Below are 71520 nucleotides of genomic sequence, written 5' to 3' on the forward strand. Positions count from 1 at the left end.
TACAAAGGATTTTGTATCACCTTGATGGATCTCATGAAATTGCTTGGTCGCCACTGATACATTAGTGTATGTTTAGGAATACTTTGGAAAACAAACAGACTATACACTCACCGGCCACTTTATTAGGTACACCATGCTAGTAACGGGTTGGACCCCCTTTTGTCTTCTGAACTGCCTCAATTCTTCATGGCATAGATTCAACAAGGTGCTGGAAGCATTCCTCAGAGATTTTGGTCCATATTGACATGATGGCATCACACAGTTTCCGCAGATTTGTCGGCTGCACATCCATGATGCGAATCTCCCGTTCCACCACATCCCAAAGATGCTCTATTGGATTGAGATCTGGTGACTGTGGAGGCCATTTGAGTACAGTGACCTCATTGTCATGTTCAAGAAACCAGTCTGAGATGATTCCAGCTTTATGACATGGCGCATTATCCTGCTGAAAGTAGCCATCAGATGTTACAGGGTACATTGTGGTCATAAAGGGATGGACATGGTCAGCAACAATACTCAGGTAGTAACTGGTAGCAAGAAATAGTACTCGGCACAATCCAACTTCAATGGTCACAGTTCAACCAATAGCAGGGCGATGTTAATCACCGTAACAGACTCCGACAGTGCAATCCTTTAATTATAACACAGATGGTGGTGCTCTGCTAGTGCAATATATAGTCCATTCAATATCCAGATAGGAAGGAAAAAGAAGAGGCACTCACCATTTACTGTGTAGTATCTTTATTTCAGGTGCATAGTACAGGGAGGAGCGGGACCTGGCGACGAGCCGTTTCGCGCCTACTGGCACATCATCAAGCCATTGGCATCAGTGTTCATGATTGCATGCACAAGCTGTCACAAGCAATAGTGGGCTGCACAATTAATTCCTTAAAGAGACATATTCGAAAACATCTATCAGATGTGAAGAATACTAGTTTGACTAATGTATCAGCAGCGACCAAGCATTTTCGTTAGATCCGTCAGAGAGATACAAAAACTTTTGTATAACAAGGAATTGAAAAAGTCTAAAAAGCATTAAGGGGAGGAAGAAAAATTATTGGATAGAGAAACATATTGGATTTCCGTTCTTAAAACTAGACAACCATATGGTTTCAACTTAAGACAGGATCTGATACTGTGCTAATATACTGTGGCACCCTGTTTTCACCAGAGCCAAAGCGGGTTGGACTAGCAACGGTCTCTCCACAGGTAAAACTTTGTCCCAGGATAAGACTCGGGGACGTTGCAGGAGGTCAAGGCAGGCGGCAAAGAATCGGAAGTCAGGAACAGGAATCTAGGTCACAATGGGAAATCACAATAATCTGAGGGTCTACAAAAGATAAGCTTACTCCAAGGCACGAGGCACAAAGATGCAGCGGACATAGGAAGGGCTGGGAATTTATCAGGGCAGGCCTGCATGTGCCCATCTCCAAGGGCCAGCGCACAAGGACCGCGGTGACCGCCGCTGGAGCCATGGAAGCTGCAGGCTGTCTCCGGAGGCATGGGGAGGCACACAGGTGCGCCTGGGACCCGGGATATCGGTTGCAGGAGCACCCGTGACAGTGCCCCTCCTCCCAAGATCTCCCCTCCAGCCGAACCCCTTCCAGGCGGTGTGAAAGTACCGCCTCCCTCTAACCGATTTCATGTTCAGGACCTCTTTGACTTCATAGACATTGTTGGAATTAGCCACAGGAGCAGGGGGAGTTATTTGCCGGCAGAAACGATTCAAGATGACGGAGGGAGACATGAAAAGAGTTTGGGATGCGCATGGTGGGAGGAAGACGAAGTTTGTATGCCATGGGATTCATGCTCCTTATTATCTCAAATGGGCCCAGAAAACAAGGATCGAGTTTGTAGCTGGGGATTTTCAGCCGTACATATCTGGAGGACAGCCAGACTGTATCTCCAGAGAGAAGATTGGAGGAGGCCTACTTTTCCTGTCGGCCTGCGTTATGGTCCAACATAGTAAATGAGACACAATGAGGCTCATTTACTAAAGTTCCGAAGGCCGCATTTTTGTTGGGATTCCCAAATTTTTCCGTTTTGCGCTGATTTGCCCCAGGATTTTGGCACACGCGATCGGATTGTGGCGCATCGGCGCTGGCTTTCATGCGGAAAAACTGCAGAATTTAAAAAACGTTTTGTGTCGCAAGATCAAGCACTTACTTGCACCAGGAAGAAGCAGGTGAACTCCAGCAGACCTCGGCGCAGCAGCGACACCTGCTGGATATCAGGCGCATGACCTTAGTAAATCCCGGCAGACCCGAATCCACATCAGACAATGCGCCACGGGACCGGATTGGACCGGGTAAGTAAATGAGCCCCAATGTGTAGAGGCAGTCAATGTAGCCAGAACATATAGAGAAAGAACAGGTTGGCAAGACGATGATGATGGCAGACCTACCAGAGGAACAAAATGGAACAACCAGATGAGGGTGTTACTAGAAGAAGACAACAGATTCGTAATAAAGTCCATGGCCGCGTGAGTCCATGGGCACCTGGGTATCAGTAAATGCAGGAGAAGACCAGCAGGCTTGAGATGTGATGACTTGTTACGGCCACAGGAAGCGCAGGAACTCACAAAATTTTGTAAATCCCTAACCAGATCTGGCCACCAGTAGAAATGAGGTATGAGAGGGTCAGACCTCTGCACCCCAGGGTACCCAGACACACGAGAGAAATGTCTCCAAGTTAGTATCCTCTTCCGAAGAGCATGTTGAACAAAAATCTTGCCAGAAGGAAGCTGCCGTAGGTCCACAGGAGCGGCAACAGCCAGTCGTTCAGGTGGAACAGTATGACCAGGAGACGGTTTTTCCCCAATCACATCAGAGGCACGAGAGAGAGCATCAGTCTTAACATTCTTCAAAGCTGGACGGAAAGGTATCATGAAATTGAAGCGGGAGGAGAGGGACCAATGAGCCTGTCGAGGGTTGAGACATTGGGCGGTCTGGAGGTATAGGAGATTCTTGTGACCCGTGTAGATACAGACTGGATGACGAGCTCTTCCAGCAGATAACGCCACTCTTCCAAGGCCAGTTTTATGGCCAGAAGCTCCCGATTGTTTCGGTCACACAGATAACTGAAGGTACTTGGGAGTACCAGGGAGGAAAGTCTCTATGGGAAGAGTCCAGGGGGGAAAGTCTGTGGACCAGTGGACCCTCTGGGCCACCATGGGAGTTGATGCTAGCCAAAACCTGGGACCGGAGTCTAAGTGGCACCTGGTCTTCGTCAGAGCAACCGCAAAGCAGGATGGATTTGCTACAGCAGGGTGCCATCAGGTCGTTCCACAGGTGCGACTAGCCCCTCAGTGGCAGTCAAGGTGGTATGCAGGAAACACGGAGACGTCTGGAAAGGCTAGAAGACAGGACACACCAGTAGAGTATGGCAACGCTGGAGACAGGAGACACGGAGGCGTCTGGAAACGCTAGAAGACAGGACACACCAGGAGCATATGGGAACGCTGGAGACAGGAGACACAGAGGCGTCTGGAAACGTTGGAGGACAGGAGCATCTTGAAACGCTGATGGGCAATCACTTCAACAGGAACCGCTGTGGGAAGATCCAGCGGGAAGTGAAGGGAGGTGCCTGATTATAAGGGCGAGGTCAGATTAGTGAACTCCAATCAGGAGGACACTGGCTTTTTAAGTCCTGAGAATTCGGCATGCGCGCCCTAGCAGCAGGAGCCTGCTACCTGGAGGGAAGGAGGCGTGCGGCATACACGCCAGAACCCGAGCACAACTAGGAGCCTGGAGAGGCAACTAGGGGCCGGGGGACACCGTGCCACGTAGGAGGGCATGGGTGTACCTGCAATCCGTACCAAGGATTGCAGGTACGGCTGTGACACTGATCAACTATGGATTAGTTTCTCTCTGCAGCAGAAAAAGTCTTTGCGAAGAAACAACAGGTGAGCTTTTGGCCATTGGGACCCTTTCTGGGTGAGGATGGCTCCAGCTCCTACAGAGGAAGCGTCAACCTCAAGCTGGAATGGTTTCTCCGTATCAGGCCGCATGAGAACAGGAGCAGAGCAAAAGGCAGACTTCAACTTAGAAAATGCTTCTTCAGCCACCGGAGGCCAAAGTTTAGGATTAGAATTTTACTATGTTAACGCCACAATAAGGGACACGAGGGAACGCTGTGCAGGGCCGGCAAGGAGAAATATAGTATGAACTGCAGGTAGTAGTTATCAAAGCCCAGGGATCTCTGTATAGCTCGAAGTCCTACTGGGTAAAGCCTGTGGAGAACCGCAGACAGCTTAGTGGGATCCATTTGCACACCCTTGTCATAAATTATATACCCAAGGAACTAAAGACTCTTCTGGTGGAACTGGCAGTTCTCGAGTTTGCCATTAGACCTTAGACGCCTGAGAACTTGTCGTAGTGGACCTGATGGGATTCCAGGTCAGTAGAGAACACCCGAATATTGTCCAAGTAGACCACAACACAGGTATATAATAAGTCTCTGAAAATGTCATTGAAATATTCTTAAAACACAGCAGGCGCATTGAAGAGTTCTGAGGGCATGACCAGAATATTGAAGTGCCCATCTCGAGTGTTGAAGGCAGTCTTCTTTCACGGAAGCGGATGAGGTTATATGCCCCCCTAAGGCCCAACTTAGTGAAGACCTGAGCTCCATGCAGGTGGTTAAAGAGTTCCGTGATCAAGGGTAGTGAGTAAAGGTTGTACACGCTAACTTTATTAAGCCCACAATAGTCTATACAGGGGCTGAGAGAACCATCTTTCTTGGCCACAAAAAAGAATCCAGCAACGGCAACAGATGAAGACTTGCGGATGAATCCTTTCTACTGATTCTCCTAGATATAGGCTGACATAGCCATGGTTTCAGGAATAGAAAATGGGTAAACCCAATGTCAGGAACCCCACTCACCGGAGTTCACACACGGGGATACCTACTCTATGTTGTCCTAGGATTTAGCCCTTAAGCACCACCCACTTCTACAAAATTGAGTCCTAATGCCAAATTTACTCCACGCAAATTCGGCTGCCAGTCAATCCACTGCCACCACCTACGACTTACTTATGCAAAGAAGGCCGTAGGTACCTCAACCACACAGACAACGCACGCTGATGATTTACACAGCACATGCACTCAGTGCTTATACTATATTAAAATGATTAATTCACACACAACATACAATCGCTTACTACATAGACTATGTTAAAATGACCTCTGGTAAAGTGATTCCCTTCGGAGACTCAGATTCTTTAAGGCTACAAGCAGAGACTTATTAAAAGAACAATTTAATATATGTACAAAAAAATACAGTACACTTAAAGAATAAAATTGTCAGATAAAATGAAAAAGTTAAAAAACGATATGCATACGATACTTAAAAACAGTTAGGAGAAAAACAAAAAACTCTTGCTATTGAAATAGGAAGAAATTCTTTGGCCCAAGGACTGGGCATAGACAGCGATCCAGTCTTCTAGTGTGATAGAATCCTCAGTACTGAACCAAAGCCATGTGGCTGCTCTACCAATTTAAACCCAGGGGAATTTTGACCCCCACCCCAGGCTGCGATGTCATTGTGAGGGGGAGTTTTTCTATCCTCCTCCCATCAGAGAGGTACTTTCTGGGCCTGGGGTTTTATTTAAACCCCATAACTTTTGATTGGAAGATGGCACAACTGTGACATTGCTTCCAATCAACCGGGTACCTAATTCCCATTAACCCCATACCAAACTTGGGTGTCTTAGCCTTATATCAGGGGTGTTCTGCTATTAGCTGACTTCGCCTGGCGCTAAACCGATTCTTGCTCCAGGAGCATATCTAGACCCTATAACTGTCTTGTGTAACTGGGGACGCATACTTATGAATTATACCTCAGTTATGGACAGCTATGATATTTCCCATTGTCTAAGTTTTGGTGGGAAAAGACCACATAGCCTGTTGGTTCTTTCATCCCCCTTCCTGAACCACACATTGGCCTAGGGTGTCAATTCCACCACTTAGGAAGAGCAAGTTTCTCTGATCAAACAGAGACTCCCTGGGGTGCGGAGACACAATGCCCAGTGCCTCTTCCTGGCTGGTTGTAAAGCAATGTTCCTTTCAGCCCTTTGCTCTGGCCAAATGAAGCCTAATGACTCCTAGCAAAACACAGAAGAAAAATAAAAAACAAACAAACTCTAGAGTGGTAATATTATCATACCCAAGCTCATGGTGGGGACGTGCCCAGCAGCAGCTCTAAGGAATAGTTGTAGGGATGGTGTGGTGGCAGAGTCTCCGTTTTCTTCTCCGAGAAGATGTTGGCAAAGACTGTATAAGCAGTGGGAAGACCCACTAGAGGCTTGGAGGATCCCAAAGCAGGCAAGGTGGACACCGAGAATCTCCCCAGTCTGCCAGTCGAGCCTAAAACCGAGTACCTGACCTGGAGCTGATTAGAAGAGGCAAGTTCAGTTGTGGAGAAGCTTTGTTCTCACCTAGGGATGCTCCTCCCAAGAACCCTAAGTGAGTGTGTTTTCCGCACATTGATAATGGACTGGTCAAGACTCAAGAAAGTGTTCCGGGCTGGCAAAGGTTCTCCTGTCTTCATCAGGAGCACTCTTGAGGTGTCAGATGAGCTTTATCCACCTGCATGGGTTCCTCAGCAACAGACAAGGTGGGCAGAAAAGGTGGTCTTTGGAAGACTGGAGCAAAGTGGGGTAGACGTCGGGTGCTGGCTTGCGCTTGTTCTAAACATTGCTTCTCCAGGCACTCAGAGAAGCGGATGTCGGTCTTAGTAGCCAGGGAGATCAGACCTCTCAGGGTCCCGTGCAGACAGAGCGTCTTTGATTTGGCCAGACAGTCCTTCTTTAAACGTGGCGACCAAAGCCACTTCATTTTACGAGAGCTTGGATGCTGAAGTGAGAAATTGAACTGCATAGTCACCAACAGATAAGTCCCCCCTGGCGCAGATTCAGCAGGGCGGTTTCTGTAGATGACACCGCAGCTGGTTACTGAAGAACGGACTGGAATTCTGCGAGGAATATGGAGATATTAGCCGTGACCGGGTCGTTCCTGTCCCAGAGGGGTATGGCCCATGCCAGAGCACTGTGTGATGAACCCTCTGCACATCTTGGGGTCTCTGTCATATTTGGAGGGCATGGATAGTCGCAGTCTGGGCTCTGCAAAGATGGTGAAGCTGCTGTAGTGGGAGGCACCGCAGGATCCAGTCACTACTTCTGCTGGGTGGCCAACAATTGCTGTAAGACGGAGGTCAGTTGATCAATTTGCCTCCCCTGTACGGCTGCTGGGATTGCTGGCCACAATGGTGGAGAGATCAGCGACTTTAGGTAGCGGAACCTTGGCGGAATCCATGGCCGGATCTTATTGTCACGGGTCAGGGGTAGTGGACTCACTGAACCATCACGCAGGATGACGTAAGCCGTCACCTGGTAGTGGAGTCTAAGTGGCACCCGGTTTTCACCAGAGCCTGCCACAACACAGAAGACAAGCTTTCTCCAAGGCTTGATGCACAAAGATCTGGCGGCGGATACTGGAAGGACCAGGGATTTTATCAGGGCAGGCGGCCGATCAGCCCCAATTATTGGCGCACTGGCACTTTAAATCTTGATGAGCCAGCGCGCCCTAGGGGACGGGGGTGCGCGCCCCGGAGGGAAGGTGAGTAGGACTGCAGGCTGGCTCTGTGGGCATGGGGAGGAACACGGGTGCGCCTGCAACACGGCATATGGGTGGCAGGAGCATCTGTGACATTTGGGACTATTGAACTAATGTATGAATATATAATTACAAGGTAGTCATGTTTATGATGCACAGCTAAATAAGCTTAGCTATATATTAATTTCTATTGAAGTAATATGTCTAAGTGTATTGTTTAACCCCATAGCACAAAAAGATGTATATGTACGTCTTGTCACGGGCTGAGCCCTGTTCATACTCACCGGGTGTTTGATTCACAATGAAGCAAAACCCGTCGCTAATACCTACGATCGGTGCTAGCACCGATCGTGGGTATTAACCCTTTGATCGCTGCCAGCAAAGCTGCCGGTGGCATCTTGGCTCCGATCGTCGCTCCCCGTGACATCAGCGGGGAACGGCGTTCCATTGCTATGACAGCCTCGGGTCGCACAAAGATCCGAGGCTATCATGTTTTAGGCTATTACAATGTGCGATTTGCACATTGTAATAGATGATGTGCAAAATCCCTATATACTGGCATACTGCAGTATGGATCAATCAGACAACCTAGGGTTAAAGAACCCTAGGGGGTCTGAAAAATAGTACAAAGAAAAAAAAATTATATATATATAAAAAAAAAAAATTCAATTCACCCCCCTTTCCCCGTATAAATATAAATAATCAGTAAAAATCATAAACACATTGGGGCAGATTTACTTACCCGGTCCATTCGCGATCCAGCGGCGCGTTCTCTTCGCTGGATTCTGGTCCGGCCAGGATTTATTAAGGCAGTTCCTCCGACGTTCCCTGGAACGCACTGGAATACACAGAGCCAGGCTGAGTGAAGGTAAGTGCAATTTTCGCGAAACTTTTTTTTAAAAAATGCAGCGGTTTTTCTGAATCCGTCAGGTTTTCATTCGGCTAAGCCCCACGATTTCCGTCGCGTGCATGCCAGCGCCGATGCGCTACAATCCGATCGCGTGCACCAAAATCCCGGGGCAATTCAGGGGAAATTGCTGCAAATCGGAAATATTTGGAAAAACACGTCGGGAAAACGCAAATCGGGCCCTTAGTAAATGACCCCCATTAGATATTGGGAATGCCCCATCTATTCAATAATAAGTGATCAAAAAGTCTCACAGTCCTAAAAATAGAAGCATTGAAAACTACATCAAAAGCCGCAAAAAATTACACCACCCACAGCTCCATACACCAAAGTATGAAAAAGTTATTAGCACCAGAAGACGGCAAAGTAAAGAATTTTTTTTGTATAAGTTTTAATTTTTGTGCATGTATGAAAACATTATAAATCCTTTACGCGTAGGTCTATTCGCCTGGGTACCTTTTGCTACAATTCAGGCACTGCTGATAATCACGTTTTAAAAAAATAAAGGATTGGAACAACATCCCCTAAGAGTGATGGACATCCTTTGTTATACAGGCTTCTTAACTTCCTATGGAGAGGAAACTGTGTGTGGCCCTTTGGTACACAAGGTGTACATAGTGCCTTATTGTGAGTGAAAAATAGTATTATCGAGACACAGATCCATTTAATTACAATGCAATATCTTGAATTATCATATGGCTTCTCCCAGTTACTTGTTCACTTCTTGTTATTATGAAACAACATGGAAGCTGGAGAGAGCTGAAGCTCTGACATCACAATGCAGGACCTGATGAGATCACAATGGAGAAGCCAGGGGGAGGAGCTGTGACATCACAATGGCGGAACCTGATGACATCACAATGGAGAAGCCAGGGTGAGGAGCTGTGACATCACAATGGCGGAACCTGATGACATCACAATGCCCGGAGGGTATAAATACAGGTGCGCGGCTCAGGGTCTCAACACTCACATTCAGGAGGTGAGAGGAGACACATGTGAGAGCGCATCATGCCGAAAGCAAAGAAGAAGACAAAGCACTTGGAGGGAAAAGGAGGAGAGGAGAAAGTCATACACATTGAAGAACCACAGGAGAAGGCGGGAAAACCTAAGAAAACCCAAACACAACGATTCTTAGCGAGCCTTCAGAAAGCCTGGGAAAGACTGATCTTATGTGGGGGAAGGAGAAAGAAATCCAAAAAGAAGGAGACTCCTTCCAGTGATGCCACAGGATCCGGCAGCATCTTTCTGGAGGACCAGAAAGGTAGGATATTATACTCCATTATTTATCCACAGAGGGCTGGCGCCAGCACTGGGCGTACCTGGCCAAGTGCCAGGGCCCAGAGCTGCTGGGGGAAAGGGGGGCCCACATTAGGCTGTACATAAGGAATTCTTGGGGTAAGGGGGGCTGTATCTAATAAATACACAAAGGGTGTGAGGGGGGCTCATATAAAATAACCATGAGGGGTCTGTTTGGTATCATAAACTAGGGAACAGTAGACTGAATTTTTAGTGCCGCCAAGTGAGTTCACTGCCAAGAGGCCCATTGAAGCTCTGTCACCCAGGGGCCTACTGGAACCTGGAGCCAGCCATGTATTCACAGAACCACCTAAATATCCAAAATATTTTCTCATTCCCCATTTCTTGAAAATCTACACTTGTTGCCTATGGCACACATAGGAAAGACTCCATTAAAGAGGTCTCCCCCCATTTATGTCACATCCATAGCAGATGTAAGGACACAACCCATGGAGAAATCTTTATTACTTTGTCATTTTAAAATGAACGTCCCTAGGAATGTGTAACATTATGTCATGTTGTATGTATCATGTACAGCTAGTAGATGGAGATTCCATATCCAAAAACATGGCCTTGTTACCAGCCATACCCGGGCTTAGATTCCACAGCTGTTGCTATGTGTAACAATGCTGGAGTAACATCTAACAGAATTGATGCATGAGTTAGGTTTAGGGGGATGTGTATAGCATCTCATAAAGTCCCATGATCAGGTTCCTAATCATATTACAGGAATTGTATATGACAGATATTGGGGGGAATAAGATTTACTAAATATTATTAAAAAGAAAGTAAGAAATCACTTAATAATCAATGGTAATAAACAACACTTTTATTTTTTCTTTATAGTTCATGTGACTTCTGACCAGAAGAAGAAACTTGAAGCTGGAGAAGATCAGAGCCTGAAGACCACTGGCCAGGAGATGGACAAGCCGACCCCCAGCATGGATGTGGTCCAGCACATTGTCCAACCCTACCAGGAGATCCAGGCCCAAGTCCACAGCCAGGAAGATGTGTATGCCCTGTACTATAGGAAGCAGGAGGTGGAGGAACTTCCTAGTGATGTCCCTGGTCCCAGTAGCATCAACTTGGAGGATGACAAAGGTAGGAAATGATGGGGACAGGTACCGTATATACTCGTGTATAAGCCGAGTTTTTCAGCACAAAAAATATGCTGAAAATCCTCAAATCGGCTTGTATACGAGTCAACACACAAGCCCAGTCCAAAAAAAAAAACTTATATACTCACCCTCCGGTGGCCCCAATGTGCAGAGCTGCTCCCCCGATGTCAGTGCGTCTCCTCTTCTGTGTTTGGCGTGTTTCTTCTCGGCCGGTGGATAGTATGACGTCAGCAGAGACCACGTCATAGTATGCGCCTGCCGCCAGGGAGGATACATGGCTGCGCCCTGCAGCCTTATACAGAAGAAAGAAGACAGGCGCAGAAGACAGAAGAGGAGCCTCGAGGACTTCGGGAGAGCAGCAATACGCATCGGGGCCACCGGAGGGTGAGTATATAAGTTTTTGTTTTTTTTTAGTGCTGGGCTGGCTGTATACTACTGGGGGGCGTGCTGGGGTGGATGTATGCTACTGTGGGCAGGCTGTGCTGGCTGTATACTATTGGTGGCCGGCTGGGCTGGCTGTATATTATTGGGGGCAAGCTGGGCTGGCTGTATACTACTGGGGACCAGCTGGACTGGCTGTATACTACTGGGGGCAGGCTGGGCTGGCTGTATACTACTGGGGCCGGCTGGCTGTATACTACACGGGGCAGGCTCAGCTGGCTGCATACCACTCGGGAGAGGCTGGGCTGGGTTTATACTACTGGGGGCAGGCTGGGCTTGCTGTGTACTATAGGGGGCAGGCTGGGCTGGCTGTATACTACATGGGGCAGGCTGGGCTGGCTCTATACTACTGGGGACAGGCTGTACACTAATGGGGGCAGGCTAGTCTGGCTGTATACTACTGGGGGCAGGCTGGGCTGGCTGTATACTACACGGGGCAGCCTGGGCTGGGTGTATACTACTGGGGGCAGGCTGGGCTGGCTATATACAACTGGAGGCAGGCTGGCTGTATACTACTGGAGGCATGCTGGGCTGGCTGTATACTATAGGGGGCAGGCTGGGCTGGCTGTATACTACATGGGGCAGGCTGGTCTGGCTGTATACTACTGGGGACAGGCTGGGCTGGCCGTATACTACACGAGGCAGCCTGAGCTGGCTGTATACTATTGGGGGCAGGCTGGGCTGGCTGTATACAATTGGAGGCAGGCTGGCTGTATACTACTGGGGGCAGGCTGGGGTGGCTGTATACTACTGGGGGCAGGCTGGGCTGGCTGTATACTATAGGGGGCAGGCTCAGCTGGCTGTATACTACAGGGGGCAGGCTGGGCTGGCTGTATACTACTGGGGGCAGGCTGGGCTGGATGTATACTACACAGGGCAGTCTGGGCTGGCTGTACACTAATGGGGGCAGGCTGGTCTGGCTGTATACTACTGGGGGCAGGCTGGGCTGGCTGTATACTACACAGGGCAGGCTGGGCTAGCTGTATACTACACAGGGCAGGCTGGGCTGGCTGTATACTACACAGGGCAGGCTGGGCTGGCTGTATACTATTGGGGGCAGGCTGGGCTGGCTGTACACTACAGGGGGCAAGCTGGGCTGGGTGTATACTACAGGGGCAGGCTGTATACTACAGGGGGCTGGCTGTATACTATAGGGGGCAGGCTGGGCTGGCTGTATACTACTTGGGGACTGGCTATATACTAGTGGGGGCTTGCTGGCTATATACTGGGGGATCTGTGACCAATGCATTTCCCACCCTCGGCTTATACTCGAGTCAATAGGTTTTCCCAGTTTTGGCGGTAAAATTAGGGGTCTCGGCTTACACGCGGCTCGGCTTATACTCGAGTATATACGGTATATACAATGGGGGGCGCATAGGTTCTTTTAGTGACCATAATCTCAACCTGAGCTGCTGTTGGTTGCAATGGGCAATAAGGATTCTAGAATTTAAAAAAAAACTAAAAGCAGTAAAAGAAATTCATACAACAAAAGATAAAATATGCACTGTTCTTATCCATAAATTCAGCACTAAAGTCTTTGGTCACATGTTGTATGTATCATGTACAGCTAGCAGATGGAGATTCCATACCCGAAAGCATGGCCTTGTTACCAGCCATACCCGGGCTTAGATTCCACAGCTGTTGCTATGGACAGCAAGGCTGGAGTAACATTTAACAGAATTGATGCATGAGTTAGGATTAGGGGATGTGTATAACATCCCATAAAGTTCCTATCAAGTTCCTAATCATATTACAGGAATTGTAAATGACAGATATTGGGGGGAATAGGATTTTCTAAATATTGTTAAAAAGAAAGTAAGAAATCACTAAATAATCAAAGTTAATAAACAACGTTTTTATTTCTTCTTTATAGTCCATGTGACTTCTGACCAGAAGCAGAAACCTGAATCTGGAGAAGATCAGAGCCTGAAGACCACTGGCCAGGAGATGGACAAGCTGACCCCCAGCATGGATGTGGTCCAGCACATTCTCCAAAACTACCAGGAGATCATCCAGGACTACAGCCAGGAGGATGTATATGCCCTGTACTATAGAAGGCAGGAGGTGGAGGAACCTCCTAGTGATGTCCCTGGTCCCAGTAGAATCAGCCTGGAGGATGACAAAGGTAGGAAATGATGGGGACAGGTATATACAATGGGGGGGCGCATAGGTTCTTTTAGTGACCATGATCACAACCCGAACTGCTGTTGGTTGCAATGGACAACAAGTAGTATTACCCGATTTCTGATCATACAATTTTTCAAAATGAGAAAAAGGACTAAGGGTTTTTCCTGGTATTTTGTTTTAAAAAACCCTGAAAGCAGGAGAAGAAAATCATATAACAAATGATGAAATATCCACTGCTCTTCTCCATAAACTCAGCACTGAAGTCTTTGGTCACATGTTGTATGTATCATGTACAGCTAGCAGATGGAGATCCCATACCCGAAAACATGGCCTTGTTACCAGCCATACTCGGGCTTAGATTCCACAGCTGTTGCTATGGACAGCAAGGCTGGAGTAACATTTAACAGAATTGATGCATGGGTTAGGATTAGGGGATGTGTATAACATCCCATAATGTTCCTATCAAGTTCCTATTCATATTACAGGAATTGTAAATGACGGATATCGGGGGGGAATAAGATTTCTAAATATTATAAAAAAGAAAGTAAGAAATCACTAAATAATCAATGATAATAAACAACACTTTTATTTCTTCTTTATAGTCCATGTTACTTCTGACCAGATGCAGAAACTTGAATCTGGAGAAGATCAGAGCCTGAAGACCACTGGCCTGGAGATGGACAAGCTGACCCCCATCATGGATGTGGTCCAGCAAATTCTCCAAAACTACCAGGAGATCAGCCAGGACTACAGCCAGGAGGATGTATATGCCCTGTACTATAGAAGGCAGGTGGTAGAGGAACCTCCTAGTGATGTCCCCGGTCCCAGTAGTATCAGCCTGGAGGATGACAAAGGTAGGAAATGATGGGGACAGGTATATACAATGGGGGGTGGGGGTGTGGGGCACATAGGTTCTTTTAGTGACCATAATCTCAACCCGAACTGCTATTGGTTGCAATGGACAACAAGTAGTATTACCCGATTTCTGATCATACAATTTTTCAAAATGAGAAAAAGGACTAAGGGTTTTTTTCTAGGATTTAAAAAAAACAACTGAAAGTAGGAAGAGAAAATCATACAACAAAAAACAAAATATCCACTGCTCTTCTCTATAAACTCAGCACTGAAGTCTTTGGTCACATGTTGTATGTATCATGTACAGCTAGTAGATGGAGATTCCATATCAGAAAACATGGCCTTGTTACCAGCCATACCCGGGCTAAGATTCCACAGCTGTTGCTATGGACAGCAAGGCTGGAGTAACATTTAACAGAATTGATGCATGAGTTAGGATTAGGGGATGTGTATAGCATCCCATAATGTTCCTCTCAAGTTCCTAATCATATTACAGGAATTGTAAATGATGGATATCGGGGGCGAATAAGATTTCTAAATATTATAAAAAAGAAAGTAAGAAATCACTTAATAATCAATGATAATAAACAATGCTTTTATTTCTTCTTTATAGTCCATGTGACTTCTGACCGGACGCAGAAACCTGAATCTGGAGAAGATCAGAGCCTGAAGACCACTGGCCTGGTGATGGACAAGCTGACCCCCATCAGGGATTTGGTCCAGCACATTCTCCAACCATACCAGGAGATCCAGGCCCAGGTCCATAGCCAGGAGGATGTATATGCCCTGTACGGTAGGGAGCAGGAGGTGGAGGAACCTTCTAGTGATGTCCCTGGTCCCAGTAACATCGGTCTGGAGGACAAGAAAACACCTGACAAGAAGGAACCTTCTATCAGCTATGAAGAACAGCATATCCTCCTGCACTACCAACAGGAGCAAGAACAGATCCTGAGCTATGAGGACTTGTATGTACAGAACTTTGGCAGCCAAGAGGCAGGGAGACCTTCCAGAGATGTCCCTGCACCCAGTAGCATCAGCCAGGAGGATGACAAAGGTAGGAAATGATGGGGACAAGTATATAAAATGGGGGAGGGGTATAAGTTCTTTTAGTGACCATAATCACAACCCGAACTGCTGTTGGTTGCAATGGACAACAAGTAGTATTACCTGATTTCTGATCATACAATTTATTAAAATGAGAAAAAGGACTAAGGGTTTTTTTTTCTGGGATTTAAAAATAATGAAATCAGGAAAAGAAAATCAATTAACAAAAGATGAAATATCCACTGCTTTTCTCAGAGAATTTAGCACTGAAATCTTTGATCACATTAGGTGATAACATATCATTGTTTATGTTCTAATTAGAGATGAGCGAGTATACTCGTCCGAGCTTGATGCTCGTTCGAGTATTAAGGTACTCGAAACGGCTCGTTGCTCGGACGAGTATTTCCCCTGCTCGAGATCGAGCATTTAATTAAAAAAACACAGTGAAGAGCAATGAAGAATAGAATAAAAACAGTGAACACAGGATCATTTAAGTGAAAAACACAGTGAAGAATAGATTACAGATGTTCGGCACATCCGCTTACCTGTCGGAAGATACCCGCGGAACGGTGCGAACAAAATAGTATGTGAAGAACAATATATATGTGTGAAGAACACATTGAAGAACACGGTGAGCAGGACAGAGACACCGGGGAGCAGCACAGAGACACCGGCAGCAGCACGGAGACATGGGGCAGCGGCAGCTGCACGGTGACATGGGGCAGCGGCAGCAGCACGGAGACATGGGGCAGCGGCAGCAGCACGGAGACATGAGGCAGCGGCAGCAGCACGGAGACATGGGGCAGCGGCAGCTGCACGGTGACATGGGGCAGCGGCAGCAGCACGGAGACATGGGGCAGCGGCAGCAGCACGGAGATATGGGGCAGCGGCAGCAGCACGGAGACATGGGGCAGCGGCAGCACGGAGATATGGGGCAGCGGCAGCAGCACGGAGACATGGGGCAGCGGCAGCACGGAGACATGGGGCAGCGGCAGCTGCACGGTGACATGGGGCAGCGGCAGCAGCACGAAGACATGGGGCAGCGGCAGCAGCACGGAGACATGGGGCAGCGGCAGCAGCACGGAGACATAGGGCAGCGGCAGCAGCAGCAGCACGGAGACATGGGGCAGCGGCAGCAGCACGGAGACATGGGGCAGCGGCAGCACGGAGACATGGGGCAGCGGCAGCACGGAGACATGGGGCAGCGGCAGCAGCACGGTGACATGGGGCTGGGGCAGCAGCACGGAGACATGGGACAGGGGCAGCAGCACGGAGACATGGGGCAGCGGCAGCAGCACGGAGACATGGGGCAGCACGGAGAGATCAGGGAGACTTCAGTGGAAGAAGAGGAGCGGATCCCGGACCGCGTATCTCCCGACGAGTAAGCAGATGTGCCGAACATCTGCAATCTATTCTTCACTGTGTTCTTCACTGCGTTTTTCACTTAAATGATCCTGTGTTCACTGTTTTTATTCTATTCTTCACTGTTCTTCACATCTGCTAACTTGTCGGGAGATAATATACACGCGGAACAGTGAAGAATAGATTGCAGATGTTTGCATACATCTGCTAACTTATCAGAAGACATTCTTTTTCAATTAATTAACACATTTTATTCCCAAACCATGGTCCCTTTGAAAAATGCTCGAGTCTCCCATTGCCTTCAATGGGGCTCGTTATTCGAGACGAGCACTCGAGCATCTGGAAAAGTTCGTCTCGAATAACGAGCACCCGAGCATTTTAGTGCTCGCTCATCTCTAGTTCTAATAACAACATTAAATCTTTTTTTTTTCTTAAACAGTCAATGAGAAATCTGAAAGGAAGGATGGAGCAGAGGACAGAGAGGACGGGACACCAAAACCACCACAAAGTCCCAGCAGTTGCCACGAGGCGAGAGGTGAAGAAGTCCTTCTGGAAGAGGCGGCGGCCACATCTACTGTCCTGGTACCACTTACTCTGAAATGCTTCACCTTCCACAAACGACTAGGAGAAGGAGCATTTGGAAAAGTTCTGTTGGCAACAGATCACATCAGGAAAGAACATGTTGCCATCAAAGTGGTCCAGAAGGAGGTGTACACCGAGCGTGGGTACAGCTTGGCAGAGCGTGACATCCTGCAAATATCCCATGAGAACCCTTTTCTGATCCATGGCCTGGCTGCCTTCCAGACTGACAGCCAAGTCTTCTATGTGATGGAGCTGGCCACCAAGGGAAGTCTTGATGATATCTTCAAGAACACTCTCCTGGATATTCCCACATCTAGATTCATCACAGCAGAAGTCATCTGCGGTCTACAGTTTCTCCATAGAAAAGCCATAATTCACAGAGACCTGAAGCCTCAAAACATTCTGGTGACCAGAGAGGGCCACATCAAAATCACCGACTTTGGCCTGGCATTGACTGATGTGCATGACAAAACCTCACAACAATGCAAGGGCACACCAGGGTTTGCTGCCCCGGAAATGGTCAATTGCATGGACCATGGACCAGAGGTGGACTTCTTTGCTCTGGGAGTTACTTTATACCACATGACAACTGGATTATACCCATTCTATGGGGAATCGGTGTCACAAATTGAGCATGCGGTCATCAACAAGAATCCTTACTACCCAAGGCACCTCAACCATGAGACTGTAGAGATAATCAAAGGACTTCTGTGTAAAGAGCCACAAAATCGGCTTGGAGTTAAAGGAAACATCAGGAATCATCCATTCTTCTATAGAATAAATTGGATTGATGTGGAGAATAGGACGGCAGTTCCCCCACGTATACTGCTGGCAGCTCCTGAGGACCTAAACCTGTCCATATACTACCTGGATGATGAGATGTGCATGGAGTTTGAACAGCTTCTTGACTTCAGCTTTGTATGTCCTGCGTGGTCTGACACCTATTATCCCACTGACATGGTACAGACCACAGACTGAGTGGCCAATCTATTATCCAAATGGCCATGTAGAAAGTAACAGCAAGACAATACTGCTGGATGAGATGTTCACCTCTAGAAGAACATCAGCACCAAAGACAAAGGAAAGTTCTCACATCAACCATAATATATCACCTGCGCTCCCCTCCATAACCTCAGCCGATCCATGTCATCTGTAGGCTCATCACATGGAGAACCCACCACAACAGGTGAGTAGGAGATGTAGATGCAGTATGCAAATACTGCTGGTCAGGGTTACATGCCTAGGGAGATGCCCACAAAGTTAGTGAATACTATAAATATCAGGGGGTATAAATCACTTATTATTCAGGATAGTGATATAATATAATGATGATTATTTCTCTTTTGTGTTATTAGGGAATTCTGATGCATCCACCTTCTCCATGCCAGACTGTGATCCCCTGTGTGACTTCATCTCCTTCTACTAAAGCCATGTCCCCACAATCACCAGAGGACGGGCAGCTATCTCCAAGGACTTGGATATGACAAATCCACTGGATTTTCCGCAGTAAGATGTATTCACTGATCAAGTGGATTTCCTTCTGCACCCTCCGGACTTGACACATTAACTGGATTTTCCGCAGCAAGATGATCTGCTGCCACCATCATGGGCAACACGGAGGCTCAGTGACTAGCGCTGTTGTCTTGCAGAGTCCAAATATTACCATGGGCATCAACTGCATGGAGTTTGTATGTTCTCCCCGTGTTTGCGTGGGTTTTCCCCGGGTACTCCGGTTTCCCCCACATTATAAACATATACTGATAGGTCCATCATTAAAATAATTTGTAATATTTGGAAAAATCTATAAATTTGTTGATACATTTTATTCAACGTTCTATATAAAGGATGTCCTCTAGTCATGTTCTCCAGTCTAGAGCAGAAATTGATGAAAACGTCATACAGTCCCAAAAAATGGTATACAGGCAGTCCCCGGGTTACATACAAGATAGGGTCTGTAGGTTTGTTCTTAAGTTGAATTTGTATGTAAGTCAGAACTGTAAAGCTTAATAACAGACGCCTTTGATAACTGTTGCAGCTGATTATTGTAGCCTAGGACTAAAGTACAGCAAATTACCAATTACAAGAGGTCCGTTTGTAACTAGGGGTCGTATGTAAGTCAAGTGTTATTAAGTAGGGGACTGCCTGTAATCAAAAATGTCGGCATGTGCTTCACTTTGTACAAGTCAGTCATTGTCTTCAGAATATGGCGAAATGAAAACATTTCTTTTTGTACAAAAAAATTAGAATTTTTAACATTAAAACATAATAAATCCCCTAAGAAATTTGGCATCTTTGTGGAATAGAGGGGATGTGTGATTTGGACCACACAGTTAAAGGAGGAAATATATTAATAGAGAAAGACTCTAGTTATTTAGTTCCTGCTATTCTGCAACACAGCGAAAAAACTTTAAAAAAAAAAGATAGGAAATATCGCCACCTGGTGGAGAGAAAAGTGTTGACAACATAAACATCATACTATATATACTGTAATATATATAGAGTATATATATATATATACAACCTTTTGTGAAAATTCTGCAGCACCTTCAATTTTAGAATTTAGATGACAAGAAATGAGACTATACAGAGAATTTTAGGACATGTCTCAAATTGTAGGCTTCGGTTATGAAGCTGTCTGTCTGGGGAAGTGCATTCTAGAGATTCCGTGCAGCACAAGCAAAGTCTTGGGGGGTGAGATTTGAGGGCCTGAACAACTCTTAAGAGCAATAGGCTGACCTAATGTGCTCTAAAATTATTTGTATCCCTTCCACATTCAAATATCACCCTAATTAATTTTTGTTAAAGGCATTGTCTCATCAAGACATGGGCATGTACATTGATATTATAGAAATACTCTATCTTAAAATGGGCCGTACTTCACATGTTTTTTAATAAAGGAAGAGGAAAAATCTCCTAACCCTTTAGTGTCTTCATGAATACCACTCTGCCCCTTCCGCTGTCATGCTCTTTTTAGGAATGTGACCAGCTCATCAAGTGCCCATGTTTATGTCATATATCAATGTCATAGAGCCCAAAAACTTCCATGGCTCAATGAGTTGTTTGGCTTTCAGTTCTGCAGTTTTAGGACCTTCGTAGGTCCTGAAAGAGCTCTTGTAAATATGTGTGTAGAGAGCCAGCCCACATACGAACATTACATGGATAAAGGTCTATCTTTTTATCAACTCTACAGGGTAGTATCAAATTTGGAGAGTGGTTTGGGTTGCCATGGGCTTTCTAGTAGTCCTGGGCCCCAAGCTGCCACCCAATCAGTTATAATGCGCTACTGCGGTCTATAAACTTTACAACTCTTTCTGTCTCCTAGTTATCTATCATTTTAGAGAAAAATGGTGCACACAGCCTGATAGTAGTTGTGGGCTGGGATAGTTGAGGTGGAGCTGTGTCCAAATTGTGGAAGCTGCAGCTCTGGGCTAGAGTCTCCAGACTCGCCCTAAGTGTCAGGCAGTAGGCCTGAGGCACTCTTCACTCTTCACTGATTGGCTGATTACACCATTTAACTGTTGCCTATCCAGGCAGTATCTACATCTGCAATTACACCAAGTTCTCCTAGCATTAACCTCTGGATGAGTTGATCAGCCTCACCAGATGGATCCTGACATGGAGAGGGAGCTATTCGCAACTACCCACCTGCCTATGTATTGGGAGGGGTGTTGCAGAAATCTTCCACAAGGATGAAGGATTATTAACAAGGATGAAGGATTTTTAATCAAGTAAACTTACATACTGATTCGTGCCCCCTCTGGCAGGATCTGATATTCTTTTAGCTTCTTATACCCCAGTTTAATTAATTAAAAAAAAAAAAAAAGATTTCTGGTTTAAGTAACAGTTATGGTGCCCGGGGCTCCTCAGACTAATTTGCATAATTTAAGCCTTTTTTTGTACAAACAAGGGTATAAGTGGCAAAAAGAAGAGCACCAGAAACCAGAGGGGTCAGACATTAGCATGCAAGTGTGCTTGGCTTACAATTCCTTTAAAGGGTCTCTCCACATATTGCAAATTAGGACCTATCCACAGGATATGGCCTAACTTGATAATCGGTGGGGGTCTCAGTGATGGGACCCCACGGATCTATTATACCCCTGTTGCTCTGGAGATGCAGAGAATAGCTGGTCGCACATGTGTCAGCTGGTCCATTCATCTCATGTGCCAGCTGGTCCATTCATCTCTACGGCAATCGGCCATCAGTGCCATAGAGATGAACTGGCTGCTCTGGTCGTCCTGATCGCAACAGGGGTCCAACGGACCCCCGTTCTCGAGATCCCAGTGATGGGAATTAGTGATGGGATCCCCACGATCATCAATGGGGCCTAACTTGTTGTGACTGAAGAACCCCTTGAAGGAAGGCATAGGAAGAAGAAAACAAAAACAATAGTTAAAACAAAAATGGCCACTCCCCTTGCGCACCAAGGAGTTACTTTAGATAAATATAACAAATTAAACAATAAAGCTTATAAAGTACCCTATACTACACTTTTTCTCCTTTTGTGGTGATTTAGGACCCTTTAAATTTGATTTCCAATGTGTTTATAGTCCTTTTTAGCTGAACTTTCACAAACTCTCTTGTTCATACGTTTTAAACAACAACGGGTGGTACTTGATGGATAGGAAAGACATCCATTCCCTGACTATAGTATATTGGAGGGCTGTAACCATGACATGTGCAAAAAAGAGCCTCTCTACCAACATATTCAGTTATCAAATAAGGCTGCGTTCATATGCTGCGTTTGTTATCGCATTGTAAACACAATTTAATTGCGTTTACTCTTTGTAAACATTGGTGAGCGATTTATCATACTCAGGTGCATCGTGGCTATAGAACGCCCGCACCTACCCACCTTGATGCCCCCTTTACACCCTTCCATGCTCAGTTGGCGTGGAGGTTGCGTAATGGGTGAAATAATTCTAAATTCCTAGAAATTATTATTATATTTATGGCTCGTACGCGCTCTGACAAATGGCCTCCATTGTCTATACTTTGCATTTACCTCACATTTACATAAACGTAATGTATACGCAATGTGTGAACGCATCCTTAAGGAACAGAATTTCGTGAAACTTTTGACGTATATTTTGTTGTTGGTCACATGTAAAATATTGGGCATTACGTAAACAGCGGTTGACAACAAAGAGTTGACGGTGGGGGATGGGGGATCGATTATACATGCAATTTTTTATTATTTTTTCACCATATTTGGTATATTATTATGGTTTACTAATGAAAATGTCTATTTACTGTGTATACAGTTTATTTTTTGTGGTAATTGTGGTGTACAGCGGACTGCAGCAGTAACCACCATACAGCCTCTTATTCATGAGGTGACTCTGCCTCATAAACACTCCAAGGCCATGCTGCTGCATTACTGGTAATAGCGGTTGGCTTGCTGCCTAGCAACAAGACCAAAAAGATGGAAAATGACTGACTTCTACTTCAGCCAATCAACGTAGGCAATATCCGTTGATTGTCATTGGTAAAAGCCAATAAGCTACGCGGGATCGTATCGCTTTATCCAATCAGCAGCCAGCTTTCTTTTTTACCTTGGGAAAGGTAGCTGGGCCCGGTTCTGATGACAGCCAATGGGAATTGAACCTGGGAGAGAATGACGTGCGCTGAACCAATAGGCTGAGGAGGGTATGGTGCGAGGGCGGGGATTTGTCAGTCTCTCAGGACGAGGATCGATTTGCCCGTGAGGAGGAGGAGGGGGGTTAGACGCGAAAGAGAAAATGGCGGCCGCTGCTGGTGCGCCTGGTTCGGGGGAGGGAGGAGAAGCCGAGCCAGACAGCGAGCCGATTTCTGGAGATGATAGGCCGCGCCATGAGGAGTGCGAGGCCGCGGCGCTGCGCGGTGGTGTCGTAGAGGAGCTCGGCTGGGAAGGAGCCCTGCACACGGAGGAGGCCGGGCGTGAGGTGACAGGGCTGCGGCTACCGGAGACTGAGTGTATAGGGCCGGAGGTAACTGACTGGGAAAGTGACGCGGAGGGGCCCAGCGCCGCCCTGGAGGCCTCACCCGGAGCCTGGCGTGCAGAGGGTGTGGACACAATGGAGCCTATGCAAATGGGAGACTTACCTGAGGCCCTGGAAGAATTTGGGGTGCCCCCCTTTGAACCAGAGTGCCCCCGTGACCCCCACAGACCTGACTCTTTCACCCAAACGCCCTCACCCCAACCTCAGGTCACGTCAGAGTCAATTCAGGCTCCGGACCCTCCGGAAGAGGTCCATGTCTTGCAAGAATCCATCCCTGATATGAAAGATTTGCACGTCCAGGCCAACGACCCAATGTCACCTTTGACCCTTACTGCCGCTGAGCAAAACGATGTCCAGGATCAACACCCTGATCCCGTTCCTAAGCTGCCTATATTTGATAAGGATGTCCCCGATGCTGTTCCTGACCTGTCAACGTTGGGCGAGGCGTCCAGTGCTGTTCTTGACCTGTCAACGTTGGGCGAGGCGTCCAGTGCTGTTCCTGACCTGTCAACGTTGGGCGAGGCGTCCAGTGCTGTTCCTGACCTGTCAACGTTGGGCGAGGCGTCCAGTCCTGTTCCTGACCTGTCAACGTTGGGGGAAGAAGTGTCCAGTCCTGCTCCTGACCTGTCAACGTTGGGGGAAGAAGTGTCCAGTCCTGCTCCTAACCTGTCAACGTTGGGGGAAGAAGTGTCCAGTCCTGCTCCTAACCTGTCAACGTTGGGGGAAGAAGTGTCCAGTCCTGCTCCTGACCTGTCAACGTTGGGGGAAGAAGTGTCCAGTCCTGCTCCTGACCTGTCAACGTTGGGGGAAGAAGTGTCCAGTCCTGCTCCTGACCTGTCAACGTTGGGGGAAGAAGTGTCCAGTCCTGCTCCTGACCTGTCAACGTTGGGGGAAGAAGTGTCCAGTCCTGCTCCTGACCTGTCAACGTTGGGGGAAGAAGTGTCCAGTCCTGCTCCTGACCTGTCAACGTTGGGGGAAGAAGTGTCCAGTCCTGCTCCTGACCTGTCAACGTTGGGGGAAGAAGTGTCCAGTCCTGCTCCTGACCTGTCAACGTTGGGGGAAGAAGTGTCCAGTCCTGCTCCTGACCTGTCAACGTTGGGTGAGATGTCTGAGCCGAGTGTCCCCAATCCTGTTCCTGAACTGTCAATGTTGGACGTGACGTCCAATCCTGTTCCTGACCTGTCAACGTTGGGCAAGGCATCCGAGCCACTTGTCCCAAATCCTGTTCCTAACCTGTCAATATTGGGCGAGACGTCCAATCCTGTTCCTGATTTGCCTACGTTGGCCGAGGCGCCCGACCCGGGTGTTGCCATTCTTGTTCCTGACGTGTCTGTGTTGGGTCAGGTGTACGAAATGGATGATCCGATTACTCCCGATGAGGACCAAGAAACTGAGATGATGCTGGAGAACATCCCATGCACTGTAGATGAGGTAACAGCAGAAGAAGTTACCGATTCTGACTCAAATTCAGCCCCAGAACCTTGTGAGGAGTCGATAGATGCCGAAATCCAAGATGTCCATGAAGCATTTCACAAAGAAGATGTTGATGAAGAAGAGGAACAAATTGTTGATGACTACCCCGAGCCCATGCCATGTACGGAGGTTGGGTTGGAAGTCAAGTTATTTTTGCAACCGGATCATGTATCTCTGGAGAAAGAGTGTCCATTGGAAAAGTCCCCTGGACAGGCGTCCGTACAGTTAATCATGTCCGAAACAGTCCCGGAGGATGTCCGCTCGCCTAGTGAGGAGGCCGTATCTCCTATGGACAGCGGGATCAGCTCTGAGCTGACGTCTGTGGACAAAGAGCTGGACTCTCAATCGGGTCCTACAGAAACTGAGCCCAATGTAGAAAGTAGTTCTGACTGCGCCAAGTTTGTGTCTTATTCTGAAGACGTGGACTATGATCCTTTTTACAGGGACACTAAAACGGAGGACTCTTCAAAGTCTGAGGCCGACGTACAAGAAGACGACGCGGCAATGGCGGCCCCTACTGATATTGTACAGACTGATCAGTGCCCGCAGGAGGCCCACATACACGCCGCATGTAAGGACAATCCTGATCCAAGTCCGGATCCTCTGAGACTTGTTACTGGCGGAATCGATGATCTCATTCCTGGTTCTGAAGTTCAGGTTACGCTCGATCACATCATTCAGGATGCGTTGGTGGTTTCCTTCCGCCACGGAGACAGAATCTTCTCAGGGGTTCTAATGGATCTGTCAAAAAGGTATGGAAATAGGAAATGACTCTTTTCTTTCTCTTTACAGGGACGATTCACCTCGCAGGCGCCATCACTATCCTGGTTAGTTGTGATCTGTGCAGCAAAAGGCTTAAAAAAAATATCACCTTAGAAAATATCACCTCACATCTAATCTATATATCTAGTGTATATATAACATTGACATATGTCCATATTCTAGGCATTACCATCCATCATGATAAACCAGGGGCACATACTCATAGATACAGGCACCGTGGTAACTGGTAATCTTATATTTGCTATCCATAGTTTCATTCCTTCTACAATCAACTTTTGAAATTATGCTAATGACAAGGGTCCTTGGTGGTTGTTACCAAAGCCCCTCCATGCTGTAGCATCACAGGCTGTTGAACTGTGTTGCCCATTACAGCAAGCAGACGAATGGGGGAAGTACTGAGAGCTGAAGACACTGTAACGCTACAGCATGGAGGGACTATGCTATTCCTCCTAGAACCCTTCTGGCTTATTAGCATAATTTTGAAGGATGATTTTTAGAAGGCAGGATGCTATGGATAACAAATATAAGACTACCAGAGTTTTAGATTAGATTTTAATGAAAGGGGTTGTAAAGGATTGATTATTCTCTCTACTATGGAAGAAAGTGTGACCATAAGTGTATTCATGCCACCGCTGGTCTGTTTGTATAGAGTGACATCACGTTTACAGTCGCATGTTTGTGGCAGCCTGTGGTGGGCTCGAACACTGAGCCGCCTCACACAGAGACTGTGTGCCGCAGGAAGGTAAGTATACGTTTTATGTTTTTTGTTTTTTTTTTCAGATACTCTGCAGCAAAACCTGAATGTAACATGTATGGGGGCCCCTGTGGATTGTCCTAAGGCTTCAGATTAGGAGGTTGGGTGACATCTGGATTTGGGCACCGTTAAAGGAAACCCACCTTCAGAAAACTACCCATTAAGCTAGGTCTGATGGTAAGTGGCTAGTAACATGCAAAGCCCTAATCTAAAATACTTCTTAAACTAAACTACATTGTATGTAGCTAATATGCTAATTATCAGCAGAGGCCCCAGTAGGTAATTAGCATATTAGCTAGATACAATGTAGTTTAGTTTTGGAAGTATTTTAGATTTGGTAAAAACAGATTAGGCTTAATAGGTAGATTTCTGATGATAGGTTTCCTTTAACCCATTGCCGTCCATCTGTAGGTGATGTGGTGCAATGATGGAGACATGGGGTGAATCTTGCTTTCAACCTCTAATTCCACAAGTTCCTGAGGTAGTTTTTCATTTGGTGCATAAATTTCCGGGAAAGCAGTAAAAACAGCAACCATGTTGAAAACTTGTAGCAACGCTGCATGTTTTTAGATGATTTTTTTTTTTAATTTGGTGTCAACTGTGACATCTGGATATACCCTGAGTAGTGATTCTAAAAACACCTTTTCTCACACCTCCCCATTTAGTAGGTGTAGCATTGGATGTCGGTGGATGGGGTTATGATGGTTTTTAAAAAAATATAAATATATATCAGATTGGTGGCGGGTGCTTGTATTAGAACCGTTCCCGTTCTGATATTGCTGACCAATTTACAAGGGGAGATGATAAATGTTTTAATCCCTTAAAAGAAGCTTATGTAGAATGAGGTTGCCTTGTCTGACATCGGCCATAGATGGATACAGCTGCTCTCCGCTCAATACCCTTCTCAAACCAGGTGCTATGGCATCCAGACACTATTAGGGATCCAATGCAGATCCATAACTGAGCGATCTATACGGATCATTGCTCTGGTTTTATCTCCTCTGTCTGATGTCAAATGTTCGTAGATTGGGATCGGAGGGAAAAGCTTTAAATGCAAACCTTCTCCTCAACCTCCAAATGAGTGGGCGCAGGACTCCGGGCAAATGTTCCAGAAGCTGCACGTAGCTGCAGTGTTCAGACCCCCTCGTAATGTTATGCTCTCCCTTGCTACGTGACATTGACAGTATCCTGATAAATCGGTCATCCGTATTTTGTGCAAAATTGTTTGATCCATTTGTTTCTTGCAAGATGGAGACTACAGTCCTTGTCACAGACTGCATGTACCTTGTAGTATTCCATAATCCTTACCTTAAATGGACTCGCCAATCACAGCTGATTCATTGAATTATACCCTTTGGAGGACCTGAAGGGAGGAGCAGGACTCTAGGTTCTAGGAATATAATGAAAATGAGTCCTGCTCCTCCCGTCAGGCCCCACACCATGTATTATTCATGAATGAATTGGCTTTGCCTGGAGTGTGCCTTTTAATATTAGGTCAGAGCCCTAGTAACTCCTCTATGGGGGAAGACTTGTGCTGATGGTTGAGCCCAACCAGGAGATTGTACTAACACCATAGGGCTGGATAGAGTAAGATGTTACCTAATGATAACGGGGGCCTTAGCATGTAACACTATTGCAGGGTTTGGACTGGAGGAGTATTAAACCCTTGGTTCTGTGATATTCTGGGTTATAGACATTGATGACCCAAGTTGGCGAGTTCTGACACCCAGTAGCTTCCACCTCAAACGGCTTCTGTGCCCGTTTGTTTACATGGGGCACAGACCGTAGAGATTGCAGCCTTGGAGGTCGGGAGGTAAGAACATGTTTAATTTTTTTTTTTACCAACCCCATCCCGGCCACCAATGTGTTTTTTTAATACCCTTTGATTACCCCTTTCATAGACGCTGTGAAGCCATGATGAGAGAAGTGCTTAAAAAATTGTTTTTTGACTTAAGTGGGTCCATCAGGTCTAGTAGGTGTTCCACCAGAAGCTCCAATGCGTCTATTGGTCCTTGTAAAGGAATAGAAGTGAATGTGGAGCAGGTGCACTTGGCGTTCAGTCTGTTTTTTTGGGACTCTTGGTCCATACCTCTTATCTCAGAGGGGACCCTATTGACCAGAGACTTGCACCCCTGTGGATAGGGCATAAATGTCATATGAAACAACCCACCTGCTTACTGAGGATGCATTGGCAGTCAGCCGAGACAGGCTCATGTGTACTGGGAAGGAAAGAAGGGAAGGTTTCAGACCCCTCCATGTAGAGGGAGTTTGGCGTACCAAACCATTTTACGTTACCTATGTTGGTACCCATGGGGTTCCAGATGATATAGGCAGCGGGGACCACTAAAGTACACTGGGACCCCTGCCGCAAACAGATGTACAGAGTTTTAAGGGGTTTTCCACTATAAGCACAGAACAGCAAATAATTAATATTGTTTGCGTAATCTAAAGTTGTTACATTTTCCAATATACTTTTTCACAGTTTTCTAGTTTTCTGCTTGCTGTCATGCTACAGGAAGGTTCATTGTTTTCTTCCTCTTGATAAACACCATGGTCATGTGATGTCACACATGTGGCCAGCATGTTAGTATCGCACTGTGTTCTAACGAGCCTTTCACCTGTGCAAGATCACATGACCACGGACCGGTGCTTATCTACAGGAAATAAACGATGAAGCTTCCTGTTGCATGACAACAAGCAGAGATGTATTGAAACCGAGAAGAATTGATACAGAAAGTGTTATAGGAAAATTTTATAACTTTACATTACACAAACCGTATTAATATTTGCTTGGATGTGCTTAAAGTGGACAACCCCTTTAATGAAGCTTGGTTGTAACACCACACACTAACCAGGGTCAGGAGAGTTTTCGGTAGAAAGCAGCCATGATTCTCAACCTCCTGACAACCCCTTTAAGTGCCTTTGCTAGAACTTACAATAGAAAATCAAGCTGTATTGACACATCGTTTTTTTTTTTTTTTGTGTAGTTCTGGTGAAGGTTACATCCAGTTGCAAGAAAAAGGGGTCCACCAAAGTCCACTGGGACCCCTGCCGCATGCAGATGTACAGAGTTTTTAGGGGTTGTCCACCATAAGCGCAGAACAGCAAATGCAGGGTCACATCCGGTCGCAAGAATCAATGGAGCGGCTGATCGCACAGGTCTATGGCATTGACAAAAATATCCAAGTACTGGTCTCTATCAGTGCCATCGAGATGAATAGAGCATTGGGGGCTTGTGTGAGCAGCTGCTCTATTCCTTTGTGGTACAACAGACCCCGGATACTGAAATTAGATGGCAGCTGTGTCCCAAGACTGTCACACATCACCTATCCTTAGTTGTTTTTAGTAGTGCTTTGTATCTCAATCTCCTCTCCCGTGAGCTAACGTGTGCCGGACACACGTTCGTGTGGATGTAGCCTAAGTGTTGCCTCTTTGTAGATGTCAGATGTCTTTGGATTGACACCCTGGTGCAGTGGTCATTGTGAATGGCTTTTTCCTGATCAGATATGTTGGAAGGTGTGAACAAGGCTAAAAATGATAATTCATTCCCCATCTGGAGCTCGGCCAGAAAGCTCACACTGTATAAATATTGTCCGAGGATAAGCATAGGTCGTATTATTTGCTTAATCCATTGAAACGGTGCGTGTGCTCGCATACACCTGCCCCGGCATCTGCCGTCCAGGTGGCCGCCATCTGGGAAGGAATAAGATAAAACGTAAGATTTATGTTTTATTGTTATAGAGGTGGTCTCAGGACCCCCTCTCTAAGCCACAATGGTTTGGCCCTCAGAGGAGACCTGTGTATCAGCAGTAATGGCGGGTGGGAGGGGGGTCTCAGCCATTGGGTCTCCCAAGATGAAAACTACATGTTGTAAAATTGTATAGTTTTTGGTTGACCTGAACTACCCTCTTATTTGGCTCCAGAGCTGAGTGTGACAGTGTATCCGGTCATTGAGGAATGTGACTGAATAACCTCATTGTGAGTGCGGACGCTGGCTGTCAGAGGCTCTTGGCTCCGCAGCGTGAGATTCCCAGCTTTTACATTGACATTTGTATTCACGTTAAGGCGTCAGGGTGCCTAAAGCTGAAAAATAAGCGTTCACACATGCGACCATGCTCGGGGTTATTGTGGGTGGTGTGATTTGTATGACCTCATAGGACTAAGGGCTACTGTCCTAGGTTATTATTGGCACTGCAAGGAGGGGGTGTATGTACAGGGCTGGACGTAGTATGGGGTCTGTCCTCCATACACTATACCTAGGGGTGTGTATGCAGGGCTGGACAAGTATGGGGTCAGTCCTCCATACACTATACCAAGGGGTGTGTATGCAGGGCTGGACGTAGTATGGGGGTCAGTCCTCCATACACTATACCTAGGGGTGTGTATGCAGGGATGGACAAGTATGGGGGTCTGTCCTCCATACACTATACCTAGGGGTGTGTATGCAGGGATGGACAAGTATGGGGGGTCTGTCCTCCATACACTATACCTAGGGGTGTGTATGCAGGGATGGACAAGTATGGGGGTCTGTCCTCCATACACTATACCTAGGGGTGTGTATGCAGGGCTGGACAAGTATGGGGGGGGTCAGTCATCCATACACTATACGTAGGGGTGTGTATGCAGGGCTGGACAAGTATGGGGGGGGTCAGTCCTCCATACACTATACGTAGGGGTATGTATGCAGGGCTGGACGTAGTATGGGGTCAGTCCTCCATACACTATACCTAGGGGTATGTATGCAGGGCTGGACAGGTATGGGGGGGTCAGTCCTCCATACACTATACCTAGGGGTATGTATGCAGGGATGGACAAGTATGGGGGTCTGTCCTCCATACACTATACGTAGGGGTATGTATGCAGGGCTGGACAGGTATGGGGGGGTCAGTCCTCCATACACTATACCTAGGGGTGTGTATGCAGGGATGGACGTAGTATGGGGTCAGTCCTCCATACACTATACCTAGGGGTATGTATGCAGGGCTGGACAAGTATGGGGTCTGTCCTCCATACACTATACCTAGGGGTATGTATGCAGGGCTGAACGTAGTATGGGGGTCTGTCCTCCATACACTATACCTAGGGGTGTGTATGCAGGGCTGAACGTAGTATGGGGGTCTGTCCTCCATACACTATACCTAGGGGTGTGTATGCAGGGCTGAACGTAGTATGGGGGGTCTGTCCTCCATACACTATACCTATGTATAGATTGTATGAACCTGAAACGTTGTATACAGAACTTTTCTTGCTGCCCCGTAGTACTGCTCTTGTAGTAAATGTTAGAGGGGTATTTATGTAACTGCAGGGGCAGCTTTTATCACCTGTAGTTCCGCTGCCTGGCCACTACACAGAACAATGGAGCCTTTTGCTTTTGGCTCTGTGTTTTTGCTGATAAGACTGTCAGTAGTGTTAAGAGGACCCGATCGGTTTAATCCGATTGCCCCTCCCTTGCCGTTAATACCAGCGTTGGGTGCTGACACCTATTGCGGACACTAACTTGTCCCTGGCAAAGTCGTCAGCAACGTTTTAAATTGCCGGCACTAATCTGCTGATGACCGTTTTGGGGAAGGATGAAGTAATTTGGGCAATTTAAATGCCACTGGCTCTGACCACGGGGGATACTGGTTGGAGTTGGTTTCGATTCAACCAAACCAAAATTTTAACTAGTCACTAGCCAGGAGTTGATCCCTCTCTGATATTGGATAGAATATTGATGGCCTGTCCTGTGGACAACCCCTTTAACCTTTTATTGGAAAGATTACAATATACACAAAAAAAACTGCTAGCATGTGTCAATGGGGAAAAAAAAAACCTTTTGCGGTGCTTTGGGACTCTAAACTCTATTGTCTTGAATTGCCTGATATCGCCTGTATCCATGACAGTTGTTAAACGTGTTGCCCACAAGTCGGTGTGCAGTGATAAACTGAACCAAGAATCGCTGAACAGAACCAAGCAAGGTCTGATCAGTGATTTGTAGGCTCAGTCCAGTGAATCCTGCAAGTGCACAAAGAGAGTTTATCAGAACAAACCCACTTAGTCATTAGAAATGGTTCTGAAAAACTTCTATAATTCTTCTCTGGTGCTTTCAGCACGGGTTTGCGGACCGAGGTGTGTGTGTATGTAATATTTATTTTATATGTATGTGTGTGTTTATATAATTATATGAATGGTCCATACAAAAAATATGGTGGAAAGTTGTTTCAGATCAAATCAAAAGACGAGGGGGCACTGTCTCCGCTTGGAGAGAACAAGGTGTAATCACCAGAGGTAACAGGGCTTTTATACTATGAGAACTGTCAATCTGTGGAATAGCCTGCCTCAGGCACAGGTCACAGCAGGGACAGCAGAGAGCTCAGGCGCAGGTCACAGCAGGGACAGCAGAGAACTTCAAGAAGGGTCTAGATGACTTTTTACACTTAAATAACATTGATGGTTATGTTATATAGAATTGTTTCCCCTAAATCCCTTCCTCATCCAATCCAATTCCCTTCCTTGGTTGAACTTGATGGACAAGTGACCGTATAAACTATGATACTATGAACTGGTTCATTGTCCCAAATTGCCATTTAAAGGGGTTATCCGAGTTTTAAAAATGACTGAGGGCTGGGGTGGGCTAGTTAAACATACTAAACATGTACTTTCCACCTCCAGCGTCGCCCTGGTCCCTTTGATCCTGTTTGTTTACAGGGGCACAGAAGCCCGCCCCAGCCCTGCCCTCAGTAATTTTTAAAACCCGGATAACCCCTTTTAAGGTCCATATCCCACAAATATTTATATAAAATTTAAAAGCAGCAATATCCTATAAGAATATTGTCATCTAGAATCTCATCACTGGGTCAGCAGAGGGCAGTCGATTCTCGCTTCTTGCGTCTATGGCTTGGACTAGATCTTGTTCTTCTGTCTATGGCTCGTACTGAGAGTACAGAGACGCTTAGTACAAGTTTTATTCTAAGGCCTTTTGTGGATCATAGCAGAAGGTAAGCGATAGATAATAGATCTTCTGTTTGACCGTCCACACCTGGTTTATGGCCTAAGAAACTGCCTGAAAAAGCAACCTGTGAACACACGGTTACAGAGTATTGCCTAATAATGAGTAATTCACAGAGGAGATGTATTGTGTATGTCCCATTATGGGTGGTGTTGGTGTGTTGGCAGGTGGTCATGTAGGTGCAGTGCTGGTGATGTATGTTGGCGCCCCGTGTGTTTATCTATCGCTCTGTAGCAGTTTCCTTGCTGTTTACACACTGCAGGGAGCACCTGTTCTGTGTGACTGGGAACACGTCCTGGATGAGATCATTGTGTCCACTGCTTGTAATGATTGGGGTTTAAGCAGGAGGTCTGTGACACTGGTGGCTCTGCTGCTGGCAGTCTCTAGATTTTGTCATAGGTTGGAGATTTCTACTCGATCGTAAACCAAAAAAAAACCAGCTGATTCATTGAATTATACCTTGTACAGGGCCTGAAGGGAGGAGCATGACACTAGGGTTTAGGAATACAATAAAAATGAGTTATGCTCTTCCCTTAAGACCCCGCACTATGAATTCCGGTAGGTTTGGCTGGAGTGTTCCTTTAAGAAATGTTTTCATTGAGGGATTAAATCAGATGGGTGGGGGTGACTGCTGGGACAGCACCTTGGTTGCCCTATAGGACAAAGGACCAAGAGGCTGTGGAGGGGGAGATTGCCATGTACAATAATGATTTCTATGGGTCTTTATATCCAGTCCGTATAGAGTAGTAACAGGATAGGAATGGATAACTGATCTTACTAAATGGACATCTCTTCAATATCCCAATAGAAAGTGGGCATCGCATGTGATCCATTGGCATGTCCTAGCTGTGCCAGCACCAATGGCGCGGTCATTGGGATGACCCATCCAGAAGTTGGTGGAAACTTGGGATTATGCAGATATCTCTTATCCATTGGCTCCGCACAACTCCTGACACGACCCTATTAAGAAGATTTTCAAGTCTGAGCGGATGTCCACTGCTTCAGATTGTAAGCGGATTGTATAGAAGCTGCAGAGATCCGCTGTAATCTGTAGGCGCGCATTGGATGTATGCGCCAGGAAAGGTTTTAATGTAGATGTTAAACATGCGGTTGGTATAGGGTTTTCTGGTCCATTATATGCCAGTATCTCTTTAACAAGATTTAGAGTGGTTTATACTTACAGGTGGTCCCCTACTTAAGAACACTCGACTTACATACGACCCCTAGTTACAAACGGACCTCTGGATATTGGTAATTTATTGTCCTTTAGTCCCAGGCTACAATAAACAACTGTAACAGTTATCACAGGTGTCTGTAATGAAGCTTTAGTGTTAATCTTATAAGCTTTGTTGTTCTCTTATGACAATCCAACATTTTTAAAATCCATTTGTCACAGAGACCAAAAAAGTTCTGGCTGGGATTACAATGATAAAATATACAGTTCCGACTTACATACAAACTCAACTTAAGAACAAACCTACAGACCCTATCTTGTATGTAACCCGGGAACTGCCTGTATTACTCTGACCTAAAGAGGGCGCTTTGTGGCTATTCAATGGGATCGATCAGAGGTATACACTCAGAAATCGTCTGTACAATACATGTCGTAGGGTGAGCCGGTAGTTATGCAGCACAGTGTAGGATTATGGCCACATCTTCCTCCATTAGGGGTTACCCGTCTACCACCACATATACATCATGCCTCCGTGCTGTGGTGTATGATGTATTGGAGCCCGAAGTCCAATGTCACGTGGCGCAGGTTTTCCTGCAGTCATCTGGTTAACCACAGATAAAGTAGAAGCAGGACCAGGCTATAGCCACAGACTATAGATGGACGTCCGCCTAATGCTCTTGAGCTCACAGCTTTTTCTCTTGATCTCTCATATGCAGGTTAGAGTCCCCGGACAGGGGCTTCTCTCTGCTGAGATATATTGAAACCCAAACGCCAATCCTTCTCTTCCTGAGTTGGGAGACCCCATTATATATAAGGCCTCATGCACACGATTGTATGGTTTTTCCTGTTCTGTATATAGAGCTGTAATTTTTGCTGTAAATACAGGACGTTTTTCACCGTATGTCACAATCTGGCAAATGATTTCTAGCTGACAGCACCCACCTCCCACTGGTTCTGGTCTCCCTGGATACTGCACGTATATAGGGAAGCATGCGGTGCACAAACGTACGCAGCAATGATGCAACCCGTATTGTATACGTTCCTATAGATTGTTATGAAACGGAAATACATGAGAAAATAGGACCTGCTCTATATTTTTTGTACGTCTCACTCGCGGTACGTACGGTGGACAGTACGGCCACGTAAATGGATGTCCGTATTGCCCATTGTAATGAATGGATCCGTATGCTACGCATATATAAGGACGTACATACAGCAGTTTTCATACGTTCGTGTGCATGAGGTCTAATAAGGATTTTGCTCGGGAAGAATAGTTTATCATAGGAGACAGACGTCAGTCTACTGCTGCTTCTGTATGATGGACCCATTTTATCTGTGTTATCTATGAGGGTTATGCAATTCATCATAACTTATTACTTCATCTTAATGTTACATAATTCAGTTTCTTATACACAGTGATACTGTATAGGTCGCTTTAATGCTATATTTTACCTCGTCAGCTGGAGATAAGAGTCTCTGGACTAATTCCTACATGGGTCATGTATTGTCGTTGCCCATTCACTTTATATTCGGCTACGCACGATCCGAAATGATCAATAATAATCAGTAGGCTGTTATATTTGGGGGGGGGGGGGGGGGGGTTGTACTAAATTTCTCTTTGGAGCTATTATCTGCGTTAAGTCTCGGTTTAGACGAGTTTATCTTAATTATCTGTGTTGTAATTTCCCCTTTTTCTTTGTCTTCAGGTTTGGACCTCATGGAATCCCTGTAACCGTTCACCCGAAACGAGAGTATAAGAATAAACCCGAGGAGCCCGTCGCTCAGCCTGAAAGCACATCATTCCATGAAGAAGAATCGCTGAAGAACGAGAACGCAACCGCCCCCATGGATAATGCCCCCATCCAGCCCACTGAGCCCTGTGCAGTTACTAATAACCTGTGGACTTCAAAGCCGCCTCCTCTCTTTCATGAAGGAGCCCCATACCCCCCTCCATTGTTTATCAGGGACACCTATAACCAGTCAATACCTCAACCCCCTCCGCGTAAAATCAAAAGACTAAAAAAGAAAATCTACAGGGAAGAACCCACTTCGATCATGAACGCTATCAAACTACGGCCCAGACAGGTATTGTGCGACAAGTGTAAAAACGTAGTAACGGACAAGAGGGAGGTCAGGAAGACTGGCGGTGACTCTTTTAAGCTAGAAGAAGGCAAAAGGAGGAGGCACGAGAGTGTAACTACTGTGAATAAGAAACTTAAAACTGATCATAAAGTCAACGGAAAGAGCCAGAGCGAGAGTCATAAAAAAAATCCAGTGTCCGGGCGAGGTAAAGTGGTCAAAGTGGCCCCGCAAGCCAACGCCCCGAAAGCTCAGCTGCACACCAAGAAGGTGCTGCAAAGTAAGAACATGGACCACGCCAAGGCTCGGGAAGTGTTAAAACTGGCCAAAGAAAAGGCACAAAAAAAGCAAAAGGATACATCTTCCTCGAAAAACGCTCACCGCAAAGTCCACTTTACGAGACGCCTTCAGAACACGACCTCAGGGACCCTTCCGCCGAGACTCCGCATCAAACCTCAAAGGTACCGCAACGAGGAGAACGACTCTTCACTCAAGATCGGACTTGAGAGCTTGCGCAGCAGTAAGCCCCAGACTCGCTACACTGCCACCCGTTCAGCAGGTGAGGCACCCTCCGAAATAAAGACCCCTACCGATGGCCCCGAAGAGGTCAGCAGTGCTATTGAGAACCCAAGTGTCTGCGTCCCACCTGGTGAGCAGGATGAGCAGCAAGCTCTGAGCAAGCGAGGCAGCAAAAGCAATATCACAGTTTACATGACCCTAAATCAAAAGAAAGCAGACTCTTCCAGCGCGTCCGTGTGTAGTAGCGATAGTACAGACGACCTGAAATCCACCCATTCTGAGTGTAGTTCTACTGAAAACTTTGATTTCCCCCCAGGCAGCATGCACGCACCTTCGTCGTCCTCTTCCTCCTCTTCCAAAGAAGAGAAAAAGTTGAGCAATTCCTTGAAAATCAAGGTGTTTTCCAAAAACGTCTCGAAGTGCGTGACCCCCGATGGCAGGACCATATGTGTTGGGGACATTGTTTGGGCCAAGATATATGGCTTCCCATGGTGGCCCGCCCGTATACTCACCATAACTGTCAGTCGCAAAGACAACGGCCTGCTGGTGCGGCAGGAGGCCAGCATATCGTGGTTTGGCTCCCCGACTACGTCCTTCCTCAGTTTGTCACAATTGGCCCCCTTTTTAGAAAACTTCCAGTCCCGATTTAACAAGAAGAGAAAGGGTCTTTACCGCAAGGCCATCACAGAGGCGGCCAAGGCTGCCAAGCAGCTGACCCCCGAAGTGCGAGCCCTCCTCACCCAGTTTGAAACGTGATCCCACCCCACACTTAAGGTAGGCGAGATTAGAGGTCATACTGATTTTTTTTTTTTTTCTTAGCTAAGTCACAGCCACAAAAGTGTTTTAGAGTGTTTTGATTTTGTTTTGTTTTTTTTTTATTTTATGACTCCAGGTTGGAGAAGGCATCTGCCCAACCCTTTTTATTTTATTTCTTTTTTTTTTTTAATTTTTTTTTTTTTTTTTAAAGGGAGTGTTCCAGTGGTTTCAAACTACAGACAGCGCTATGTAAAGATACCTGGGGTGATCCACATTGTGTTAGGGGATACCAATTAAACATGAGACAACCCTATCTGTTGAGGGGTCTGACCGCTGGGACACCCCATCAATCAGAATAACACTAATATTCATTGGTCTAAAAACTGGGCTCTTGATCTGTACATTGGAGGTCAACAAGTGTCACGGAACGGCTCCTTGCACCCTCAGAACTTTGTTCCGAGTGATGGACATAGCAGCCAATCAGAAGCATCACTCATAAGGGAAGGGCTTGCGAGCATCCAGAGGACCCTTCCTGTAGGTTAAGAGGAACTTTGACCACCTTTTGGATTTTTCTCTCTAGCCCCCATGATAGCTGAGATATCAGACCATTATAATCCTCTCCACTGTTAGAGAGGAGGAGATGGAGCAGTGGAGGAGGAATGAGTTATGATCTTCTACTTGTCAGAGAACACATGACCTCTCCCAGCACCTCCTCTTTGACAGTGGAGAGGATTACAGTGGTCAGATACTGGGACCGGTCTCTCTGAATTTTCTTTCTAGCCCCAAAGTGCCCCTGAATCTGCAAGAATGTTCACCCTCCCCCACATGTGTGAGGTGAGGAAAGGTCCTCTTTAAAGGAGGCTACATCCTTGGACCTGCTGTGTTCAGTGAATTCTAGGTTGTCAGACTGAACGCTCTCGTGGGCTTTAACCTGATATCTAGCAAACTTATTTCCCACTACTTTCAGCATTATCTGAATTTTACTAGTGACGGATGATCCCTTAGTGTAATTAGTGTTTCTTTGACCTCTAATCTCCATGACCATCACCCCAGGTATCAGTGCTGTCAGTGGATTTGATTGGTCAAAACTGTTAACCGACTCCTTTTCCCGATGAGCTGGTGATCAGGACTGATCCCCAGTTACCAGGCACAGCCACACTTCCATGTATGGCGCTGTAACTCCATAAACAAGGAAGGGATAGGGGGTGAGGGGGGGGGGTGCATTCAGACCTCTAAAAAAAATATATTAAAGACAACGCCTTTTAAAAGGTCCAGGGTACATTTTCACTACATATTAAACAGACCACGCCCCTCGATAGAGGTTCTTCCCTTTTTTTTCTCTTATAACTTTAATGTCCATTTTTAGCACTGCAGTGTTAGCGGATCAGGGGGTTCAGGAGGAGATGGGAGGGTGTACATAGACCAATGTGTAAAAAGGTGAATTTTTGTTTTCCCCCCCCCCCAGGACAGAAATTAAGATTAAAAAAAAAAAATTAAGAAAAAACACGACCATCGTGTTAATACGAATATTTATACGCAGAGATTCCTAAGATTTTATCTGCTGGCTTTCTTTAGGATTTGCTCTGGATAAGGATAAGACATGTTGTGCTTTGTCAGTGTCTCACTGTTACGTTATTTTATTTTTTTGGATGTACTTTATCAAATTTTTCTTTTTTTTTTTTTTTTCCAATATTTTTTTTTTTCATGAAAGTTGAAGGTATCTGTTTGCAGGTCAGAAAATATGAAACCAATGTAATTGTGTATTGCCCTGAAATGTACAAAAATTGTAAATAAAATCGAGTAAATCTAAATTTGTTGTGTGTTACTGGGGGAAAAAAAAGGCGGAGCATCTGCTAAACAACAAAAAAAAAACAGGTCAGATGGTGCCACACATGAACCTGCCATAAGATGCCCTCCACCCCCTCCCAACCCTATTTGTTTTAGCACACGGGACACTGTCCTGTGTTTTTTTTTTTTTCCTTTAAATTTTAACAAGTGTTACGTTTCCCTGCACTGCCTCTGCAGGATAAGTGAAGTATTACCCATTTCCCACTGAACTCTACAGGCAGCCTATGTTATACGTGGACGTGTCTGATTCTCCAGGGCTCCCACTTCTACTGACCCCTAAAAAGAAAAAAAAATTATAAAGCAAAAACTCCTCACTTTTTAGAATTGGAATGAGATTAAGATCAGCAAGAAATCCATGGAAAATCTATTTAATGGCAACGCCGGAAGACCACAAACATTTTTGTCTAATTTGACATTTTAAGAAACTTTAAAAAAAAAATGTATGTACACATAGAAGGATCTCCTCTGACTTTTAAAGTTGTTCTCGTATTTCAAATTTTATTAAATTTCAGAATTGATACAATTTTTTTACCAATTTTTAATTTTACATTTTTTTTTTTATTTATTTTTTTTTTGGTTATGCCGTTTTTGTACGTTTATTTTTGTTTTCATTTGTTTGCACCTGAACAATTTTTTTTAATTGCACCAGTTGGGTACATATACATTTTAACATAACTTTTTTTTTTTTAAACCGCTTTGAGGGGGGGGGGCAGAGCACAGCAGCGATATTACTGTTATGCTCCGCCCATTAAGCACGGCACCAGCTGCGGATTTCCTCTTCCTTGTGTGCAAATGAATTTTTGAAATTTTTTTTTAACGAGCATTATAGATTAGAATTTTTTTTAATACTAATGTAACCATAAACTCGTACATAGACTGGATGTGATGCATTGACAATATATCAAGCCAAAATACTAATAGTTTTTTTTTTTTTTAAAGCCAACACTAAATGTAAAGCTTCTACTATAGTCTTTGGGTGCAAATACATTGACTGTCCAGACGTCCCCCTACTGATTACTAACTTCCTCTAATTTCCCAGCATGCCCTGAATGCTCCTTTGTTTCATGAGTTCTTTCCTGCAAACAGAAACTGACATTTAGAGTTTCATATTTTATTTTTTGATTTTTTTATTTTCTTGGTAATATTCATCACATTATGTACCACACATTTACAGGACTGACCTCATTCCATGTTTTATTTGTAGCGGTGCCCATGGTTTTTTTTTTTTTTTTTTTTTGGGGGGGGGGGGGGGGGGGGTAATCAAATTTTAAAGGAAATCTACCATCAAAATCCATCATGATAAACCAGGAACATTTATTCATGGATCCAGGCACCGGGACTGTTGTAGTCCTATTATATTTGTTATCCATGGCCTCCTTCCTTCTAATATCAACTTTTAAAATTATGCTTATAAGTCTAAATGACCCTTGGGGAATTACTACAGCCCCTCCATGTTGCAGCTTCACAGGCTCTTACACTCCTTCCTCCTACCTGCTGTAGAGATAGTCTAACAGCCTGTGAAGCTGTTGCATTGAGGGGCTCTGGTAACACCCTCAAGAGCCCTTCAGGCTTATTAGCATATTTGTAAAAGTTGATTTTATAAGGAAGGGACCATGGATAACAAATATAAGAGGATTACCACAGACATGGTGCCTGGATCGATGAGTAAGTGTCCCTGGTTTATCATGATGGATTTTGATGGTAGATTTCCTTAAAAAGGTGTTAAAGGGGGTTTTCTGTAATCAAAATATTGATAATTGTTGCATAGAGTAGGTTCTCTGTATCAGATTGGTTGGGGTCGGACACACACATAACCCCGGCAGCTGATAAACTGACCGTGCTGTTCTTGTGTAATGGTGGGACCCGGTTCCTGCAGTGACTGGGTTCAGCCACTACACAGTTTAGAACTGCTGATCCATGTACGACCTCCATGACTGACTTGATGACTCATCTTCGGACCCTTTTCAGATGACCGTGTGCTACACCTGTGCCAGGACCCGGGATTAGCATACCTTTGGCTGGAGAAATGGGAGGAGTTACTGCTTCTCACCTCTCCATAAGCAAATTGTGCAACTGGATATCGGTCCACCCAACGCTAGTGTAAAAGGGGCCCAAGTATAACTCGTGGGCCCAGAAAACCCATCTAACCACTTACTAACAACTATACATACGATTTCACACTCTGCACAAGTGATAAGATGTCCACGCATACAGTGCGGGAGGAAACAGTAGCACTTCTGACATGTGACCAGTGATCACATGTTACACTGTCTTCAGTTGAAAAAAAAATCCACTAAAAAGTTATTGGTATTACTAATCAAATGCAAAAAAAACTAAGTCTTGAAAAACCTCTTTTAAATGTAGGGGGAAAAACATGGCTGCTTTCTTCCAAAAACAGCGCCACACCTGACCATGGTTTGTACAGGTATTGCAGTTCATCTGTATAGAGATGAAAGGAGCTTAGTTGCAGTACCACACACTACCCATGGTCTGGTGTGGCGCTGGTTTTGGAAGAAAGCAGCCATGTTTTTCAATCTAGAGAGAATCCCTTTAAAGGGCTACTTACCTAAAATGTTGGGTCTTATAAGGAGCCCACATATCTTATGGCTCTGTCTTCATACCTAAAAATTTGTTCTCCATAGTAAGTATTTCTGGGAGCATGTAATAAACCTTTGAGTGCGGACATGTAAGAGGTACAATATGGCCTCAGTGTGCTATACCATGGTCTCAGGATAGTAAGTATTTTATTTAGGAATTGTGCCTTTAGTTGTGTCACAGTATTCTATTGGGTCATGATGGTAGATAGTTGAAGAACTCCCAAAGAATCCTGTTAAAAGGAACACAGCAACAGTGTAACACAGTTTGGTATATGTGGTGCAGATCCTCAGAGGTGGGGCATGATAAGCTCCACCCCCTCAGAGCCTGCACTGGATATTACAGTGTGTAACTGTAATTCTATGTGTCGCTCTCCTGTAATGATGTGGAAATTAGGAACAGAGCAGCACCCACTATTCCGCCTGCCCACAGCCACAGAGAGATGCTCCCTATCTTGATGATGTAGACCTACTACTATATTCTTGTCCTTTTTGGGAAGAGGATGTCAACCCCTACATGTAACACAAAAGAACAAAACGGACTGACCCATTTTTTGATACTGCCGATGCCACAAACCCTCCAGCCTCATTACCAAACCATAGATCCGTGTAGGTTTCGTATGACCCGTCCGAAAAATGTACCTAGAGACTTAAAGTGTCGTCTATGATGTGATGCAACGTCTTGGAGGAAATAGATAAGGAAAGGATGGGGTAGGCTGCTTCAGGTCATGGAAACTTGCCACGCCCCCTTTATATTGGCCCAGCCCCTTTGTCTATTTTTGCATAATCTCCATTCATTTATCAATAAACCTCACCCCCCCTTGTATAATCCAGACCCCTTAAGTGTAATTTGTATACAAGCCCCATCCATGACTACACCCCTTCCCTTTAGGCTCTACAGCTACATAAGTTTTACATATTTATCTAAAAACCACTTGTTTGCTATATTTTCTTTTACCAAACTTGTCTTGTCCAATTGCAACCCCCCCCCCTCCCCCGCCTGTCACCCTCTATACAGAAAACAGGGCCACAACAGCTCCACTCAGTGTGTAGTGGCCACTCCACGTTACTGCAGCTCACCTTCAGTGGAATAGGAGTTGAGTTGCAGTAACACAGCTCGGCCACTACACAGAGATTGGCGCTGTTCTTCCCACAGCTGATCGGTGATACGTCACCATGTCAGATAGAGGCCCCATTAATATAGAATTATTAAAATGTAATACATTTTTCTTTTTTTCTTATTGCAGCCAATACTCACTAGGAGCCGCTGCCTGAGGACCCCCATGATGACGGCGCCACCCGGTGGAGAATTTTACATTAAAAAAAAAAAGTTTTTCTTAACCCTATGGTACACGAAAGCGAAAGGACTGTCCGTAGGAGGGACGTATGAGCTGTGAATTAATGTATAACTTATACAGATTGTTATATCTATTGTAAATTATATTTAAGACACAAAAGCGGCGCAGACTATGGCGAAAACGTCAGCGCGTGTCTGTACATAGCAGTGGAGCCAGAGCTTCTCACAGAAGGATATTATCGCCGTCTTCTTCTATACGTGACTGCGGTCTCTTACTATTTGGTTGTGACATATTTGTATTGTTTTTATTTAAATTTTTTTGATGGTGCGAGTTATTCTACCAGTGTTACCAGCGCGGACCAGGACCGGGATCCGCCGCCTGCCGAGAGGGGACCAGAAGATTGTTATGACTTGAGAGACATGTGTGGTGGCATACAAAGCTGCAGGCAGTGTTGGGGATTGTCCCTAGATAGATGTAGAGTCAAAATTTTGTGTGTTATTAGCAGCAGGACTAAGGGTGCGTTCACACATTGCAGTTAAAACTGCATCGCAATCAGTTTGGAGTTTGGTTTAGTTCATTAAAACCACCTTATTAGGAAGCAGTTTTAACTGCAATGTGTGAACGCAACCTCCAGGAATTTTGGGTGTGTAGCAGGTATGTGGGTAAGCATTACAGGAATCACTCACAGCAGCTGCAAAATGCTGATTTATAGTCCAGGATTGTGGGCGTGTCCTCACACTGCTGTGCTCTTAGCACTCTGCATTGAGCTGCCCACATAACCCCTCCCCCTGCTGTAGCAGGTATGTGAGTAATCATTACAGTAGTCACTCGCAGGGGCTGTGAAATTCAGATTTATACAGTGACTACTCCAGGATTGTGGATGTGTCCTCACACTGCTGTGCTCTTAGCTCTCTGCATTGAGCTGCCCACATAACCCCTCCCCCTGCTGTAGCAGGTATGTGAGTAATCATTACAGGAGTCACTCACAGGGGCTGTGAAATTCTTATTTATACCCCAGATTGTGGGCATGTCCTCACACAGCTGTGCTCTTAACTCTCTGCATTGAGCTGCCCCCACAACCCCTCCCCTCTGAGGAAAATATGTAGAATACTACACGAGGAGTAGTGCAATGCGGAGACACCAGAGCACAGCAGAATACAATCCCGGTATATAATTCCATATTTCACAATTCTGCTGCTACTAATAACACACAGAGCTAATACAGACCTCCACAAACATTACCCAACGCTGCCTGCAGTACTGCATGGGCAAGGCTGCTGCCAGATCCCTTTAAGAGACAGCGCTGATGATGACACCAGATAGAGGAGCTTCTAATTTCTGTGAGTTCTGAATACCAGGACCCCAAATGATTTAGGGGTTTGCAGGCCCCTGTTATCATGATCATTGGTGGCCCCCTAGGTCCCTGTAAATATTCCAGGTTTTATTTTCCGTTTAGATGACTTGAGACATTCACGCGGGGACTACACAGTCCTAGTGCATCTCACAGTCTTGGCCGCCACGTAAGAGGAATCGTGGTCTGGTCATCTGTGGTTGCCCCAACCTTAGTGTCTGTGACTCACAGATGCTCTATAGAATGTTATCCCCTATAAGTGGATCATTGGTAGGGGGTCCCTTGTACCACCAAATGGAGTGGCTGATCACTGAATAAAGTGACAAGTGGGTGTAACCATTTAGCTCCTGATCCACATCTCCAACTGGTAACTCCTACTTGTCCATATGTGTGAGCAGTACTCGTCACACCCAACCAGTAAGTTTTTTCTTTGATCACGTAGACGCCCCAAACTTTCCTCTGATGGGTTTACGGCAGATCTTGAACAGCACAAGGTGTTAAATAGATAGGAACCAATCGGAGATGGTGTCATATAGATGTATAAAGCACTTACCGCGGAGCCGTCACATCCTGACAATGTTACTTTCCTTCTCTATATGTGATCTGTGTGTGTGTGTGTGGTGCGAGAGACTCCATGGGGTTTTATTTCTTTTTCTTTCACGTGAATCATGTGTCCGTCCATCCAAGAGAACGTCGTGTAGCATCAATGTAAGACTCAATAAAGATGAACATTTTGTAAATACTTTGCGAGTATCTGCTCTGGGGCCCCGACTGTGTTAGAGGTGGCGTCTAATTTAAAGGGGTTTTACCTACTTCACAGGAGAGAGGAGGGAACGAGCTGAATGATGAGGATCTGACAGCTGGGATCACGAGAACAAGATCCGAAACCATGGGGGTCATAGGGTCATATCCAAGGGTCTTGCATTACCTGGTCTGTGCCCCTATATCGGCGCTAGTCGAAAGGGCGGCATAGGGGCAGGGTAGCTCACACACACAGGACTGTTGTAGCTTCGGGGGCACTTAGTGGCTACTATGGGGGCACTATGCTGTAACGGCATCTCAGGATGTTTTTTTTTTGTAAAGGTAATTCAGTACAAATGTAACTACTTAGATCAAGTAGATACGTTTGTACAGTAATTAAATGACATTCGACCCTTTACGGCAACCGCCAGCCTGATGTGGGGAACATGAGTCCAACACCCCTGGAAGGGGCAGATCTCATTCACTGTCTCAGCAATTTCCAAAACTCCCATTACTACTGAATAATTTAGTGACCATGGAACCCCCAATCTTTCGGATTGCTGGAGGAAAGTAGGGGGAGGGACGTCCTAGAAGTCAGATACTCTGGGATCAGCTTGTTATCCTCTATCCGGTGGATACTTGAAAAGTTGGTACAACCCCTTTAATATCGCCCTTTCTGGACGTCTGATTGGGTCTGGTGTTGGGGACACACACAGCAAGAGGCTTTTAACTGCAACAACTGCTTCCATCCACTTCCCTGGAAGCCATTGCTGCAGTTACAGGTTTGGGTTGATACTTCTATGCTGTCAGATTACGGGGGTGTGGGACGCCTCGTGTATCCCCCATTACTACAAAACAAAAATGGCCATCATGCAGTAGGAGGATGCACTTCGCCTTTATAGGCTCTACACAAGGAGGAACAGATGCAACAACTCCACTGCAAAAGTGATCAAAAAAACGAGGGTTTTCTTGTTTCCTCAAATAATTTATATATCACTTTCCCAATGGTTAAAACACTGGTCCACACAAACGTAGAGGCCAAAGATCTGGATCCAATGGGAACTGCCGCTCCTGCTCTTACCATGCGGTGGGTACATCATGAGGATGAAGCAAATAAAAAAAAAAAAAAATCTATAATAATAATAATGATGATGTAATGGAGTCAAGAGTCTGATAACGTTCTTCAGAGCAGCGCAGATCGTTGTGATCCGGTCCTGTAACAATCCGGGATCTTCATCTGTTATTGTTTTGATTTTGCACAAAGTTGATAGAATACGAGCCGGACGTGGGGTCCTGGTTGACCTGGAAGTTTGATGTGGAAAGTCCGAAAGGTTTAAGGACCAGGTTTCCTAAATCCTTTAATTTACCTAAAACATAAGAAAAACACAGAATAAGGTTCTGTCTGCGGAGAAGGTGACGCTGCTGGTGGAGTAGAGACCCTCCGGTGTCTACTTACTTATCATCTCCTCCTTAAGTCTCTCGTTCCTTTCTTCTATCTGTCTGGGCAAACGCTTGAAAAAAGGAGAAATTGTGAAGTTAATCGTTTTATTTTAGACAATTATCAATTGTTGCTATAATTATTATTACAGACCCCCTCCCCATGATGGAAGACGGCCTTCATTTGGTTTATCATGACCCAAGGCAAATCCCAAGTCACAGAAAGATGGAGGGGGAGGGGTGGCGGATGGAGCAGTGTAAGGCGTCATTTTTTATTTTTGCAGGACCCGATGGAGTTTCCATTGATACCTTTTGTGGGATTGTACGACCTTTTGATCACTTTTTATTATTTTTCTGAGTTGTTATTTTGATTTTATGAGTTGCAAAATGACAAAAAAAAAAGTGGCATTTCAGACTTTCGGACACATTTTCTGTTTATATATTGATAGATCTGGAAATTTGGGACATGAAGATACCAAACAGGTTTATGATTTTTACCGTTTTTATTTTTAGATCTGTTCTAGGGGAAGGAAAACGGTTGGAACTATTAGGGTTTTTTTTTTTTCAATACTTTTTAGACCCCTAAAGTTAAAGTACTCTAGGGGGGTATAAAAAGCAAATCACCCCTACCATATTCTACAATACAGTTGTGTATACTGTGGATTTATTGATGGTCTGTTTCAATGTGACTCTGGCACACTGTAACGGATCATCAGAAATTACATAGCTTGGAGTCTTGTACATGTCATCTAGGCAACGGATGGTCGGTCACAGCTGGATTTCTTCAGTAAAGCAGCGCAAATCAAATGATGCACCGCTGACTCTCAGGACTATGTGGTCTGCTTTCCAGTCCATCAGAGTCTTTGTATTCTCAGGATAACCCCTTTAAATACAGAACAGGACCCACATGTTCCTCATTAGTAAAGCAGGTTATCGCCGAGTGCTCCTTACCATGCAGGCTTCTTTGGCTTGGCGACATGACAGATCCTTCTCTAGGACCGATTTGTAATCCGCCAGAGCCTCGTCCAGCTTATCCGTCTTCTCGTACAGCTCGGCCCGCCTCAGCAACGCGCGGATGTAGTCTGGGTTCAACTCAATTGCTGCAGAAGATAAGGGAAGTGAGTAAATGGAGTTGCGTTTCCTGCAGGCGCGGTGTGGGCTGAGATTGGGGCGCACCTACCTTTTGTACAATCTGTTAGTGCAGGTTCATTCTTGTCCTGTGAAATAAAGAAACAGAGTGAGCGAGAAGCAGGACACAACAATGACAGTTTATATTAAGACCCCCTCCTCAGCAGGGGCACATTTACTAAGTGCTGTGCGACAGTTTTCTGCACTCTCTTTTTAGTGCAAACTGCTTACGCAGATATTTAAAAAAGGACCTGTCATCCCCCCCCCCCCCAAAAAAAAAAAAAGTTGTAGGAGCTGCTCAGAAAGCCGAAACGAGCTTACAGCGGTCTGGCGTATTCACGAGGGGGCGATCCGAGGAGGCGGTGACTTCCGCATGAAGCACAGCAGTCATCGCCAGCCTATGGCTTGGGAGGGGCAGTCCTGGGTAGAAGCAGCGCCTCGGACCGCCCCCTCATAAATACGCCGGACCCCTGTGAGCAGGGTCCGACGTTCTGAGGCTATGGCGCTGCAGCGTCTGCAAGCTTTAGTAAGCAGCTCCTAGTGCTTTTTCTTTAGGGCGACAGGTCCTCTTTAAGAAGTGCATTAGGGGGCGTTCCGATGCTCAGTCGGACCATGCGCAAGATTTAACATGCAAAGTCCCTAAGAATTGTGATGCACGGCCGATGTTGAAAGTGCTCAAAAAAAAAAAAAAGTGGTGTACTCTGACGGAGCAGTGCAGGGGGCGCCAGAAATCCTGAATCTGGCGCCCCCTGCACACTACACAGGCAAACTGCACCAAGTACATACTGCACTGTTCTTAGTAAATGTGCTCTCCTAGAACAAGCTGATCCTCACACAGCATCAATTATGACTAGTTGTGACTAAGAGATCCTGAGGATAACAGGGCTGCATCACTGATTTGGTGCTGATCCCACTTGTAGGTTTCCCTAGCACCAAGCACTTATGTTGCAGTAACCCGCACTCCGTCTGCTCAAGAGATCGGACCGTCTCTGATCATAGAAGAGTGGCCTGTCCTACTGATGACGGAGCTCTGCTGTGCTCCCTGTCCTACCATAACCCAAAATTTCCCCAGCACATGGACGTGACTTGGGGCATGTTCATTGTGGGGGTAACCCAACACTTACCTGCTTTAATCTGGCAGCGGCGCGGTTCGAGTACAGGATGGCGCGCTCGTTCTGGTAGAAGGCCGGGCATTTCAGAAGAGCCTGAGAGTAAATGTCTTCAGCTTCAATGTAATCTAAGGGGGAAAAAAGGCAAAATGATTCCAATTATAAACAAGTAGCGTTAATTAATACGGACGAGCTGCTTGTGTTTTCTGGCGTACAAGCCCTGAAATAACTGAAATACATGGGGCCAGCTGTGCAGTCAGAGCCTCTAGATATATCTGACCCATGCAGAGGGGTCTTTGTATGAGTAAGCGCCCCACTGTGCTTAAAGAGGTAGTACCAAGTTATCCCCAAAAGATGGGGATAACAGTCTGCTATGGAGCTGATGCCTCACACACCCCCTAATGAGAATAGGACCCTGCAATCCAATAATGGAGGTTCCTTTCTCACTGATGGGTGGAGCAGCAGGACCAGGATGTGTCCTGCCACTCCTTTCAGTACTATGGGAATGTTAGAAATTTCCCAGCACAGCGCTCGGATCTCTCAGACTCAGAAATATAGCTGTTACAATGACATAGAACTTACCTCCTTTCTTAAAAAACTTATTTCCTTCTTCTTTTAACCCAGTGCTCAGCCGTCTCCTCTCCTGTAAGCAAACAGTAAAATGTTACAGCCCCAGGTCATCCAGCGCACCGGTCACCTCTCTTCCAGGGGGTCACCCCTCCATCTGACTCCACCATCACCTCTCTCGTCCCTAGGAGTCCCCTCACTACATGTCACCAGTAGCCTCCTCCCCAGGGGATTCCTCGCTCCATGTCCCCCCACAGCCCCCCAATCAAATCTCTCCTCATCCCTCTGGCCCTCAGAAGCCTCATCCCTCTATCCATTTCATGGGATCCCCTCCCTGCCATCTCCTCTGCTGCCATGTGCCCTCCCCCTGTGGTAAACCCCTCTCCTCCCCCCTCCCCCCTGCAGTGCACCCTCTCCCCTGCAGTGCACCCTCTCCCCTGCAGTGCACCCTCTCCCCTGCAGTGCACCCTCCCCCCTGCAGTGCACCCTCCCCCCTGCAGTGCACCCTCCCCCCTGCAGTGCACCCTCTCCCCTGCAGTGCACCCTCCCCCCTGCAGTGCACCCTCCCCCCTGCAGTGCACCCTCCCCCCTGCAGTGCACCCTCCCCCCTGCCCCCCTGCAGTGCCCCCTCCCCCCTGCAGTGCCCCCTCTCCCCTCCCCCCTGCAGTGCCCCCTCTCCCCTCCCCCCTGCAGTGCCCCCTCTCCCCTCCCCCCTGCAGTGCCCCCTCTCCCCTGCAGTGCCCCCTCTCCCCTGCAGTGCCCCCTCTCCCCTGCAGTGCCCCCTCTCCTCCTCCCCCCTTCAGTCTCCCTTCTCCCTCTGCCCCCTCCTGCAGTCACCTCTCTCTCCTCCTCGGTGAGCTCCTTCTCCATGTCCAGCAGGGTCTTCTCATCCACCTCCACATCCTCCTCCTTGTCGGCACATACTGCTTCTCCTGTCTCAGACTCGGTTCCAGAACCTTCTTCGGTCTCCTCTTCCTTCTCTCCCTCCTCCTCCGCCCTATTCCTGTCCATTGCTTCCTCGGAGCAGTCATGGAAGTCATCCTCATCCTCCTGCTCCTCCACACCGGAGCGTTCAATCTCCGGAGCCTCCATCGTTCCCGGCTACTGGAAAACTTACAAAATCACTTCCGGGTCCAGTCGCTGCTGTAAGGCACTTCCGGCCACGTGACACCACCGCCACTCCCATCAAATGCTGCGGCAGCGTATTTCCAATCAACTTTATTGCTAGTACACAGTGAGCAAAGGCTTTGTTATGACAGATGAGACCGGTCTGATCCGCATACAGCAGAGTACTATGGACGAGGAGGTGCGGAGCGGCCTGGACAATCACTATTAGTTTTTTATATACAATGTGTTGTATTACTTGAGATGAGTTTGACATTTTTTGGGGATTTACTTTGTAAGCCCCGCCCATGAGTACATGAGCACACGCCCCTGAATAGGTAAATTTTAATTTCTGGCTGAGGACTCCATTAACATAGGCTACTATGACGTAGAAAGTCACTTCAGAATTGCAGTTGCATCTTTGCCACCAAAATTATATCCCCGTCTCCCCCTCACATTGTGTTCCCCCAGCTCCATGTCACATTGTAGCCCCTCTGATATTGTGCCCCCAGCTCCCCCTCATACTATAGCTTCCTCTTATTGTGCCCCTGTATCGGCTCCCATCATAATGTGCCCCTAAGCAACTCCCCTCATTTTGTACCCCCCAGCAGCCTCCCTCATATTGTGCTCGCCAGCAGCAACCGCTTATATTGTGCCCCCCAGAAGTTCCCCCTCTTATTGTGCCTCCCTACTGTAGCACCCAGCAGCTTGCCCTCATATTGTACCCCCCGCAGCTCCCCCTCATATTGTACCTCCTTCTTATTGTGGCACCCAGCAGCCCCCCCGCATATTGTGTCCCCTCAGCAGCTCCCCCTCTTATTGTACCTTTTTTTTACAGTTGCACCCCCACAGCTCTCCCTCTTATTTTGCACCCACAGCAGCTTTCCCTCTTATTGTGCCTCCAAGCAGCTCTTGTTCTTATTGTGCCCCCACGGTAAAATAATAAACACATATACTTACCTTTTCCCTTTCGCCTCCTCTGCTCCTGCTGTATGTAGCTCTGAAGCTGACGGGCACATGCAGGCTGGGACAGAGCCTAAAATCCAGGAAGTCCTGCCGGTACGGTTGGGAGTTATGTAGATCGATACACTGTCTCACCCTAGTGAGACAGTGTAACAGTCTTCAAAGCCAGATCACAGAGGGGAGAGGGAAGCCCCTTGTGTGCATTAGCATAATTTTCCAAATTGAATTTAGAATGACGGAGGCCATAAATAACAAATACTGTATAAGAAGATTACCACAGTCACTGTGCCTGGATCTATGAGTTAGGCATCATACTCACAGTGTGTGCTAGCTGGAACATCCGGAGCCAAAGCTGACAACTGGTACAGAACTGACATTCTGAGTTCCGTTTGGTTTGCTCAGTGTTCCAGCCAGCGCACACTTCGAGTTGCATAGGAGTTGGACGCATCACACTCGTAAGTGCCCCTGGTTTATCATGTTCCATTCTGCTGTTAGATTTCCCAGCAACCCAGAGGTGTTTGTGTAATAAAGGATAAGATGATGATGGGGGTTGTAGTAACAAGGGAGGTCTTGGGTTTGAATCCTCCTCTGTGCACAGCTCTACTGTTGTCTTTAGGTCCCAGTGTCTAGCTGGGTCCCTCGCCTATAACTCCCTGGGTGATGAAGAGGCCTCACTGATGATGATGGTGGTGGTTGTTCCCCCAGGGCTCTCTCTCTCTGTTGTAGTGTCCCTGGCCTGATGGTGTTTGAGGGGGCCCTTAATGTTCTGCTTTGGTGTAGTGGAGGAGATATGGATGAAGGAGGCAGTGAGGAGGTAAACCAGAACATTACTGAAGAAAATTTTCTATACAAAAGGGAGGCACAAGACTTGGGTAACAGGCTGGTGGGTTGGTTTTCTGGAGACCTGGAGGGAGGTGATGGAGGTGATGAAGCTTTTTACTTTACTGTACAGAGTCCACTCCCCTGCACGTACACATGCCCCAGCCTCCTGTTGTATCCGGGAATTAGCTGCGTTGGTGTACACGTTCAGTTTTTCAGATACAGTTTTTGATATCCAAACCAGGAATGGAGTGAAAAAGAGAGGAGCAGCTTCACTCAGTGATAAGTTCTCACCCAGGGTCGGCTCCAGGTTTCAGTCGGCCCCTGGGCGACAGAGCCTCAGGGGGCCCCTTGGCAGCATTAAAAATTCAGAAACTAAAACAGTCTCCTGTTCCCTAAAATATTCCCTAGTTTATTATCCCAAACACCCCTCTCATGGTTATTTTATTTAAAGGACACCTGACATCAGGTCTGTGTCACTTGTCCTGTCACTACTACCTGTTGGAGCAGCTCACAATGATCCATCCCAGCCTTTATCTAGTCAATTCATACATTAATCATTATAAAATCATCTATTCTTTATTATGTAAATGAGGCTGGTCACATGGTCAGAGGCAGTGATGTCACCCCTGTTACTCCTCCCCCGGCTCATGTCTGTGTGTAATGTATAGTAGAGCATTGCTAGTGTCTGTGCTGCATCTGCCGACATGCTGCATCCTCCTAATACACAGAGACACAGACATCAGCTACACAAGTACCTGACATGTTCTGCTATAACATCCTGGAGCTGTTGTATCTCTCCTGTACACACACACACAGGCTGCAGGGGGCACCAGCCCCAGGAAGCACATCATTATACAGCCTCACACCATTATACAGGCTGCCAGTCAAGCACTGGGGGTGTGGCTGTACCTCCCACTCATGAATAAGCTGGACAGCTTGAATATGCTAATGACTCATTGGACATTTCACAGGTCATTTGCATACAGCTTTAGGACCTCATTGCTTAGGTTTACAGACATGTAGAGGGACAATGAAGGGATAGAGGCAATGCTCTCTAATGGCAGTTTATGAAAATGTATTTAGTTTAGGGGGGTTATTTTGCCTGACGGGTTCTCTTTAAAGCCCACCTCACCCTTTATGTGCTTCCCCTTTCCCAGCAGCTATGGGCCCCAGAACATGCCCAGTTATGCCCAGTCCTCACGCCAACCCTGTTCTTTCCTATTATGATCCTCACCTGTTTTTGGCTTCTGAAAACTGAACGTGTGAACCCACCCCCAGAATCATGCTGTTACCCATTAAAGCTTGAACAGGCGCAGGCTATAGCGAACACGCAGGCCTGTAACTCCCCACGCTGGCCCAACTCTGCTGCTAGTCGTGTCCACCTGGCGTGGAAACTAGAAATAGTAGCAATGTCTGATGGTTCGCAAGGAATTGCAGTTATTTCAGGACCTGTACACCACAGCGGGCGAGCCCAGATAAATCTCCCCCAGAGACTTTGCTGGATTTCCTCTTGCTCGTCAAGCTGCTCTCTGGATACTGCATGAACAAAATGGACAGACGCACATAAACACCAAATAGTTGTGACAGAATTTACACAAAATTAGAATAACTTTATTGTTACATCTGTTATTTTTACAACGTGGTCATCCGGTAATATCATTGGAAATGATATATAAATAAATTGGACATTTGGCTATTGGTTTGAACGTTCAAGAAGCTTTCCTGCAATAAAAAACTATTCTATACATACAATTCAGAGAGTATTATCTAAGTCAGTAGCTGCTTTCTATCTGAACCCTCCTCCTTTTCTGCTATCTTAGGGTTCTCCCAGCATGAGAGATAATATAGTCCCCAGCGAGGCCATGTGATGCTGTGCTGAGGCATCATGGATTTAATAGCATGATGCCAACTGTCTGGACTGTACCACACAGGCTCTCCACACAGGGGTGTTTATCTCCTATCACAGTCAGTGCTGATGATCAGACCTCTCTGCACGGCCCACGTGATATCGTTAAAAACTTTTGATGATGAAATTAGGTCCTTCATATTTTCATTGTAATGTTTTATGAAATGTTTTTATTTATGTAGGGCTGGGTTATATTCTGAATACAGTATATAGGTGTGTTAAGTATATTAGTCTGGCCCTCTAAAGCCATTCAAATTTCTCATGTTGCCCCATGGGAAAATTACTCGCCCACCCCTGTTATAGATGATGACTGTGCAGCCTCCCAGACAGTATACTTATGGTCACAATAGTGATAGGAAGTACCGCTCTTCTTAGTGAGCTGGTTCATTAGGCTCCGCTCATTAAAAAGAGCCGGCTCTTCTGGCTCCTGAACACCTCCCTATTAAATAGTCCAGCCTTAGTCCAGCCAGTCACCCCAATCCACTCAACTTTCAACCTGATTTTATCGGGTTAAAGGGGGCATGGTGAGTTCATTAGGGGCGGGGTTAAGTGAGCTATCGGCACACTGGAGGGAGCCGACTCACATCATTCAGGCAAAAGAGCCAGCTCGTTCGTGAACTACCTATCACTAGGTCACGTGGATATTTCGAATGATATTAAGAAAAGGATTATCACAATGTCCTCCCAGAAGGAGAGATTGTATAGTCCCTAGTAACCCATTCGATGCTGGATGCTGAGGCATCAACGGATTAAGAGAGACACCATGGAAACCTACACATTGCTTTTCTCAAAGATATTAGGAATGATATACAGTCGGAGGAGGCTTATCACACTGTTATCCTAGCAGGAGAGATAGTATAGTCCCTAGTGAGCCATGTGATGCTGTGCTGAGGCATCATGGAATTGATAACAGACAGAAAACTAGCAGTGAAGATGGTGTTTGAGCTTTTTTTTCTGCTAGAGTGCCTCTTTAAATGTTGATTTCTGCCCTAACACTTAGAGCCATCTATTTTTAGGGACAAACTTTAGTCTTTTCTGACAAGGCGTTTATCTCTATAAATTGATTTTTTTTCTGTAATATTAAGTAATGAATACACCAGAAAAAAACAGACTGCTGTGATGTGTACCAAAGTCACACAATAAATATAATTCAAATACACACAACAACTATACAACCAGGATATTGTGTATTTAACCCTCCCCACCCCCACTCGCATACAAAAATGTCAGGATACCCATGAATACAATAGTTATAGGCTATATAGTACTCCAAATATTCTATTTAACCATTTGTTACCCATGCAGAGAAGCAAGGGGGCGCAAGAGCCAATTCAGCGGATGGGTGGATGTAGGTGACAGACCCTAAACTTACCTAATGATGATGACATCACAGAAAACGGATCGTATTTTTGCAAAAGTTTATGGAAATAGACATTAAAAGTGACATCACTGGTGAACCCCTGCAAATACCTTCCACTTGATATACTAATTGTGCGTCTTTCAGGAAGTATTATGGGTAATTAATGCCCCGCTGAAAGATAGGGGTGTCTGAAATGACGTTACACTACAACCTTTAAAAGTGACTCATCTGAAGTAGAATATGACTCTTCTCACTTCATTTGCATATGGCTTTGGAGGAGATTATTTATAGCTATCTGTTGAGATTTCACATAAAAGAGGGAATTCTAGAAAGGACATTTCATGCCCCACCTGAGGGGGGTAGTAGTGTAACGGGGTAAAATCTGGCCGCAGGTTCCCTTTAAGAAAACACCTTGCTACTCTTAGCTAGTAGGGGTCCCAGCAGGTGTATCCAAATATATACCTTAGACCTATAGGGGGCACTCTGCTTAGCACGAAAACCTAATAACACTCGAAAACTGATCCCACATTATCGTTATGGTAATTAGGTTCCGCATATTAAGTTTTGCTTTGCTGTAACCAATAATCTAATATTCATTTCTTAGATTTTTGGTAAATGAGGCCCAACGTTTCTGCTCATTGGAGGACTTAGCGCATGAATGCTTCAATATTCCTGCGGGGGCGCTGCCGATAAACTGAACACTGCAGCCAGTGGTCTGCAGAGATGATCAACCATGGGTGGTATTATTCATAGTAGACCACGTCCTCAATTGTGTCATTGGACTAGGTATGTAACTGACTCTAGAGCTTCATTTTCTCAATATCTCTCAGTTATAAATGTTTGACAAAAAATTCCTTACACCCGTCTTTATAAAATCTTAAGAAGGCAGTCAAGACGATATACAGTTTGACTGCCTTCTTCCAAACACAGCACCTCCGCAGGTGGTACACGGTACTGCAGCTCATTCCCACGCACTTCAATTAAACTAAGCTGCAATACCGGAACCAACCATTGAGCAGTGGTGGCGCTATTTTGGGGAAAAAAAAATACTTGTGTACCCTCATGGCATAGCTAAGCAGCAATATTTTACTATCCCGTTGTGATTTTACCTGGAGGTGAATGATCCACTTCAATAATGTTAGCACACACGTTTGTCAATCATATAGAAGTAACACAGATCACAGACAAAGCAGCTGCCCTCATATACACTGCGCCATGTAGAGTCCGTCATAAAGAGCTCATTAGTAAAGGCAAGACGGCGCCAACTACTGGTCGTAAGTTACACTGCACATAGAAACATTTCTCCATGGCCATTTGTTTAGTAGTAGTTCTCTTCTTGTAGAAGTTCTCATACATCTGTTCTGATGTTTCCTACTAAATTTAGTCTCGGGTTTTGGATCGCCCCCGTTCACCACAGTTCTACCGTCCTTCAGATGTCCTCTACTGAAGACGGGATCCACCACGCCAAGACAATTCATAGACACGAGTACAAGTCTAATGCTTGAGACTCATTTTTTTTGATCTTGTAGACCCTCAAGAAGATCTCATGAACCTTGTGTATTATAGCCCGAAGGACTTGTGCTCTCCGACGTGTCTTGGATCTGAATCGACGGGAATGTAGGAAGGTTTCCAGCCGTGGCTACTGTTCTCCTTCCGAGGAACTTTGCGCATACAACCCGGGCTGGAAGCCACAGATACCACCGTCTTCTGGCTGCCGTTCATAAAGTTCCTCTCATCCATGGAGCTTTTCCGTGAATGAGTGTAGGTGCTGCTAGTCCGAGGGTGAAACTGGTTTCTCCGGAGACCCGGTCGTCTCTGGTTTCCCCATTGGCACTTTAGGATACGTATGAAGGCTCTCTTAAACTCCTTACTAGAACAGGGGTATATGATGGGGTTGAGGCAGCTGTTGAAGTATCCAAGCCAGAAGATGACTTTTTGCACCGTTAACGGTGGCTCCAATGTTTTGAAGATTGATCCTAGAAAGATTAAAAAAAATGTACAATTATTATTCATTTTTACAAAATAATTTGTGAGATTTTTGGTGCTTAAAGGAAACCTACCATTTGATTTGATGCATTAGGAAGCAAACATACCTTGAGAATGCTGTAGCTACACTGATGCAGGATCATATTTTGGTTAATCCCTGTGCTGAGTGTTTTTGCTGATAAAGCAGATATAACATTGTGATGATGAAGCTCTGTCCCTTCTATGGCTCCTTCAGCGTTTGGTTCAGCACTTCTCCTAGCACATGAGTTTTTCTCTGCAGGAGAAGATGATGCAATCACGGTTCTCCCTGCCAGACAGAATAATCAATTGCTGCACCATCCAGCTGCTGTGTATGAGTGATCCAGCTCAGGTTGATTAGTTATACTTCACTAACCTCCATTTGTAATTACAAGATCAGTGTTGATCAAGACAGCCATGCTGATCCAGCTTTCCCAAGGTCCTGAATGTTATAATTATTGTACTGTTTTATCAGCAAAACCACTGAGCTCAGGGATTAACAAGATATGTTTCTGCATCAGTGTTGCTACAGCATTCTCAAGGTATGTTTGCTTCATAATGCATCAAATCAAATTTTCCTTTATAGGGCTTGAAAAACATGGATGCTTTCTTCCAAAACTAGAACCACACCTGACTATGGTTTGTGTGCCGGTATCATAGAGATGAATCGAGCTGAGTTGTGATACTCATGGTCAGGTGTGGAGCTGTTTTTGGATCTCCAGGCAACCCCTTTAAGGTGGATGGATAAAGAGAGCGGTCCGTATGTTTGACAATAGGTGTCCCATAAGTATTTATCAGAGCTACAAAGTGTTTCTCACTCTGGAGGACCCAAAATGTCTATGGATGATCCAGGGATCTTAATTGGAATTGTGTAATACCCAGTCTTTCCTGTGGTGGTGCTGTAGAGGAAGATGCTCGTTTCCTGATCTCTCAGGATCAGAGATGAGAGACCCCGACGTTCAAGTTCGGGTTCGGCATTCGGGTTCGCCTGTCTGACTCGAATCCCCTAGTTACCATTTGTCGGATTCGCTGTTCAGCGACCAATCCGGCCAGGAAGCCGAACCCGAACTTGAATGTCGGGTTCACTCATCTCTACTCAGGATCCCAACGACATGACACCTCATCAACTTTTTCTTAAAGGCAATGTACCTGCAACCAAGTTACCTCCCAAGTAAAACAACACTGTGTACTCCATTAGGTTTCCAGAAATACATTTCACTTTTCCTAGCAATCTATAATTCTACAGAAATTTTAATTTGATCTTTATGCAAATGAGCTTCTCAGTGCACATAGGGCGTGGCCATTCCTGTTGCTGCACCTGCTTTCGTCTTTCTAGGCTGCCCAGAAGAGGAACTGGAAGACCCCCTCCAAAGGGGGAACCCTAGTTTAACAGGAGCTTTGCTGGTTCAGGAGTAAAATATGATGATCCCTCCCTTTTTTGTGCTTTGCAGTATATTTTGCATCAAAATGACACAAAAGATGCAAAAGTTTTCAATACAAAAACTACTTGTGGGACTTGTGTACACTTTTCAACACGTATACAGCTCAGAAATACAAGGGTAAGGCTCCTTGGTAAATCTGCTGCACCCCACCAGGACATCCAAAAATCTACATCTGAATCTATATTAATGCGAGACTCATTTATGTAATGTCCTGGTCTTGGGCCTTTACGAAATTAACACTTGATAATCTTACCCCATGGGGCTAGTGGGACTGAGGCCCCAACTCAAAGCCAATTATTAGGTGGGTTTCCTCCGGGTCCTCCGGTTTCCTCCCACACTCCAAAACATACTGGTATGTGGATTAGATTGTCAGCCCCATGGGGACAGGGACTGATTTGGCAAGCTCTGTGCAGCGCTGCGGAATCTGTGTGCGCTATATACATAAAGACTTATTATTATTATTATTATTATTATTATTAGGGCCCTATTCACACTTAGGGATTGCATACTTCTTCCCCTGGTTAGGTTGCACGGAACCACACTGCCACCAAGTGGCTGAAATAGGCTATTACAGTGCAATGTTATTAATATATAATTTATATTTGTGACTTGAGATGAGTGAACCCAACGTTCAGGTTCAGTGTTCGGGATCGGCCGCACAACCCGGACTCATCGCCACGTTCACTGCATTTGGAATTTTATTTCCCGCTTTACAGTACACGGCACAGAAACTTAAATACCACCACTAGGAAGTACAATTTTGTTACGCAGAAAACAAGCCATTCCAAGCTGAGTGCATGGAAAAATAAAAAATTTATAGATTTTTGCGAAGAAGGGGAGCTAAAAACGGAAAGGTAAAATCGAAAAAGCGCACAAAACCAGAAAAAAAAGCTAATTCCCACCAAAGAAACCTGTGAAAAAAAAGATTAGAAAGATAGATTTTAGACATATGGAGGAGAAGAATATTAGATACATATGTAGTTAATAAGTATTGATATGCAGACAGGGAATAGATAAAAAGATCCATGAAGAGATGTTTTGCAGGTAGCTGTTGTACTTGATGGCGTTCCCCACAAGGTGGCGGTGTTGCCGACCTCTCGCCTACTGCCTGTGATGAGTAGAGTAAATCCGTCTCATTAAGACACTTGATTGCGGTTAATAAAAAAAACAAACAAAAATCAGATGATTTATTATGTCCAGTCTGTCACTGATTCTACCAAGAACATGAGATAATGACATCCTGGAGCTTTGTTTAACAATTTCCCATATTTGGACACGTCATTTTGATTTTTCCTAAATAGATTATGATGACGAGTATAATTAAAGCTGGGGTCGTCCTGTAGCCATGGCCGTACTGTATTACTTTGTTGCCTCTACAATTGCAAATGTAGTTACTTCAGTAAAAATGTCTTACCATATTGTGTATGCAGCTCCTAGGCAGTCCTATGTGTCTCCGTGGTTACAGACTACAAACAAACTTTGTGTAGTCTGATCCTTACATATGACCCCCTCTTCTTGGCAGTGACAACTTATGGCCACTATAAAGAGCACAAAACCATCTCCATCCAGCTCAGTGCGATCATCAATCACAATTCCTGGACAACCCCTTTAATCTAACTCACTGATTTCAGGGACGGGTCTGATAAGTTATGTGTATGGGAACATCCCAACAGATGGCAGGATCATCATTCCAGTATTTTAATGCTTGAACAATAAGCCATTGTATAATGAATGCTAGCGGGCTGGATTTGTTGTAGATGACGAAGTCGAGTCAAGCATGATAAACCATGGACACTTACTCCAAGATCCAGGCACTGTGACTATTGTTATATAAAATTATGCTAATGAGCCTGAAGGGCTCTGTTAGGTGTAACCAGAGCCCATCTGTGTTGCAGGTTCATAGGCTGCTACACTGTGCAGGAAGACTTCACCCACCCTCCCACTGTGTGAGATTACAGCAGGCAAATGGGGGGACGGAGTGCTGAGGGGGAGGGAGACAGTGTAACAGCCTGTGAAGCTGCAGCACTTAGGGGTTCTGGAATGCCCCTTATTAGTATAATTTTAAAAGCTGTTTTTAGAAGTAAGAGGCCAGGGATAACAAATATAATAAGATTACCACAGTTACGGTCCCTGGATCTATGAGTAAGTGTCCCTGGCTTATCTTTGGTGGATATTGTTGGTAAATTCTCCTTCGGCTACATTCACACTGCCGTTGCCCGCCCGTACCGTACCATAGCGGGCAACGGCAGTGCACGGGGAGAGGAGGAGGAGGTGAGCGCAGCTCACCCCTGCCCCTCTCCATAGAGATACATGGCGCACGGGAAAAGATAGGACAGGTCCGGGTACCGCTCCCGTAGGGCGATGTGCGCCCATTGCCGTCTATGGAGGACGTATATATACGGTAGTGTGAATGTAGCCTTAAAATGGTTACAAACATGGCTGCTTTTATCCAAAAACATTGCCTCTTCTGACCATGGGTAGTGGGCAGTATTGCAACTAAGCTCCACACCATTTCCATAATCATGTGTGGCGTTGTTTTTGGAAGCAGCCATGTTTTTGAACCTCTGAACAATCCCCTTTAAGATAGCTCTATACTCTCCCTATAGTGCATAAAGCCACCTATAGACCTGAATAGAATTTCTTGGACGGGTTAGACAAGTAAAGGAGTGGAACAGAAAAGAACAGTCAAAGGTTGAAGCAATCTACACATGAGGTCTACACATCTCCGACCTTACCCTCTGCTAGTCGGCTAGATACATATGTATAGCAAGGTGTAAGGGCAGTATAAGGGGAAGAGTCATGATATTGGATACATTTTAACTTTTGAATATTAGAATTGAACATTAGCGTTAACACTTACCTCCTCTTCAGTAAGTTGGCACACCGGTATTAGTACGCCCGGGAGGCAAACATTCCCATCTATTTTTGCCCAAAGTAATGAATCACAAGTAACGTTTTGTGTCACCTCCCGACATCTTAAAATAAATCATTGGCCGGGATTTATCTGTGTGTATCTGTCTCCAGGGGTCGGTTTAGTTACGAGGCAGAGTTTGGACAGTTTTGTTTAAATTGGAGCAGTTTTCGATGATACATTTCTAAGCCGCGTGAGATTATTCGAGATATAAAACACTTCCTCAGTCACCTATTAAGCCGCAGGTCGGGCCTGGCGCCAGCGGAAGGGCTAACGGCTTCTAGGGGGCTATCGCATTGAGGTGGACGCTGCCGAAAGCCGAACGAGGTCATTTGTTAAAGGGGTTGTCCTGACCCCTAAAAACCTAAGATTTCCCTAGAAATCCAAAGTGCGCCTTATAGTCCGGTGCGCCCTATAGGAGGGCAGTGGAGGGCCCTATAGGAGGGCAGTGACAGGAGGAGGGCAGCGGACCCTACTTACATAGGTCCCCGCTACCGGAGACCGGAGACAGCAGATCTCCAGCGGGAACTGCAGACCACGCAGTCTGCAGTTCCCGCTGGAGATCTGCTGTCTCCGGTAGCAGGGACCTATGTAAGTATTGTCCGCTGCCCTCCTCCACCTGAACGGACCCCCATCTCCCTAGGGAGACCGCTTACCTTTTGCCGGGACCTCTCCGCTCGGTTTTGAAGCCACGCCCCTGGACCTCTGCCACGCCCCCGGACCCTGCTCCTTATAGTCCGGTGCGCCTTATATATGGATTTAATTCCATATATAAGGCCTTTATCACTAATGCGCCTTATAGTCCGGTGCGCCTAATAGCCCGCAAAATAAGGTATATATATAGATCTAAGGTTTTGAAGTAATATACAGCTCATACATACCTTCTCTGGTGCCGGCTGTGCACCTGCTACAGCTTGCTACTGCTGCTCTAGAAGGCACGTTGTCATTGACGCTGCATCACCACCAACCTCTGTATACAAATAGACAATCTCCGGTACCTGATGATAACCTCATTAAATGTGAACTGTAGTATGAAACCCACATGTAAATGTGGACCTATACAGGGAACCTATCAGGAGGATTCGAGACACTAAACCATCCACAGGATAAACACAGCAATATGGGAACCATCTCTGGTGCTCCCAGAGACAGGGAAGGACACCGGCTCCTACACATGTGTAACAAAAACAGGTAGTACTACATTGGCTTTACTAAGAACAGTGATGAGTATATGTGATCATTATGTCTTAGGACTCTCTCACATTGGTGCTGTTTTTCACATCTGTGGTCACAAAGCCATTGATTTCTATGGGTGTTTTCACATTGGCTTCTATTTTCACTTATCCGTTGTCCGTGGAAAAAATTATGATTATGATTTCCGTCGCGTGTATGCCAGCGGCAATGCGCCACAATCCGATTGCATGCGGGGCAATACAGGGAAAAACGTCGCAAATCGGAAATATTCAGGTAACACGTCGGGAAAACGCGAATCGGGCCCTTAGTAAATGACCCCCACTGACTTCTAGTTCATAGCGACCTGTGGGTTGTGTCATGTCCCAATTCGCTCCGATAGGTTTCCTTGAAGGTTGATGTTCGTAGATTCGTAGGTTTACATCGGGTGTGCCCTAAAGAGAATCCATGCAGAATCCTCAAATATAAATGTACATCCTCAAATCCTTTAGGTTCTAAAATAGGTACAATGAAAGAGTGTACCACCAGCTGGAACCCAGGGTAGTGCCCAACAGGCTTATAACTCTGATGGCTGCTGACCTGTATTGTGCATCTAAGGCGTTTGGTGCCTTCAGGACTTGACAAAGAAAGAAGGAAGGTGTCCAACTGCAAAAATATGTAAGAGCTCCACCTTTAGTGTAACCATGAAACCAATTCCCCTAAAGGGATATTCCCATGCAGACAAGATTCTTAAATCTACTCAGGATAATAAAATAACACATTCTCTAATTCACTGTTATCAACAAAAATACAGGCGGTCCCCTACTTAAGAACACCTGACTTACAGACGACTCCTAGTTACAAACGGACCTCTGGATGTTGGTAATTTACTGTACTTTAGTCCTAGGCTACAATAATCAGCTATAACAGTTATCACAGGTGTCTCTAATGAAGCTTTATTGTTAATTTTGGTTCTTACGACAAGCCAACATTTTTAAAACCCAATAGTCACATGGACCCAAAAAAATTCTGGCAGGGGTTACAATTATAAAATATACGGTCCCGACTTACATACAAATTCATCTTAAGAACAAACCTACGGAACCTATCCTGTACGTAACCCGGGGACTGCCTGTACAACATTTTCAACTGTATCTATCTGTCCTGATGTTTACATATTGGTTGTCCCTGGATACAACCAGAAACTGCTAACTATGGACATGCACACCCTATCCAGCAGCAGCTCTACAGACAAGATAAGCTCTGGATCCGAAGGGAGGGGGCATAGCAGTGCTGACTGTGTTTTATAGGTGAGGTAGCAGTCTGACTGTATGATTGTGTCATATATCCATCGCATGACTCTAATGTGTCTCATCTCTTTTTTTCTATGTGACAAATACTAGTAGGAAGTTCAGAAGCTAAAAGAAATTGTAGCTAAACCCTGTACCATGATAATCTAAGCACATTGTCAGCACACAGAATCTCATAGCACAGAGGAATCGTGAAGTGCCTGCTCAGAGAGTCCCCGCTCACACTCTGGAATATTACATTGACCATCACTGAGTGACAGGAGCTAAAACAGAAATAAAACTGAGGAAATTATCCTCTAATTAAAAACTATGTTATTGTGTAAACATCACTAGGGGATTAAAATGTGAGAACTTTCTTCCATGGGCAAACCCCTTTAAGTAAGGTTGTTATCATCATGCCAGTACCTTTAGTATATAGACTCCATCTAATAGTCCATCAAGTGGGCCCCCAGATATTCCACTCATAGGTCCAAAGATACCCATAAGGTCTGTCCTCCTGGGGTTACTCTCTATAACTGTTCTGAATCCACCCCTGAATGGACCAGAACAATGTCCTATTATTAATTTAAGCAGAAGACGGATTGGATTTGTTTGCCACTACACTGCTTGCCTCTAGGGAGTAAACACCCAAAGTAAGCAACACTTCTGGAGCGGTGGCCATGCTGGCCCACTACATCGCTGCTACGGGGCTCCTGCGTGGGAGGTCATTTACTCATAGGCCACAAATATGGGACCCACAGGTTTTGGAGCCTATAACATTAGGGAATAGTTATGGGATGTATTTGGGGCAAGCACACACCAAGTCCTCCTACCACAGATGGTGTAAATAGCACCAGGCAGGAGCACCGTTTCAGCATTGGTAGGGGATCCCCTCCTCCCCTGTACCAATAATCTGGGATCCCAGCCCTTAATAAGAGACTGGAATTGAATTCTCCATCCCCGCACCAGACAATTTATTTTACAAATTGATCATCGGCTCGATGTGTTCCTGGCTGTTATTAATTGAGTAAAATGACAGAACTGCGTGGGAGACGGTTAATTCAGTGAGGATAAATGGGTTACACACATGCGGACAATATTTCCTTAAAGGGGTATTCCAATCTTAAACATGAAAGGCAAATTTACAGTAGGTACCGTATGGGTACTGGTGCCGATGCTATGACTGAGAGAGCCAACCCACCAGACCTACCATGAGTCCATTCATATGTGGAGCATGCGGACCTCAGTACATATGGTCACTGGGGGAACCAATATTAAAGCCACCATTGGCCGAACACTAAGCATAAGGTATGTGTCCAGTTTTTCCCATGCAACAGCGAATCTTATGTCCAAAGGCTGTGTAATATTGCAGGTTACGTTAGAATTATGCTACACTAATACCAGACACAACCTATAAACACAGGGGGCGCTCTTTCTGAAGGAAAAATACACTATTCTTTCTCATTTCATTAGATGTTCATATAGTGTACAGGTGTCTACATATAGGGGTACAGGTGACTGGGTACTAGTGCCTTATGTACAGGTTGGCCAGGTGCCTACTTCCTGGGGTATCGGTGCCTGGTGTACAGGTTGGGCTGGTGCCTACTAACTGAGGTAGTGTTGCCTTTTGACTTGTGTATAGCTGCATCAAGACTACTGTACACTTGAGATTGGTGTACATGTAACTGGTGTACAGTGACTATTGTGGTGCTGCCTGGTGTACTGGTGACTGCTATACTGGTGCCTAGTGTACTGGTGACTGCTATACTGGTGCCTGGTGTACTGGTGACTGCTATACTGGTGCCTGGTGTACAGGTGACTGCTATACTGATGCCTGGTGTACAGTTGACTCCTATACTGGTGCCTGGTGTACAGGTGACTGCTATACTGGTGCCTAGTGTACTGATGACTGCTATACTGGTGCCTAGTGTACTGATGACTGCTATACTGGTGCCTGGTGTACTGGTGACTGCTATACTGATGCCTGGTGTACAGTTGACTCCTATACTGGTGCCTGGTGTACAGGTGACTGCTATACTGGTGCCTGGTGTACTGGTCCTGGTGTCATGTTGTCTTCTGACTGCTGTACTGGTGCCTGGTGTACAGTGATTAGTGTGATGGTGCCTGGTGTACAGGTGACTGCTGTACTGGTGCCTGGTTTACAGGTGACTACTATACAGTGCCTGTGTGTACAGTGACTCGTCAGCTGGTGTACTTGTGTCATGTTGTCTTCTGACTGGTGTACTGGTGCCTGGTGTCATGTTGTCTTCTGACTGATGACTGGTGTACTGGTGCCTGCAGTACTGGTGCCTGGTGTCATGTTGTCTTCTGACTGATGACTGGTGTACTGGTGCCTGCAGTACTGGTGTCTGGTGTCATGTTGTCTTCTGACTGATGACTGGTGTACTGGTGCCTGCAGTACTGGTGCCTGGTGTCATGTTGTCTTCTGACTGATGACTGGTGTACTGGTGCCTGCAGTACTGGGGCCTGGTGTCATGTTGTCTTCTGACTGATGACTGGTGTACTGGTGCCTGCAGTACTGGTGCCTGGTGTCATGTTGTCTTCTGACTGGTGTACTGGTGCCTGCAGTACTGGTGCCTGGTGTCATGTTGTCCTCTGACTGGTGACTGGTGTACTAGTGCCTGGTGTCATGTTGTCCTCTGACTGGTGACTGCTGTACTGGTGCCTGGTGTCATGTTGTCTTCTGACTGGTGACTGCTGTACTGGTGCCTGGTTTACAGGTGACTACTATATAGTGCCTGGTGTACAGTGACTAGTCAGCTGGTGTCATGTTGTCTTCTGACTGGTGTACTGGTGCCTGGTGTCATGTTGTCTTCTGACTGGTGACTGGTGTACTGGTGCCTGCAGTACTGGTGCCTGGTGTCATGTTGTCCTCTGACTGGTGACTGCTGTACTGGTGCCTGGTGTCATGTTGTCCTCTGACTGGTGACTGCTGTACTGGTGCCTGGTTTACAGGTGACTACTATATAGTGCCTGGTGTACAGTGACTAGTCAGCTGGTGTCATGTTGTCTTCTGACTGTTGTACTGGTGCCTGGTGTCATGTTGTCCTCTGACTGGTGACTGCTGTACTGGTGCCTGGTTTACAGGTGACTACTATATAGTGCCTGGTGTACAGTGACTAGTCAGCTGGTGTCATGTTGTCTTCTGACTGTTGTACTGGTGCCTGGTGTCATGTTGTCTTCTGACTGGTGACTGGTGTACTGGTGCCTGTTGAGTGCAGCATAACACTGACATCCAACAGGACTGTAGAGAGCAAAGAAAAAGGGACAAAAGTGGGTATAGTGATGTGATGCCTCAAATAATAAAAAAAAATGTATAATTAAACAATAATTAAAACAAAATTACATGATCTAATATATGGACATATAGGGGCACATTTACCTACCCGTCCCGCTGACACCGCCGATCCGGAATGTCCGACGAGAATTCGGGTGTTCCGCGATTCACTAAGATCGTGCGTCCAATTTCCTGCATGTGTCGCTTCCCCCTCTGAGGTCCGCCGGACTTCACCTTTTTCTTCCTGGTGCATGTGAGTGCTGATCTTGCGACACAATTTGCTTTTTAAATTTCGCGGTTTGTCCCAATCAGTCAGGTTGTCCGACGTCCACGCCCCCCGATTTGTGTCGCATGCAAGCCGGCGCCGATGCGACACAATCCGTGCACCAAAAACCTGGGGTAATTCAGTGCAAAACAGAAAAAAATCAAGGAACCCGACGAAAATGCGGTGTTCGGACCCTTAGTAAATGTGCTCCATACTGTAAGACACTGCAGCCATAATAATTTTTCTGTGAAATCTACCCATTAGTGCGCTGTGTGTAATACTAATCTTGTTTCTAATAGGACTAATATCAAAAGTCAGTCACTTGCCGTTGCCTAAATGCATCACCTCTGGTATTAACACCACCTTCAGAACATTGTTCCATCATCCCGGTCCTGTGGGTCGGTCACTGACTGTCTCATGCAGCCGAGAATGAATGGAGAGATGACTGTGGATGTGTGTAACTCTGTTCCCTCCTCTCTATGGGAGCTATAGCTGGGGATGTGTGTCTGGTGAAGTGAATGGAGAGTATGGGATGGGGGTCTGGGTTAGTCTGGGTTACTCTAGGGCAGTGATGGCGAACGTTTTAGAGACCGAGTGCCCAAACTACAACAAAGACCCGCTTATTTATCGCAAAGTGCCAACACAGAAATTTTATTTGTGATTTATACTCCCTTCTCTGTCACAGTTTTCATTGATACCAGCCCCTGAAGACAACAATAAAGCAGAAAATAGTCCCAGGTACAGCTGTCACTTTAAAATAGCTCTGTGCACAGCAAGTCCTGGGCTGTCTGGGACTGCAGGAAGATGCCTGGAGTCATCTCTGGTGATGGCCTGAGTGCCCATAGAAAGGGATCCGAGTGCCACCTCTGGCACCAGTGCCATAGGTTAGCCATCACTGCTCTAGGGTATGGGTAACTCTGGGTTACTCAGGGGTCTGGGTAACTCTGGGTTGTTCTGAACCTGCATCTATGACAAATGTATAGGTGTGAATATGTCATACATTTTTATAATGTGCAATCCCACAATGGTCAGTGTTCTCCCACCGGTGGCACAGGTACCACTCCCAATGCTGGGATGTGTAGTTTCGTAACTACTAGACAGCCACAAGCTTAATAAAGTATTAAAAGAAACTTTCCCTATCCCAACACTTTTCATTATTGAGATTTGTGCAATAACTGACCCCTGGGAATACGTCCTTAAACGTGATAAGCCTATTAGTCACCCTATATACAGATCGCTATGTCCTGCGTACACTGTGTGTCACATGCTGCTGCGTCCCAGCATCAAATATTTCCTCCGAAATCCTGTGCTACGTAATCATTAACAATCTGAGCTTTTACCTTTATTTGGTAAATATGAGATGGAACGCCGGGGGTTAATTACCAGCGAGGGACATTTGCTGTATCTCTCAAAAAATCTCTGCATAGGTCGGTCAATCATTAGCCTATGGTCCGAGAGAAGCAAAAGTTTACCAAAAGTGTCAGATTTTACATAAATTCTAAGCATTTCCCAACTCCTTGGTCTTGTAATGGGGTGGTCTGCTGATGAAGGGGGGTGCGGGGCAGCTTCCATAGAGTATTATGGGGGGGGGGGTCGGACACTGAAAAAAACGCTTTTTTGTATTGAGGTGGTTTCACTGTATATGTAAATCTCCGTAGACTTGAAAAGATCTAAAATTTCCTAATATAATTTGAATCCCTAGTTTAGAGATCTCTGCTTGCTGTCAATGAATAACCACACTCCTAAATGTACCTGATATCTGATCCGGTCCTCAGCAGTAAGATTCGCATCAATGTATCAGATGAAAGCAGGACTAGATAGCTACAACATTTCAGACTTCAAACTGATGCAATGCACCAAACAAGTAAGGTTCGGGGACATTGAGCGTCTTCTAAATAGGATACAATGTATCCACAGGACTAGAGATGCCATGTGGGAATATTCTCATTCATTGACAACAAGCACTTGTCTTTAAAATGAGTGAACTTAAAATTGTTGAAGAAGATTTCATTCATAAAGTGATACAAGGGATTGTCCTAAAGATCCAAGTTCTATAAAATTCTACACCTTCAATGGTCTCTTGGACTATGAATGATACATTCACTACTTCTCCGTTCAAGAGGAGGACACAGGACCCTTGTTCTTCTGATCGGTGGGACTCCCAGTGGAGTTTGGGGTGACCACTTAAGGTTTTATGTGAAGATCTCACATAACAACTGGCAACATCTTCTGATCCTACAGACACGATTGAAGACAACTTCTCATCTTCAACTTGTTTACTATCTTGGAAGAGACTTTGAATATCTTTGAAGGGATTGTCACCATGTCTGGTGAGAAGTTCCAAAGCGTCCAAGCAATTTTTTGGAAAAAATAATTAGTTTCTTGGAACTAGAAAAATGTGATAAGTGACATATCTGTTTATTTGGTTGCAGAGTTACTTCACCCCACAGAGGAGTCTTTAACACACTAAGATCTCAAAAAATAATTTGAAGAGGTCATAGAAACCTTCCTACAAAGATAGACCTATTTATATAAAAAAAAAATGGAACAAACACTTACCTAATGGCAAAGATGTGAAGAATGGTAGCCAGCATAAGATGAACAAGCCCACCACAATCCCCAAAGTCTTGGCAGCCTTCTTCTCCCTGGAGAACTTGAGTAATTTGAGAGATAAGGAACTACGAGGCTGTTGGTTCTTGTTCTTGCTGTTTGGGGATCCATCATTCGTGTTCCTACAGTGAATTCTCAAAGTCAACTCCTTGGAGTCCGTTCTTTCTTTCATGACACCTGCTTCCAAGTTCTTGGTGATCCTCTTGGCAACTACGTAGACTCTACAATACATCACTAAGATGACAATCAAGGGGATAAAGAAGGAAGTCAAGGAGGAGAATATGGCATAGAAAGGTTCTGTGGTGATCTCACACTCAAGAGCATCAGTAACATGCTGCTGCTTCCACCCTAGTAATGGTCCAATGGAGATCACTATGGACAGGACCCAGACACCAAACAAGACTAGCAGGACCCTCTTCCTGGTCACTATGGTGGGGTATTGAAGAGAGTAA

General features: G+C 45.7%; 4 protein-coding genes across 8 annotated transcripts in view; 2 read left to right on the plus strand and 2 right to left on the minus strand.

Annotated features, from left to right (window-relative positions):
- Positions 1-9499: 9499 nt before the first annotated feature.
- On the plus strand, positions 9500-18843 carry LOC140128425 (uncharacterized). Its single transcript, XM_072150132.1, has 6 exons — positions 9500-9782; positions 10664-10918; positions 13250-13501; positions 14972-15412; positions 17204-18532; positions 18702-18843. Exons 1-5 carry the CDS (start codon positions 9530-9532, stop codon positions 18322-18324), a joined length of 2322 nt encoding a protein of 773 aa, XP_072006233.1. The 5' UTR covers positions 9500-9529; the 3' UTR covers positions 18325-18532; positions 18702-18843.
- A 4169-nt stretch (positions 18844-23012) lies between these two features.
- PWWP2A (PWWP domain containing 2A) lies at positions 23013-45684 on the plus strand. 5 transcript variants are annotated; one of them, XM_072145469.1, is made up of 3 exons: positions 23013-25550; positions 36204-37869; positions 39563-39607. In XM_072145469.1, exons 1-2 carry the CDS (start codon positions 23086-23088, stop codon positions 37849-37851), a joined length of 4113 nt encoding a protein of 1370 aa, XP_072001570.1. In that variant the 5' UTR covers positions 23013-23085; the 3' UTR covers positions 37852-37869; positions 39563-39607. The 5 variants fall into 5 exon arrangements, with proteins under 5 accessions (XP_072001570.1, XP_072001569.1, XP_072001568.1 ...); XM_072145467.1 differs by lacking the exon at positions 39563-39607 and adding an exon at positions 43541-45684 and having other exon boundaries at positions 23014-25550; XM_072145471.1 differs by lacking the exon at positions 39563-39607 and adding an exon at positions 43541-45684 and having other exon boundaries at positions 23014-25550; positions 36204-37225.
- Positions 45685-46470: 786 nt separating this feature from the next.
- On the minus strand, positions 46471-51105 carry TTC1 (tetratricopeptide repeat domain 1). Its single transcript, XM_072145473.1, has 7 exons — positions 50762-51105; positions 49940-50000; positions 49373-49485; positions 48301-48337; positions 48072-48220; positions 47140-47194; positions 46471-47050 (listed from the first exon to the last, which is right to left on the minus strand). Exons 1-7 carry the CDS (start codon positions 51014-51016, stop codon positions 46917-46919), a joined length of 804 nt encoding a protein of 267 aa, XP_072001574.1. The 5' UTR covers positions 51017-51105; the 3' UTR covers positions 46471-46916.
- Positions 51106-54441: 3336 nt separating this feature from the next.
- Positions 54442-71520, minus strand: part of ADRA1B (adrenoceptor alpha 1B) — a 17891-nt gene continuing 812 nt past the window's right edge. The window contains exons 1-2 of the mRNA XM_072145474.1: positions 71018-71520; positions 54442-58055 (exon numbers count right to left, since the gene is read on the minus strand). The exon at positions 71018-71520 is cut by the window's right edge and continues 812 nt beyond it. Of these exons, the coding sequence (XP_072001575.1) occupies positions 57640-58055; positions 71018-71520 (919 nt within the window). The 3' untranslated portion in view covers positions 54442-57639. The remainder of the gene's footprint in view (positions 58056-71017) is intronic.

Source organism: Engystomops pustulosus, chromosome 4 (genome assembly GCF_040894005.1).
Source record: "Engystomops pustulosus chromosome 4, aEngPut4.maternal, whole genome shotgun sequence".
In the NCBI taxonomy this organism is placed as follows: domain Eukaryota; kingdom Metazoa; phylum Chordata; class Amphibia; order Anura; family Leptodactylidae; genus Engystomops; species Engystomops pustulosus.

Bases quoted from the DNA above. Each gene is read 5' to 3' on its own strand.
- PWWP2A (XM_072145469.1), top strand. From the start codon at position 23,086: ATGGCGGCCGCTGCTGGTGCGCCTGGTTCGGGGGAGGGAGGAGAAGCC. The intron at 25,551-36,203 runs GTATGGAAATAG...CTTTGTCTTCAG, and splicing joins CTAATGGATCTGTCAAAAAG to GTTTGGACCTCATGGAATCC.
- LOC140128425 (XM_072150132.1), top strand. From the start codon at position 9,530: ATGCCGAAAGCAAAGAAGAAGACAAAGCACTTGGAGGGAAAAGGAGGA. The intron at 9,783-10,663 runs GTAGGATATTAT...TTTTCTTTATAG, and splicing joins CTTTCTGGAGGACCAGAAAG to TTCATGTGACTTCTGACCAG. The intron at 13,502-14,971 runs GTAGGAAATGAT...TCTTCTTTATAG, and splicing joins CAGCCTGGAGGATGACAAAG to TCCATGTGACTTCTGACCGG.
- TTC1 (XM_072145473.1), bottom strand. From the start codon at position 51,016: ATGGAGGCTCCGGAGATTGAACGCTCCGGTGTGGAGGAGCAGGAGGAT. The intron at 50,001-50,761 runs GTGACTGCAGGA...GTTTGCTTACAG, and splicing joins TCACCGAGGAGGAGAGAGAG to GAGAGGAGACGGCTGAGCAC. The intron at 48,221-48,300 runs GTAGGTGCGCCC...TATCTTCTGCAG, and splicing joins ACTAACAGATTGTACAAAAG to CAATTGAGTTGAACCCAGAC.